Source organism: Saccopteryx leptura, chromosome 3 (genome assembly GCF_036850995.1).
Source record: "Saccopteryx leptura isolate mSacLep1 chromosome 3, mSacLep1_pri_phased_curated, whole genome shotgun sequence".
Lineage (NCBI taxonomy): Eukaryota > Metazoa > Chordata > Mammalia > Chiroptera > Emballonuridae > Saccopteryx > Saccopteryx leptura.
In genome coordinates, this window is record NC_089505.1 from 96295901 (window position 1) to 96356848 (window position 60948).

The 60948-nt window shown below is 52.8% G+C and overlaps 3 protein-coding genes across 3 annotated transcripts in view; 1 reads left to right on the forward strand and 2 right to left on the reverse strand.

Annotated features, from left to right (window-relative positions):
- The window catches only part of LOC136398276 (uncharacterized), a 5308-nt gene extending 1245 nt beyond the window's left edge, over positions 1-4063 (forward strand). The window contains exon 2 of the mRNA XM_066372633.1: positions 3853-4063. Within this exon, the coding sequence (XP_066228730.1) occupies positions 3853-4063 (211 nt within the window). The remainder of the gene's footprint in view (positions 1-3852) is intronic.
- A 5446-nt stretch (positions 4064-9509) lies between these two features.
- TAS1R2 (taste 1 receptor member 2) lies at positions 9510-26382 on the reverse strand. Its single transcript, XM_066372034.1, has 6 exons — positions 26201-26382; positions 24499-24799; positions 22688-23461; positions 21668-21877; positions 11746-11869; positions 9510-10438 (listed from the first exon to the last, which is right to left on the reverse strand). The coding sequence occupies exons 1-6, from the start codon at positions 26380-26382 to the stop codon at positions 9510-9512; spliced, it is 2520 nt and encodes an 839-aa protein (XP_066228131.1).
- Positions 26383-30537: 4155 nt separating this feature from the next.
- On the reverse strand, positions 30538-60374 carry ALDH4A1 (aldehyde dehydrogenase 4 family member A1). The gene is made up of 15 exons (XM_066375235.1): positions 60229-60374; positions 45750-45843; positions 44753-44845; positions 43533-43580; positions 42569-42724; positions 40635-40784; positions 40490-40564; positions 39242-39429; positions 36398-36471; positions 35588-35784; positions 35395-35442; positions 34356-34508; positions 33509-33630; positions 32623-32741; positions 30538-31961 (listed from the first exon to the last, which is right to left on the reverse strand). Exons 1-15 carry the CDS (start codon positions 60285-60287, stop codon positions 31849-31851), a joined length of 1689 nt encoding a protein of 562 aa, XP_066231332.1. The 5' UTR covers positions 60288-60374; the 3' UTR covers positions 30538-31848.
- Between the last annotated feature and the right edge of the window lie 574 nt (positions 60375-60948).

Consider the following 60948-nt stretch of genomic DNA (forward strand, 5'->3'; position numbering starts at 1 on the left):
CTAGGTATTGGGTGTAACCAGGCCCAACCCACTATTCTCCTTAGGGCTGACCGTCCCTCCTAGGTGCTGGATGGTGCCTAAAGTCCACCATTAGCAGCGTTGTCCTCCCTGTTCCTCTCGAGGGATACTGACCTTATCTTTTGTGAATTATTCTGTGTCTTTTCCCTACAGTGGGAGGGAGCCAGCAGACTGGTGAAGGCCCTGAACCTCTGAAAAGCCAAAGAATGGAGAAAACAAGAATACCAAAAATGGGAGGGGAGGAACTTTAATGGCAAAGTTTGAAAACTCACTATTTTACCACAATCCAAACCAAACTGATGACAAAACATCTGGATAATGACCCTTGAGTCCCCATGGACCCTGCATTAATCATAGTCATGACAATAGCCTATCACCTTGTCATCCCCACATTCTTGTCCCCCCCCATGAAAGGATTTAGTTCTGCACCCCATCAACATCAGGCTGGGTCATGTGACTTGCTTTGGCCAATGAGACATGTGCCAGCCCACACAGAAGCTTGAAGGGTCACCATGTGCTTTTGCCATAGTTCTTTGACCTCTGCTGTAAGCGTGTGCATAAGACTTGCTTTTTTTAGCCTGGATCCCAGAACAACACAGCTACCTTGTAACATGAGAAAGAAATGTTGGTTTCTGTAAAACATAGAGATTCAGGGGATGTTTGTCACAAAAGCATAACCTATCATATGCTGACTAATACAACAATTAGCACTGACCCAGCCTTTACACTGGGCCAGGCACAATTCTGAGTACTTCACATGCATCAACTCATTTAACCCTCACAATAACCCTGATAAGACGGTGCCTGTTATTAACCCTGATTTACAGATGAGCTTAGCAAAGCTCTGACAGGTCAACTATCATGTCCAAGATAGTAACGAGAAAAGCTGGGATCTGAACCGAATCTGTCCACCTTGAATGAGGAAGGATTATCTCCCCCCAGTTTACAGAGGAGGAAGCAGAAGCTCTGAGAGGTTAAGCCACATGCCTAAAGTCACACAGCAAATGCCAGGCCCTCCATGTCACGTTACCGGCAGCAGGTTGTACAGGCAATAAGAGACAAGGTCTCCCCACTCTGAGCCCAGCAGTTTCCACCGCATCCATCTCTTTACGCGGGTGGGAACATGGGCTCTTGGGCGGCCCCGCCCACAGCCAGCGTCAGAAAACCACCCTCCAAGAGCTCTTCCTTCCTCCTTAACATTCAAGGTTAAGTTTCAGGAGCACCTGTGCCCCTCTTCATGGCAGGGGGCAGAGGCAAAGCCCCATCTGTCCAGGCGCTCACAGATTTTGACACTTGTTAATATCTTCCCGCTTCCGTGTGCCGGGGTCTGGTTCGCATTAGCACCCCGGGCCCCGCGGTGGTCGGACTCAAGGCTTGGGCTCCGTCCAAAGTGTCAGACTCCGCCGGGGCTCCTCTAACTACTTATCTAACGTGCAACATTGAATGGTTTGATCTGCCAATTAGGCTCCCCCGGAGCTGCTAACTGGAAGCAGATGGGCCTATACATCGCTGTGTGGAACACCCCGCCCACTCCTCCGCCCTGTGGAGGGGGAGGCAACGCCCTCCCCTCTCCCCTGGACCACCCTGGCCACTCCCCGCCCCACGGTGGCAGGTCCAGGGATACGAGGCCCAGGGAGAGTCGGCCTTGTCTCCTATTCCCAGAGATTCATGGACACCGTCGCTTCTGGTTATGGAGTGAGCCCAGGCTGGACTCCACCCCGCGTGGTCCCAAGTTCCCGGCGTGTCTACAAGCTCCCGGCGTCTCCCTCCCTCTGGCACTGTGGAGTCGGCCCTGGGAGACCGTGACAGTGGACCTGCTCCAGCTGCAGACCTCGGTCTGCACGGAGAAAGAGGTGCTGTGAATACCTCGGGGGTTGCTTCCAGGTGGCCCAAACCCACCCATCTGACACCTTTTCCAACCAGCCACCACCCAAACCAGGGTCCCTCCTCAGTCCAGGGCCAACCTGTCACCAAGCAGTGTTGATGCTGCCCAACTCTATGGCCATTCCACACTGGTCCAGGCCACCAATCTCACTCACCTGGGCCACATGGCCTACACCCAAGGGGTCTCCCTTCCTCAGGGCTTGGAACCCCGCTGCCTGTCTCCTCTCTTCAGTGCTCCTCTCTTAGGACAAAGTGCAAATTCCTGACCATGATGGTGGCTGACCCTTGTCAAGCGCTCGCTCTATGCCTGGCATCCTGCAGGGGCCTCACACCCAGCAGCCCAGAAGTCCCCACAGTAGTCCTGTGGGGTGGTACCATGACCATCACTTCATTTTACAGAAGAGGACACTGCAGCACAGAGGGGTAAGTTAACTCACTCAGAGTCACACAGCAGGACAGTCTCTTTCTCTCTCTCTCTCTCCCTTTTCTTGTTTCTCTCCCTCCCTCTCATCTCTCTTTACCTCTATATTCCTCTCCTCTCTCTCTCTTTTCTCTCCTTTCCCCCTCCCCAGCTCATCTGCTCATACTCTCCAATCCCACCAAACCTCCCTGTTTTCCGGACCCACCAGTCTCCCTGCCGCCGGGCCTTTGCTCAGCAACCCTCTGCCTGGTGCACGCTCAGAGCACCGTCCCCACGTAGCTAACAGCTCATCATCCTTCAGGTCTCAGCCTGACATCACCTCCTCCGAGAGCCTTCCTCAGCCACCACGGCGGGCATCTTTTCTGGGTGCCTGCACAGCACCCTAAGCCTATCTCCTCACAGCACTGTCACATGGGGTCACGCTGGTATGTGTGGTGTCCTGAGTCCCCCACTAGAACGTGAGCTGCCTGGGAGCAGGGAGTGTCGTCTTGGGTGATGCAGTATCTTCAGTGCTGCACGGGACCCGACCCCAGTAGTGCTCTCCGACCCTTCGCTGAGAGGGGGAATGACAGAGGGAGTGAGAGAATGGGTGTGTGAGGAAATGCTGGCCCCCAACACCTTGCCCTTGCTTGTGGACTTGAACCGCTCACCCTGACCGTGACTTGTCACACTCCCCAACCTGCCCCTGCTGCTCCTGGCTCCTGCCCTCACCATCTGTTATGGCTGTTTCCTTCATTTACTCATCCGTTTAACCGACTCTGTGCCAGACACTTGTCCAGATGCCTGAGATGTGTCAGTGAGCAAAACAGACACAAGTCCCCACCCTCGTGGAACTTGCGGTGTGTTAGGGAAGAAAAACAATAAACAGGACAAGGAAGTAAAATGTATAATATGTTAGACAGTGATGGGTGCTCAGGAAAAAAATTAAGCAGGAAGCAAAAGTAAATGAAGGAACAAGCCACATAACGATGTGGGGAAGAGTATCTCAAGAAGAGGAAACAGCCAGTGCAAAGGCCCTGAGGCAGAAACATGGCATGCTCAGGAGATGGTGAGGAGGCCAGTGTGGCTGCAGAGAAATCGAGGAGGGAGGGAAGACACCACACTGAGGTGGGAGAGGTGGCGGGAGCCCACTGTACATGACACACACAGAAGGACTCTGGCTCTTCCTCTGAGGGAGATGGGGCGCCCTGGGGTACTAAGCAAAGGAAAGATATGAACTGACTTAGGTTTTGAAAGGATCACTATAGACACTGTGGGGGCAAGCGCAGAAGGAGGGAGAGCAATTAGGAGGCTGTTGCTGGAACCTAGGCTTAAATGAGGTTTTAGATATATTTTTAAGGTAAAGTCAACCGTTTTGATGGCAGATAGGATATAGGATGAGAGAGAAGAAGGAGTCCAGGGGGACCCTGAGGTTTCTGATTTGAGCGATAACAATGCTGTCAACGCGACTACACCGACTTGCCCTGGCCTGTGAGACCCTGCTCCCGCTTTCTGGCGTCCCTCCGTCACCTGGTCCCTTCCCTTTGCAGCTCAGGTGCCAAGGAGAACAACGCAGACGGCAGCCAGCTGCCCACAGGCTCCCAGCAGCCCCGACGGGGTCTGTGCCAGTCCTGCCAACAAGCACTCAATGCCACAAGCAGCAGACGCACTGGAAGTGCCACTACAGGGGACAAAAGAGGCTTCACAGAGAAGAGCCGAGTCTGCTGTCCCTTGCAAGAATGGCAGCGGCCTGGTCACTAATCCAACAGGAGTTAAGCTGAAGCAGTAATGGGAGCACAAAGGACTCCCTCAGCCCTGAAGCAGGGAAGACTTCCCAGGAGAGGAGGCATTTGAACCAGGCCTTAAAGGATGAATACACACTGTTGGTGGGACTGTAAAGTAGTACAACCACTATGGAGGAAAGTATGGTGGTTCCTCAAAAAACTGCAAATAGAACTACCTTATGACCCAGCAATCCCTCTACTGGGTTTATACCCCAAAACCTCAGAAACATTGATACGTGAAGACACATGTAGCCCCATGTTCATTGCAGCACTGTTCACAGTGGCCAAGACATGGAAACAACCAAAAAGCCCTTCAATAGAAGACTGGATAAAGAAGATGTGGCACATATACACTATGGAATACTACTCAGCCATAAGAAATGATGACATCAGATCATTTACAGCAAAATGGTGGGATCTTGATAACATTATAAGGAGTGAAATAAGTAAATCAGAAAAAAACAAGAACTACATGATTCCATACATTGGTGGAACATAAAAATGAGACTAAGAGACATGGACAAGTGTGTGGTGGTTACCAGGGGTGGGGGGAGGGAGGACAGGGGGAGAGTTAGGGGGAGGGGGAGGGGCACAGAGAACTAGATAGAGGGTGGCGAAGGACAATCTGACTTTGGGCGAGGGGTATGCAACATAATTTAATGACAAGGTAACCTAGACATGTTTTCTTTGAATATATGTACCCTGATTTATTAATGTCATCCCATTACCATTAATAAAAATTTATTTTAAAAAAAAAAAAAAAAAAAAGGATGAATACAAGTCCACGAGGGGGTAAGACAGAAGGGACAGTTGGAGCATAGGTGTGAAACCAGGCGCCAGGTTTGGAAGCCCACGAGGCCGTGGGGGGTGAGGTTAGAGAGGTGGACAGGGTCCGGACGTTGAAGGGCCTTGAACGGCACGTGGAGGAGGCCATGCATTATGGTGCAGGCACTGGGAAGCCACCCAGTGTTTCTGAGCTGTTAGGGCCTGTGGCTCTGATAGGTTAAGGGGATGTCACTTGGTGGCCCAGAGTGTGGATCTGGGAAGGATGCCAGGGACCACAGAGAGGAAAGCTTGAGAGGTGACCTAAGAGAGATGTTTATGGGTCAGAGTGTGTCCAAGGAGAGGTCTGAGATGGTGTCACAATCAGGTCCTAAGGGCAATGGAGGACCTTTAGACCATAAAAAAAGGAATAATCAAGGAGAATACAGTTACTTTACACCCCCCCCCAATACCCCTTTGGTCCCAAATCCTAGCTCCCCCATGTACAAGCCGGGTGACCCTGAGCAAGTTAACCAGCATCTCTGGGCTTCAGTTTCCCCTTCAGTAGGGTAAACACATATCCAGTTGCTAGGGGAAGAAAACCCAAAACTATCTTAAACCATAGTGGGCACCAACGGACTCGTGAAATGAAAGATTTCAGAGGTTGGGCTGCCTTCAGGCAAGATCCAACAATTCAAAAGATTCCAAGGACCCAGTTTTTTCCTTCCTTCCACTTTGTCTTCTCTGCAAGGTCCAGCTTTCCTCCACAGCTGACGTGGCCTCATGGTCCCCTATAAGAGCTGCCCCAGCCCCTGGGTCTATAACCTTTCTAGTTCCTAGAAAAAGAATCTTTGTCCCAGAAAAATTCTGATAGTCCCTCTGATTGGACCAACCCAGGTCATGTGCTCAACTTGGAGCCAATCACAGTATTCAGGGGCAAGCCATGTACAGGTGACCTGCTCCACCCCCTGGAGCCAGGACCTAGAGACAGCTTCCCTAGAACCACATACTCTACTCACCCCCCCCTCCCGCTCAGGCCTTGGAAGGACAAGGGTTGTGGGTAGAGGGGGAGGGAAGGGGCTGCTGGGAGGTGTCCACACATGGCCACCAAGGGTCACTGACCCATCGGGCAGGGTCATGGTGGGGATTAGAGATTATGTGTGGAGCATGCAGCCCACAGTCCTTGAAAGGCAGTCTTTATTATATTTTTTTGTTATGACATATAAACGGTCATCCTGAGAAAGAGGAATGAGATTTAATCTGTGATCCCAAAGGATAAAACTAGTGTCCATAAATAGAAACCCCAGAGAGCTGAGTTTTGTTTCAATCTAAGAAGAATTTTCCAATAATGGATATTGTGTTCAGTGAGCTTCCCGTCACTGGAGGGGAACAAGAAGGATTAAGATAGATCTCGCCTCAGGGGGGCTCTAGAAAGAGGTGTGAGCAGACGTCTCTGAGGCCAGAGGGATTCCACCAGTCTTTCTCTAATAGCAGTCCATGAGGCACAACCAGGAAAATGAGGTCATTATCATTTAAAAAAAATTTTTTTAAACCAAAGCATCAGAGCATGCAAGAAAAGAGAATTAAGAGCTTAAAACTCGCTGATCCTCTGACAATCTGGTCCCGAGGGTGGGTGGACGGGACACAGAGCGGGCAGAGCTGCTCCCCAGAAGCTCAGGGCCAGGCGGGGTCTCAGCTGAGGCTCCGGGCTCCCCTGAGAAGCAAGTAGGGGAACAGAGAGGGTCTGTGTGCACAGACAGTTCATCTTTGGAGACTTCTCCCGGCAGTCTCCTGCCCACCAGGCCAGGCCAACACCCAGGATTCTGGGAACAGAACCAGCCCGGGGGTTTGGGGGGGGGGGGCAGGTCACAGAAGAAAGGGGCAAGCCCAGCCTGTACACAAATGCTGACAGTGGCCACCAAGGAAGACACGGTCCAGACACCAGTGTCAGGAGTCCCCAACTATCCTTCCAACCTCAGTTCGGATGACCTGGCCACCCTTAGGTTCATGTTCTCACTGAGCTACCCTGGCCTCCTTGCACCCCACCTTTGCTCCTGTGGGCTCCCTACCCTCCCCCATACTCCAACTGCTTGCCTTTTAAACACTTCTCTGTCTTACACGGCTCTTCCCACATGCCAGCGTCCCCCACAGTCTCCGCTGGTCACTTCTGCCAGCCATCTCCCTGAAACCTGAAGCGCCCATCACATCACTGTGCCTTGGAAGGGGGGAGACTGAGTCGCCCACCAGGACTGCAGGACCCCCACCCACACCAGTTGTAAAATAAGGAGCCTAACAATACCTCGCTAATAGAGCTTTGTGAGGAATAAGTGGATAAAGTAGCCACGTTTTTAGGGCGGGTAATAAATGTTAGCTATTGTCTTCATTGGTTATATGTACAAATACTTGTTTTGTGTTTCTGAATACTCAGTATCCAGCACCCATGGCCACAGGCGATGAACTGAGTTAACGAAGCGATAAAGCAGGGGTCCCCAAACTTTTTACACAGGGGGCCAGTTCACTGTCCCTCAGACCGTTGGAGGGCCGGACTATAAAAAAACTATGAACAAATCCCTATGCACACTGCACATATCTTATTTTAAAGTAATAAAACAAAATGGGAACAAATACAATATTTAAAATAAAGAACAAGTAAATTTAAATCAACAAACTGACCAGTATTTCAATGGGAACTATGGGCCTGCTTTTGGCTAATGAGATGGTCAATGTCTGGTTCCATATCTGTCACTGCTAGCCATAACAGGTGATATGACGCGCTTCCAGAGCCATGATGCATGTGTCCCACATCACGGGAAGTAGTACTGTATGTGAGCCATGCCGCGCTTTGCGGAGCTGCCACATACAGTACTCCAGGAACACAGGATGAGGCTGCATCCTGTGCTCCTCTCACTGACCACCAATGAAAGAGGTGCCCCTTCTGGAAGTGCGGCGGGGCCAGATAAATGGCCTCAGGGGGCTGCATGCGGCCCACGGGCTGTAGTTTGGGGACCCCTGCAATAAAGTGATGGTTTAAGGGGAGGGGTGCCAAGGCGAAGGGGAAGGAACCCAACAGTGACTTAGCCGCCTCACCAGTATTCACGGAGCGCCTGCTCTGCGCCAGGCTCTGGAGAGAGGCTCACAGAGGGGAACAGGACCATTGTTGCCTTTATGCAGAAGTGGCCCCCATATAAGAAGGCCATTCTCCCATAAATCCCAGATGACTCAAGCCAAGATACCGCCAACCCAGCACCTTGAAGCGTGAAAGAGGTAAATCTAGGGCATGGAGGGGACAGTCTTGCCTTCCCAGCTGCAAATGAGCAGGGGCAGTGGCTCGCGCCAGGGGAGTTCTGAGAGGGCCACGATGTCACCGCCATAATGGATTCTTCAGGACGCCTGCCTTTCTGCCTGAGCGCAGTGAGGTTCTGACATCTGCTCTCCCGCCTGTGAGCTGGGCGCACCTGAACTGGACACCTAACCTCTCTGGGCAGCCATTTGACGGCCTCCGCACTGCAACTGTGGTTCCCTGGTGAGCTATGAGATGCCAGGTCTGATTCTGGACACAAAAGTCAAGAGGGTCCCTCCTGCCACGGAAGACCCCCATGGGAGGTGGTCAGCAAAGGCATGGCCATGCCCACAGGGCAGCTCCTCCAGGTTTCAGCAGTGCCCTGGCACATGCTGGCTCTGGAGCACACAGGAGGCCCAATACCCTGAAGATAACAGCACCCAGGATTTGCTGGGGCGCAGCTCATTTCCAACAGAGACGTACCATGAACTAGAGCACACGCCGTGGTCATTGGGGTGTAAAAAGCCAACACAACCTACTTTGTCCCTGATGGTTCCAGGGTCATGTGATGTGCATTTGCGATGGTCGGCATCCACTCACTACTTACTATATGCACTTTACACACATGTTTTCTGGTCCTAAATGTCCTTGAGAAGCAGCTAGTGTTCCCATTTTAGAGATGGGGAAGTGCAGGCTCAGGGGCAGGAAATAACTGGCCCAACATTCACAGCTCAGAAGCGGCAAGGCTGGGATCCAGACCGAGGCCTCTGATTCCACATGTTCTTTCTCAGGGGACCTCTGGGAACAAGAAGGAAACGCACTTGTTTCACTCAAGTGAGGTTTATTCACGAGCATTTAGGAAGCACCCACTGTGCCAGCCATGATGCAGAGATAACCCAAGAGCCTGGGTCCGAGCTCTGTGCGACTCTGGGGGATGAGACGCAGACACACGGGCAGCTAGAGAATAATGCCCGGGCAGCATTATGGGAGATCACACCCTCCCACACCAACCCCAGCCCCACTCAGAGCACAAGCACGGGAATGGGCTGGAATCTGCAGATACCCATGGTGACCACCAGATGGCGGCTGTAGGCTGCTAAATCAGACACCTTCCTAGGAGCCCAGTAATAGGTCACCTTGGGTCATTTTTCTAGGGGTGGCAGTGCTTGGCAAGCTAAGCAGCTTGAGGAAAAAGAATGAAGTATGGATATTTTTAGGCATCCACCACTAGGTGGGTAAAGACATGCAGGATGCAAAGAACTTGGAAGGGAGGCCAAATTGGAGACTGGGGTGGGGTGGGAACAGTCAGGAACAGCCTGAACAAGCAAGCCCCCTGACCTGCGCCACCCAACACCAAGGCCCTCCATCCCCCCGTGGGCAGCTAGTCCCTCCCCATGGTGTAGCCCTGGATCATGCTGTTGAAGTAGGCTGCCGTGTTGCGCTCCGGGTAGAAGAGGATCATGTAGCACTTAGGGCCAAAGTAGCCCAGGCTGATGCCCAGGAGGTTGAGCACAGTGACCAGGAGGTCCAGGATGGTGACCAGCACTCCCTCGTAGACCGACATGAAGGTACAGAGGGAGACGGAAGAGGTGAAATAGAAGATCATGCAGAAGGTAATGAACTTGGCTTCGTTGTAGTTGGTGGGCAGCTCCTTGCCCGTGTGGGCAAAGCAGAAACCCAGCACGGAGAGGACCAGGTCCAGGCTGGTGTTGAACAGCAGTCCCCTGCGGTAGTCGGGGTTGCAGGAGAGGATCATGATCTTGGGGTTACTGGGGTCAGCGTGGGTGGTGGGGCTGGGGGGTGCGGCCAGCAGGCCGCCCGCCACGATGGCCACCTTGAGCAGCGTGATGAACGTCACGAAGACGTAGGTCCCGTGGTAGCGGACCCAGTAGCCGTAGGCGCGCGGGAGGCGGCGGGCCATCTTGAAGACCCAGACGATCTGGAAAGAGCGCACGGCGATGCAGGAGATGCAGATGGTGATGCAGAGGGTGAAGACGGTCTGGCGGCAGAGGCACTTGGACACCGTGGGCCGCCCTACGTACGTGGGGAGCATCATGTACGCCACCAGCAGCGGCGTCAGCATCAGGAAGCACATGGGACCCCCGGCCGAACGGACCATGGGCGTCTGAAAGTGCCTCCAGAAGATGATCAGGATGGCCAGGGTGCTGAGGAAGCCCAGGGCGGCCAGCACGGCCACAGCGATGGTGGGCGCTTCGTGCCATTCGAGGAAGACCAGTCGCCGCTTGAAGCAGGAGCTGTCTTTCCTGTGGGACCACTCCTTACTTGGGCAGGGCTGGCAGTAAAATTCATCTGCAAGAGCCCACAGCAATTCCTGTCAGCCGAAGCCACCTCCCTCCGTCCTGTGGGCTGGCACTGAGCCAGGCCCCAAGGATGGAGAGCGAGAGAGAGAGAGAGAGAGAGAGAGAGGGAGAGCGCTAAGGGCAACCCCTGAGGTCATCGTCAACACTCACTGAGCCCGGTACACCCACTGGTTCACCAAATCCTCATGGAAAACCCATTTCACAGATAAAGGAAACTGAGGCTCAGCCAGGGAAGGTCACAAAGCCAGGATGTTACAAAGGCAGGATCTGAACCACAGTCTCCTGGATTCAAAGCCTAACAACTATAATCCCTTCCTTCCAAGACCTCAGTCTCTGGTAGGAGAGATATTCAACTATTTGTTCAAATAATTTGTTCAGCGAATATATATATATAGATAGATATAGATATAGATATAGATATAGATATAGATATAGATTTTTTTTTTTTTTTTGCGCACCATGCACTCTGACCGGCATCTGAGGTGAGAGCCACAGAGATGGATAAACGCAGCCCCCTGCCTTCAGGTTATTGACAAGTTGGGGAAGAAAGGCCAGTGTAATCGCTCAACAAAATTCTGCTGAGCAACTACTCTGCATCCTGTGCTCTGCTGAGCACATATAAGTACAGTACTTGGATTGGCAGACATATGCATCCATTTAATTTACTAATCAGTGAAGTCACAAAAAAATTGATTTGAGAGCCGGCTCTGAACTATGCTAAACAGTAGTGTGGACAGAGAGATGACATTGTCCCTGCCTTCCTGGAGTTTATGATCTATAGGAAGATACGTTGGTTAATTCTTCTAATCAAAAGAGTCATTCAAGAAACAGTCACTGAGCAACCATTATATTCTTGGAACTATGCTAAAGCACTTGAGAGGCCAGAGAGAAAAATCAGACACTGTCCCTGTCTGCCAGAAATGTGTCTTCTACTGGCAGAATCATTCATTCATGCCTTCACTCACTCATTCATTCATTCATTCACTTGTTCACTCATCCATCCATCATCCAGCGGGCTTTCTCTGGCCTGACACCCCTGGGCCACGGACTATGTGTGATTGGATCGAGATCAGTTTCAGCTCCACCTGGCCGGGTGCTGTTCCTCCTCCCTAAACCAGTCTGCATCAAAAATTTGTCTCTACACCAGGTATCAAGGAGATACAAGTGAAATACAGGATGGTCTCTGGCCTTTGGACACTTACGGGAGACCCCCAGAGACCCTGCCAAGGGGGAAGGAGCCTGGAGACCTCCGGGGCAGGGCAAGGGCAGGGCAGCGGTGCGGCCTGCGAGCCATACTTGCGGTTTTGTTAAGGAAGGTGCCCGGCAGGCAGTCAACACACTCAAAGCAGCAGGGGTGGATGCCCACAGCCTTCTTCTTCTGCCCAGGCTGGCAGTCCTTGGAGCACGTGGACACGGGGACCTGGAGGGAGGAGGGCATGAGACCCTGAGCCCTCTTTCCCCACATCCTGAGGACCTCCCTACTCTTCCCAACTAGCAGAATGCTCAGGGGAGGGAAGCCTGGTCCCTGTCAGGGAGGGGAAGGGGTAGTGGGACTGCCATTAGGACTGCACTTTGTAGGGACCCTCATAGTTTTGCCTGCTCGAGACATGACAGCACCCAGCCAACCATTGAGACAGAGACTTCAGGACTGGCTGTTGAGAGGACAGGATGTGACTCTGGGGCTGCTGGCAGCCACCCTGTCTCCAGGGCAGAGAACATGCCTGAGGAAGCATCTGAGCAATGGAAAGAGGGCCTGAATCTGTCCTTGCCTGAAGCCTCCCTTTTACCCCTAGAGCAGTGGTCCCCAACCTTTTTTGGGCCACGGACCGGTTTAATGTCAGAAAATATTTTCACGGACCGGCCTTTAGGGTGGGACGGATAAATGTATCACATGACTGAGACAAGCGTCAAGAGCAGGGGTCCCCAAACTTTTTACACAGGGGGCCAGTTCACTGTCCCTCAGACCGTTGGAGGGCCAGACTATAAAAAAAAACTATGAACAAATTCCTATGCACACTGCACATATCTTATTTTAAAGTAAAAAAAAACAAAACAGGAACAAATACAATATTTAAAATAAAGAACTAGTAAATTTAAATCAACAAACTGACCAGTATTTCAATGGGAACTATGCTCCTCTCACTGACCACCAATGAAAGAGGTGCTCCTTCTGGAAGTGCGGCAGGGGCCGGATAAATGGCCTCAGGGGGCCGCATGCGGCCCGCGGGCCGTAGTTTGGGGACCCCTGGTCAAGAGTGAGTCTTAGACGGATGTAACAGAGGAAATCTGGTCATTTTTTAAAAATAAAACATCATTCAGACTTAAATATAAATAAAACAAAAATAATGTAAGTTATTTATTCTTTCTCTGCAGACCGGTACCAAATGGCCCATGGACCGGTACCAGTTCACAGCCCGGGGGTTAGGGGATGACTGCTCTAGAGGTTTCAATGGTGTGAGGTAATACATTAACATTTTGATTATATCACTTTCTGTCACTTGCAACAAAGAGTCTTTTTTTTTAGGGAGGGGGCAGGGACAGAGAGACTGGAAGGGAGAGAGATGAGAAGCATCAACTCGTAGTTGCACCTTAGTTGTTCATTGATTGTTTCTCATACGTGCCTTGACCAGGGGGCTCCAGACAAGCCGGTGATCCCTTGCTCAAGCCAGTAACCTTGGGCTCAAGCCAGTGACCCTGGGCTCAAGCCAGTGACCTTGGGCTTAAGCCAATGACCATGGGATCATGTCTGCGATCCCACGCTCAAGCTGGTGAGCCCACACTCAAGCCAGATGAATCCGTACTCAAGACTGCGACCTCACAGTTTCACACCTGGGTCCTCAGCATCCCAAGCCCATGATCTATCCACTGTGCCACCACCTGGTCAGGCTACAACAAGGAGTCTTAATGAGCAGAGCCTTTATAGAGGGTCAGGTAGGTTTTCCTACCTGAACATGAGCAGGTAGGCAGCGACCATGCCTATTGTTTTACTGCTCCATTTCTAGAACCTAGGAGAGTACCCAGCACAGAGGAGGTCTCTGACGATGGTTTATTAAATGAGTAAATGAATTACAAAGTAGAGGGAACAGTAAGGGTGATGGGGTAGCAGAGTAGAGCGGAATGGCATGTTTGGGAAGAGGTCGTGTCTCCCGGGCTGGAATCAGGGTGCAAGGGGAAAGGGTGGGAGAGAGTAGAAGGCCTTTGGAGGGCGCATCTATGGCATACTAAGAATATAGGGGAGGTGGGAGGCAGCCATGGTTCTTGAGTATAGAAAGTGCCTGATTAGATCCAGGTGGTATAAGCGTCATTCTGGTGACCACTGTTTCAAGAGCGCACAGAACAAGGGCCAAGGGCCCAGACAAGAGGAGCCACAGCAGGAACACACGACCCCAGGACCCCTTTCTCCTTGCCTCTCAGAGGTCACCTGCCTCCTGCAGTCCCTCTAGCCTCTGACACCACAGCCATAGAAACTAGTAAACCCAGCCTAATCTCCCCAGACAAACATAAAACCTCCTACTGAAGATTTATGGACCTCGGCTCCTTTTAACAAAACACATTATGCCTGGCCTTCGACAAAAAACATTACGGGGCATGCTAAAAGGAAAACAAAACCCACAGTTCAACAAGAGAACACAAGCATCCTAATGAGATGCAGGTATGTCAGAGATTTGGAATGATCAGACCAGAAGCTTTAACTATGATTAATAGGCTCAGGCTCGAATTGCAACAGGCAGGAACAGGTGGGTAATATAAGCAGAGCAATGGGAACACTACCAATGGAAAGGAGATGCTGGAGGTTTAAAACAAACAAGACACGTGGTAACAGAAGTGAAGAATACTGCTGGTGAGCTCTCTGGTAGCCTGGACCTAGACAAGGAAGGAGTCTGTGTCAATAAAAATCTCCCTAAAGGGGCCAGAGGGAAAGTGGTCAGAGGGAAAGGGGATGAGAGGATGGGATCAGAGAAGGGAAAGGATTAGTGAAATTATATATACATAACACAGCGTTATAGAGAGCAGGAAAGTAAATCCTGGAGGGAAGGGGGGAAGGCATTGGGGGAGGGGGGCAAAAAGGATGTCGAGGGGAACATGGGGCTGGGGGGGAGATATATTCGGGGGGACACTTGAATCTATATAAACACAATAAATTTAAATTAATAAAAAAAATTTTTTTTTTAAATCTCCCAAACTGCCCTGGCCGGTTGGCTCAGCAGTAGAGCGTCGGCCTGGCGTGCAGGAGTCCCGGGTTCGATTCCTGGCCAGGGCACACAGGAGAAGCGCCCATCTGCTTCTCCACCCCTCCCCCTCTCCTTCCTCTCTGTCTCTCTCTTCCCCTCCCGCAGCCAAGGCTCCATTGGAGCAAAGATGGCCCGGGCGCTGGGGGTGGCTCTGTGGCCTCTGCCTCAGGTGCTAGAATGGCTCTGGATGCAATAGAGCGACGCCCCAGAGGGGCAGAACATCGCTCCCTGGTGGGCATGCCAGGTGGATCCTGGTCGGGCGCATGCGGGAGTCTGTCTGACAGCCTCCCTGTTTCCAGCTTCAGAAAAAATGAAAGAAAAAAAAAATCTCCCAAACTGAAAAGCAAAGAGAAAAAGAAAAAAAGTGAGAGTGAGGGCGGAGGGGAGAAGAGAACAGAATGTCCAGGAACTATGAACAACTACACATAAGGTTAAACATACACATAATGGGAAAACCCAAAGGAGAAAAAAGACAGCAAGGAAAAGAAGAAATATTTAAAGGAATTACTGGCTGAGGATTTTCTAAAATAATGACAGAGCCCAACCCACAGATCCAGAGAACACCTGACAGGATAAGTACCCAGAACATCTGCACCTTGGTGTATCATCTGCAACATGAAAAAAAAAAAAAAAAGACAAAGAAAGATTAAATCTTAGAAGTGAAAAAAGCCAGGAATGATGTCAGTATAATGGTGGCATGAGAGATATACTTGATCTCTCCCCTTGATATTTCAACAAATTGAATAGCTATAACTCAGCAAAGGGCTCTCAGGTGTGCCTGAAAGATCCACGCACGAATTGACTAAAGGTGGGATGAGTAAAAAAAAAAATGGGCGTGGAAGATAAGACGCATTTGCAATCAGCTGGTGGCTTTACCACCAGTGTTTCCATTATCGGCTCACAACTCGTGCTGGGACAGAGACACAAAAATACAAAGCGTGCTCCCCACCCCCCAGCCTCCCAGATGCCATCTTCCTCCCCTCACAATACCGAGAGTGGAAGAGACATACCGCACAGCTGAAGAAAGACAGCTCTTTGTCTGGTCCCCTGCTCTGCTCTGATGCGGGAGGACCTGGAGGCCTGAGATAGACATGGCTAAAGCTGTAAGCTCTCCCAAATCACACTCATCATCACAGCTGCAGCCCTGCCTCCACTTTTGTGACAGCAGCTTCTCAGCAGAGTTCAGCCTGGGATTTTACATAGCTAAAACTTGTAATACAGCACCACCTACTGGGAAAAGATAGCAAAACCTCTTTGAAATGTTTTCTTCTAGTTTTTTGTTTTTCTTTAGTTCTTTTTGTTGTTGTTATTTTGTTTATTTTGATTATTGGTTTTTGTTTTTTGTAATTTCTCTTTAATCTTTATTTTTTTTTTAATAAAAAAAAATAAAATTTTTATTTTATTAAAACTTTTTGTTTTGTTTTTGCTTGATTTTTTTAACAATAACACTCACAAATGCCCTCAAGGCAGAAAAAAAAAGGAATACAAGGAGTACCAAAGAAGAGACACAGTTCAGAAAGCAAATGAAACATCTTCAGAAAGCAATCACGATCACATGGAAACCTTGGAGTTAAATGATAGAGAATTCAAACTTGAAGTTCTGAATATACTCAATGAGATGTGAGAAAACACTGATAGACAACTTAATGAGCTCAGAAAACAAAACTAATTCCTCACCAAAGAGATTAAAACTTTAAAAACAGAAGTGAAGACCTGTGGTGGCGCAGCGGATAAAGCGTCGACCTGGAAATGCTGAGGTTGCCAGTTCAAAACCCTGGGCTTGCCTGGTCAAGGCACATATGGGAGTTGATGCTTCCAGCTCCTCCCCACCTTCTCTCTCTGTCTCTCTCTCCTCTCTCTCTCCCTCTCTGTCTCTCTCTCTCCTCTCTAAAATGAATAAATAAAATTAAAAAAAAAAAGAAAGAACCAACATTTGAAAAAAAAAAAAAAACAGAAGTGAAGAACTCGATACACAAATTGAAAGATTAGCTAGCAAATTTAGCTAATAGAACAGGCCAGATAGAGGAGAGAATCAGAGACATTGAAGACAGGCAACTCCAGATGATACAGGGGGAAGAAGAGAGAAACTCAAGAGTTTTTAAAAATGAGAGAACTTTATGAGAATTGTCTAACTCCATCAGAAAGTACAATAAGAATAATAGGTATTTCAGAAGAAGAAGAGAGGGAGAAGGGAATGGAGAGCCTATTCAAACAAATAATTGATGAGAAACTTCTTGAGCCTATGGAAAAAGTTAGATCTTTGAATCCAAGAAGCAAACAGAACACCTAGTAACCTCAACCCAAACAGTGCCTTCTCCAAGGCACACTGTAATAAAAATGTCAAAAATTCAGGCCCTGGCTGGTTGGTTTAGTAGTAGAGAGTCAGCCCGGCGCGTGGAAGTCCCAGGTTTGATTCCCAGTCAGGGCACACAGGAGAAGCACCCATCTGCTTCTCCACCCTTCCCCCTCTCCTTCCTCTCTGTCTCTCTCTTCCCCTCCTGCAGCCAAGGCTCCGTTGGAGCCAAGTTGGCCCGGGCCCTGAGGACGGCTCCATGGCCTCTGCCTCAGGCGCTAGAATGGCTCCAGCCACAATGGAGCAATGCCCCAGGTGGGCAGAGCATCACCCCCTGGTGGGCATGCCGGGTGGATCCCGGTCGGGTGCATGCGGGAGTCTGACTGCCTCCCCGCTTCTAACTTTGGAAAAATTTTTTTTAAAAAGTCAAAAATTAATGACAAAGAAAGAATCCTCAAGGCAGCTAGGTAAAAAAAAAAAAAAAAAAAAAAAAAAAAAAAAAAAGAACATAACATATAAAGGAAGGCGTATCAGGCTATCATCAAACTTCTCAGCAGAAACTCTATAAGCCAGAAGAGAGTGTACCCAAATATTCAAAGTACTGAAAGAGAGGAATTACCAGCCACAAATACTATATCTATCAAAGTTGTCCTTCAAATATGAAGAAGAAATAAAATTTTTTCCAGACATACAGAAGCGGAGGGAATTTATCACCAGAAAACGCCCACTGCGGGAAATACTCAATGGGGGTATTCTATTGGATTCCAAGAACAAAACAACACAAAACTACAAGCAAAAGCTCCAACAAAGTTACAAGATAAGCAGGGATAATCTGTGACAACAAAAACATAAAAGGGGAGAGGATAAAGGTCTGAAGCAGCAAAGGAGGACGGAGTGCAGAAGCACTCATAAGACAAAGGACTCTCGTACATATGAATACTGGCTCAGCCATAAGAAATGACGACATACTGCCATTTACAACAACATGGATGGACCTTGAGAACATTATACTGAGTGAAGTAAGTAAATCAGAAAAAGCTAAGAACTATATGCTTTCATACATAGGTGAGATATAAAACTGAGACTCATGGACAGAGATAAAAATGAAATGGTTACCCAGGCAAGGGGGGCGGGGAGAAAAGACAGACAAATGTAGGATGACTGGAAATGATTTGACTTTGGGTGGTGGGCACACAATGCAATCAACAGTTCAAATGCTATAGAGACGCTCACCAGAAGCCTAGGTACTCTTATTGATCAATGTCACCCCATTAATTTTAATTTCAAAATAAGACATTTTTAAAAAACCAGAGGTCTGGGGGAAATACCAACAAAAACAGTTACTAGAGAAAAAGAAGGACATTTAACAATGATAATAGGGTCAACCTATTAAGAATATATAATGTATAAACATATATATACCTCTAATGAGAGCCCAAAAAATACATGGTGCAAAAAACAGCAGAACTGAAGGGAGGAACAGACAATTAAATATTATATTTCATAGTAATGCTTCAAGACTTCACTAGCCCTTCTGGAAAATGGGTAGAACAATCAGACAAAATAAGTAAGGAAATAAGAGGACTTGAACGACACAATAGCTAAGTAGCTCTCACAGACAGATACAGAACACCCTGTCCAACAACAACAGAATACACGTCCTTCTCAATTCCACGTGGGACATTTTCCAGAACAGACTGTATGTATGTGTGACCCCAAATGAAGTCTCCACAGATTTTTGAAAAATAAATAGCACACATGTTAGAAATGAAGTTAGAAATGAAACACAGAAGGAAGGCTGGGAAATGGAACTTAAACAATGCTCTTTTTTTTTTTTTTTTTTTTTGTATTTTTTTTCTGAAGCTGGAAACGGGGAGGCAGTCAGACTCCCGCATGCGCCTGACCGGGATCCACCCGGCATGCCCACCAGGGGGCGATGCTCTGCCCATCTGGAGTGTCGCTCTGTCGCAACCAGAGCCATTCTAGCGCCTGAGGCAGAGGCCACAGAGCCATCCTCAGCGCCTGGGCTAACTTTGCTCTAATGGAGCCTTGGCTGCGGGAAGGGAAGAGAGAGACAGAGAGGAAGGAGAGGGGGAGGGGTGGAGAAGCAGATGGGCGCTTCCCCTGTGTGCCCTGGCCGGGAATTGAACCCGGGACTCCTGCACGCCAGGCCAACACTCTACCACTGAGCCAACTGGCCAGGGCAAACAATGCTTTTTAAACAACCTATGGATGCAATGAGAACCCACAGGGGAAATTAGAAAATACTTAGAGATGAGTAAAACTGAAGACACAACATACCAAAATTTGGGGCACAGCGAGGCAGAGGTGACGGGGAATATAGCTACAAACGCTTACGTGAGCAAACCAGAACACTGTGCATATATATGTACCGCGTCTTTATCCAGTCATCTAAGGATGGGCGCTGCGGTTGCCTCCACGGCTCGGCTATTGTACATAATGCTGCAACAAACATAGGAGTGCATATATCTTCTGAATTAGTGTTTTGGATTTCTCGGATAAATACCCAGAAATGAGACTGCTGGGTCATAAGGTAGTTCTCTTTTTAATATGTTGAGGAAACCCCATACTGTTTTTCCACAGTGGCTGCACCCGTCTGCAGTCCCACCAACAGGGCACGAGGGTTCCCTCTTCCCCACACCCTCACCGACACTGGTGGTTTGTGTACTTAGTGATGTAGCTAGTTTAGATGAAGTCGTTCTGGAGCAAGATAGCTAGTGTCCTTATGAAAGGGAGAGATATGGAGACAGACACACCCACAGGGACAGCACCACGTGAAGAAGAAGGAGACCAGGATGATGCAGCAGGAGCCACGGAGAGCCAGCAGCGGCCAGCAAGCCACCGGAAGCTGGGAGAGAGGTGTGGAACAGACCCTCCCTCCTAGCCCACGGGAAGAACCAACCTAGCCGACACCTGGACCTCGGACTTGCAGCCTCGGGACTGTGAGTGTGAGACGGCACGCTCTGTTCTTTCAACCTTGCCCACCCACCACCCACCCCCACCAGGCTGTGGGAGTTTGTTACAGCTGCCCTAGCAAACAAATAAAGACACCAATTCACTCCAGAAACATCTCCAAGAAGCTCAGAAACCAGCAGCACCAGGAGCTCTGGAACTGGGAATAAAGTGAGTCAGGAGGAGAATGAAGAGGGGTCTTCGAGAAGCTTTGAGATCCCTTGATCCCCTTCCCTACCCCACAAGGCTGGGTCTCTACCCCTCCACACACCAGCAGAATCCTGAGAGCTGATTGCAGTGGTTCTCAAAGTGGGCACCCTAGAAGATTTCCAGGTGTGCCCTATGGTATTGCAGAGAAATATGTGCCTGTTGGGGACCAAAAAACCAAGAGGGTTTTTGGAGTTTAGATTTGGGGGGACAGAGGTGTGGGGAATTTGCTATAAGCTGACAGTCTGCCCAAGCCCCCACCTCACTTGCCTGACTAGGTTGCAAAAGGCTGTTAAGCTGTGGTGCTGGATTGTTTACACTACCCACCATGTTTCCCGGAAAGACTGGAGGCAAGTTTCTTCTGTCCTTTGTTTGGTGTCAAGTTAAGATGATATGTATGGTGGGGGTTTTCTGCACTCAACACAATTAAGAGTAAAAAAAGAGGAATTCTTCAATGTATTGATGAGGAAATGAGAGTTTACCTTTCAAATATATGCCCAAACATTGAAGAAATTGTTAGGACACATCAGGCTCATGTTTCTCATAAACACAAGAATGAAAAAGCTTAACACATTTGCACGGGGACCTGCCGAATTTACTAAACCTTACTAAGACTGTATCTATGTATATCAGCGGTTCTCAACCTGCGGGTCCGATGGCTTTAGGCGACCCCTGTGTTTTGGTCGTTCGACCCCCCCCCCCCGGGGTCGCGACCCACAGGTTGAGAACCGTTGATGTATATAAAAAGATAACTTTTTTTTTAACCCCTTTTTTTTACTAATTCTAAAAAGCATAACTCAAAAAAGTAACATAAAAATGTTTTTTAATGTCAGAATAAATTTAATTTTTCATATTTATTTCATTTAATTACCATAAAAGCATGCTTGGACTTTATATTTTTTCTTTAATATTTGACTTAATTATTATAACATATCGCTCAGAAATTTGTATATAGTGTGCCTACAATTATTTGTAGGATTTTAAATGTGCCCCGACTTCAAAAAGTTTGAGAACCACTGGCTTATTATCTAAGGAGGATTATAAACAGAGCTTTAGAGGGACAGATGTCAGACACAGTTAAAGGCATAGCTACTGTAGCAAATACATGAGTGTTAATTGCCAGGATGTAGCCTGAAGGCTGTAGAAAGAGAACCTTCACCACCAACAGGCTGTGTGGCCTTAGGCAGGTCATGCAACTTCTCTGTGTCCTGACAAAACAGGGAGAACGGTCGCATCTGTTTCCTAGGGTTGGCATGAGAAGTGAAGTTCTTAGCACACGTGTGTCCAGTAAACATTTACTTTGCGGAGGACCTGATCCCCACGGCTGAGGAGCCAGAAAGCCCTGAGCTTCCAGTTCTCAATCAATGGTGGAAGGACGGGATCTCAGAAAAGACACCCACAATTAGAGACCCCACCAGCTACTAGTAATGAATCGCGGGTGCCCCCCTTGATACAAAGGGCCCTGGCCACCCCAGCCCAGTCCGCTCCCCCCACCCAGCCTCTGAGAGCTGACCCTGTTGTTGAGGGTGTGCCAGGAGACTCGGCCCACGTCCCGCAGCTGCCGCTGCCTGGGGTGGTAGAAGGCGATGCTCCGGAAGGGGTTCTGGCTCAGGTCCCACTGCCACTGCACCACCTCCAGGCGTGTGAGCAGGTCCCCGTTCTGGTTGAAGAAGACGGAGTGGCCCAGGAGGGTGAAGTTGACTTTCCTGATCTCCTGAAGCAGCTAGAGGGGCCAGAGAACAGGGCAGTGGAGCTGGTGTCAGAGGCTGGGCCAGACCTGGGAGGAATCTGTCACCTTACTCACCTCAGTCTCCACATCTGTGAAGAACTAACTAAACTGCTCTGTTAAGGAAGTGACCAGCTGTTCGGGTGGGGCCAGGTGGGTATCAAGAAAAGTAAGAATAAAAAGGGGCTGAGACAAGGGTTGGGGGTGGGGGGAGCTGGCTGGGCCCCAACCTATGAAACACCCAAGGAATGGTTTCAGCCCAGTAATGGCTGACAGCAAAGGACAAAGTGCACATCTGCTGTGAAACCCCTCTGCTCCTCCCGTCCTTAGTAAACCGTCTCCACCCCAAGGGCTTGAAGGTGGAGGTGTGTGTGACTCACAGAATGCAGATTTAAACTCCAGGTCTGAATCAAAAGTGATGCAGACAAGGATCCCTAAACCCGAAGCGGGTCCTGGGGAATCTGCGGGAATCCACAAGCCCATCCCCCAAGCCCTCGACCCTGGAGAGACAGAGCAGCCAAAGCTGGGGCTTCCCCAGCCTGCCGGGTTTCTTCACCCGCATCTCCAAGGACACTCTGTCTTGGATGGTGAGGGTTAAATTAATGAAAAAGACGTTTGTTTTGGCACCATGAAAGACTTCTGGCTCTATGGTGGGAGGCGAGGCATGTCCCATGGCCTCTCCCACCTATTGCCTGGACCACACCAAGGGATGGATAAGCTAGAAGGGCTGGGGGAGGGGGTTGTTCCCACGCTCTCCATGGCAACCAAAGACTCTGCGCCTGCTCTGTGGGCCCTGGCTTTCCTCACCCGCCAGGGATAGACCACTTCCTTGGAACAGCTGGTCTGGCTGCAGCCCAGGAGGCTGTGCAGCGCGTGGGCTACGGCATAGACAGCAGAGTACACGTTGTAGGCCATGCGCTCGCCAGAAAGTGTGAGGATGGTATTAAAGGCCTCAATGGTGTCCGGGCAGGTGTCGCACTCCTGGTTGCAGGTGGCCTTCAGACTGGTCCTGTTGGACGCAGGTGGCCTGGCCTGGGCACGGCGCATGCGGAACTCACTGAAGCCCGGGATGGGCACGTTCTGGCTAGTGATGCCCAGAAAGGTGCCCGTGCGATGCAGCCCGGTGAGGCTGTGCAGGACCAGATCGATGGACCAGGACTCAGAAGCGATCCACACGACACCGGTGAAGTTCTGGCGCAGCACCTCGCGGAAGAAGTTGTGCAGCGCCAGTTCCGGCGAGAGCACGACCACCACTTGCGCGGTGCTCTGCTCCAGCTTGTGAATGATGGTCTTCAGGCGCAGGCGCTCCCAGGGCGTCAGCGCCTGGCTGGGCTGGGGCATGGGCAGCGCCTCCTGGAAGGCGATGCAGATGTCGTGGCGGGCCAGGTGCTTGCTGAGCAGCTGGCTGTTGTCGCGGCCGTAGTCGTCGCTGCTCGCCAGCACGATGACCCAGTTCCAGCCGAAGTGGAGCATCAGCTGCACCATGGCCTCGGCCTGGTGGTCGGCGCCTGGCATCGTGCGCAGCACCGCCGGGAAGCTCTGCTTGTCACGGAGCTTGTCGCTGATGGCGCTGTAGGTGATCTGCCAGAGGGGAGGGGCCTTCAGCATTGAGACCCCGCTGACCTCCCAGTTTAAAACTGCAGTCCACCTCTACCCACTCGTCTGTCCATGACACAGCCCACCTCCCTCACCCCGCTGGACATTTCCTTTTACCCAGCACAAGTCTGACTTTCTAACATCCTGCACCACTTACTTATCCACCTTTACTGCCTGTCTCTCCCCACTAGAAGATAAGCTGTATGTTTGCAGCTGTACCCCGGCGCCTACAACACTACCTGGTATAGTGGGTGCTCAATAAATATTTGTTTAAATGAATGAAAGAATGAGCTCAGTCCTGGACTAGGCATTTCACATCAGAATACGAACACTTCCGGAGCACCTACTATGGGTCAGACCCTGTGCTAGATGCTTTACATAACAAAAGCAACAGCACAAATGACAGAATTTGTAACTACCTACTGTGTGCCAAGTCCAGGGTTAGCTGCTCTTCAGTGAATGGCTGTTTTACGCCAGTTCTGGAGTAGGCACTTTCACCCATAGCGATAATAATAGTGGTAATACTAAAAGCTCTTTCTAGAGGACCTACTACGTGGCAGGCCCCGTGCTAGGCAACTATACAGGATAATAGTGAGCATTTTCTGAGTTTCCGTTCTTGTGCAAGAAGCTATACGTATCAACAGTAACACCTGTTGTGTGCTACAGCGCTTGTCTAGGTTATATGCTTTAATCTTCAGAAAGTCCTGGGGTAGAACTCTTACCATCTCACTTTATAGCTGAGGAAACCGAGACTCAGCGGAGCCAAGAGATTTGCTCAAGTCTTCACAACGGGCAAGACTCAGAGCCACGATGCACACCCATGTCTGCCGGCCCCCAAAGCCTGAGCTTCCATCCCATAGGCCAGGCTGCCTCCCCGGGACTGGGGCTGATGTCCTGACCCTGCTTCGCTCCCACTTCCGCCCACCCACCTCTGCCCCTGACGGATGGGGGAAGTGAGCCCTCTGGACAACCACCCCCTGCTCCCCTCCTCAGCCCCTTCTCCCAGGGACCAGGAGCCTCACCTGCGGGAGGAGAAAGAGGGAGAGGAAGTGGGCCACAGTGATGGTGGACTCAGAGTTGTCAGGGCCGATGACGGCCACCACGCGGGGCACGTAGTGGCTGTAGTCCTCCTGGATGGGCAGGGAATAGTCCTCCTGCGCCAGGAAGTAGAGCACGGGCTGGACGTTGTTGGAGATGTAGCAGACGTCCACCATCTCGTAGCCCAGCCGCACGCCAGGCAGCAGGCTGCTGTGGTTGTTGATCTCCTCCACGGCAAAGCGCATGGCCTGCATGAGGCTGTAGCCCAGCGCCTTCGTTTCATACCTGGAGGGGCCGAGGTGGGGCGGGAAGCAGGTCCAGAATGAGAGGGGTGGGCAGGGGAGAGCCATCCTGTTGTTCCTACATGCCAAAGGAAAGCCGACACATTGCCCAAGAAGGAGCCACTCCAGAAGATTCTGGCATTTTTCCATGTCATTGTCACTGTACCACATCTCTAGGATCGTCATCCTTATAACCACCTCTGACACTATCATCTCTGTGGCCACCATCAATCACTACTGTGGCCATCACTACCACCATCCCTATATGGCCTCTGTCACCACTTATCAATGTCCACCAATGTGGTCACCATTACCCGCTATAACCACTGTCACCATCATCACCTACTATTTCTATTACCATCACCACCACCACCATCGCCACTATCACCATCACCATCATCACCACCAACACCATTGGCATCATCACCATCATCACTATCACCGTAATCACCACCAACACCATCAGCAGCAGCATCACCATCATTACCACCATCACCATCATCATATCACCATCATCACCACCATTACCAAAATCACACTATCACCATCATCACTTCCATCATCACCATCACTTTATTGGACTCCCTACCATTGTCACAGATCACAGGCGTCAGAACACATAACATCCTGCTTAGGACCATCCCTGGTACCATCATCCTCACCATTCTCAAGCCAAAATATACTCTTCATACATCATATAAGTCAGTGCTTAGTCATCCTTTGCACCATCCTTTCTTTCTCTCTCCTGGAATGTCTTTCCCTTTTCTGCACAAGGTCACTATTTTATAACTCCCGGCTGGCTCCAGTATCTGGCCTTCCTCCTGGCATGAGGATGGCCCACCCAAACTCTGAGTGATGCTGCAGCGGAGCCAAGAGGGCTCCCAGGGGAGGGAGGGCAGAGAAAGCGCCCCCCCCCCCGGTCCTGGAAGTGCCCCTGCCCGCCTCACCACAGCCGTGGGAAAATGCAAGCCTTCCCCTCCAGTCTGAGAACCCGCTGCAGAAGACCCACATTTGGCCTCCAGTGGTATGACACCTGGTTTCCTCTGGGCCTTGACACAGACTCACTGGGAGTCATCCTAGTTGCCGGAGGAGTGAGGTGGTTTTGATAGTCTCTAAGACCCGGTATTATGATCTCAAACCTTTTATAACTCTTTATAGCAAGAGACATGACATTGGGACAACCCAGGTCTCAGTGTTTCAGAACATTATGGCCAAAGAGTTCAGTAACGTGGACTGTGTGGGGCTCCCCTGGGGGGCCGTGAGGTGGCCCGGGATGGGGATCCAGCAATGAACAAGGAGGAGGTTTCTGAGCCCTCAGTGTTGGCCTGGCCTCCCACAGACCACAGGACCAGCCCTGGCTCCCACCCACACCCACCACCCACCCAGCCTCCCACTGGAGACTCACTCCTTGCACTTGGGCACCTGCAGGAAGTTGAGGTGGACGATGCCCTTCACGTTGGCATGGAGGGTGAAGAGGCCCCCCAGGAGGTAATCCCCGGCCAGGCTGAAGTCTGAGTTCTGATCTGGCTCGGCCAGGACCCGTAGCAGGAGGAATAGGGAGCAGACCGCCCTGGCCTGGGGTCCCATGGCTGGAAAGTGGGGGTCCCAACAGGTGGCTCTGCCTCACCAGAGAGCTGGCTGCTTGACACACGGGGATTTGCACAGACATTTACATAGTGACGTCCTGCCCCCATCCCGGGGAGGGGAAAGCAGGTAGAGGGCTCTGGGGGAAGGGGAGGAGGCTGGAATGAGGACGATCCCCACTCAGGGCACGGTGGGGCCTGGGTGGTCTGGAAGAACACCATTTGGATGTGCAGAAGGCATGTTCTGCCAACCTGGCCCTGGCCTTCTGCCTCATGGTGGAAGACAGCTTGCATCCCCCTGGTGTTTCAAACATCTGGGAGTAAAGGACATCGACGATCACATCAGTAGACACAGTAGGGTGGCATATGGAGCCCTACTTTAGAGCCTGACAAAGCTGGCCTGGCATGTGGTAATTATAATGGCACCTGGTCTACAGCAGGTGTCCCCAGAGCGGTAGCTATTGTCAATAAGAACCAGGCACCATGCTGAGGGCCTGTCATTTTCCATCTCTCTTAATGCTCACGATAACTGGGACTGTTCCCAACGCCGGCTCACAGACGAGGACACTGAGGCATGGAGAAGTTAAGAAACTAACCCTGGGTGGCGCAGCCCACATAGCTGCGGTCCAGGTCACACAGCCAGGCTCTCGGGACGGCTCTCCATGCCCACACTGTGTGACATATATCTCGGGGTCACCGTTTCTCATAAAAGCAGCGGCGCAGCAGCCAAGAGAGGGGCGGTGGAAGTGGGCAGGGGCCCGCACCCTCTGCCGGCCGCCGCGGCCAGCCCAACAATCCATCAGTCGGTTCTGTAGAGCGAGCCCCTTCTGAGGTGCCCACCTCGGACCAGAGCTGAGGGACAGGGGTCCTGACAAAAAAGAAAGTTGAAAAGTCCTAAAGCCAAAGGTGACTACCCCCAAAAAAGTTGGCTGGAGCGAGCCGACCTTTAGGGACCCACTGGAATGAGAGCCTTGGCCACTGCCTGCTCCCCTGGTCCTTTCTCACCCTGACAGTGCGGGGCCTAGAAGGAGCCTAAGGGGACTAGCTCTGGAACGCCCAGCTCAGCGATGGAATGTCACAGGCCTGTCGCCTGCTCCTGGGTTGTGGGGGGAGAGGGCCCTAAAATACAAAAGGTTGTTGGAAACCCAATGCTCTCTCTCTCAAGGGCTCACTTTCAGGGATGAGCCGCGCAGCCCATCCCCATCCCCAGTTCATGGGAACCAGCCTGGACCTGAGTGAGCCTCCGCCTGCATCGTCACCAGGTGTCCATTAACAGTCTTCCCTCGCTGACCAGTTCCTGCTGACGTGCGTGTCTGCACTCGAGGAACCTGGAGGCAGCACAGGCCTGGCCGACCTGGACTGGGCGTCAGCTCTGTTTGCTGAGTGAGCCCGGGCAGCTTATGCCAACTCTGAGCCTCCTCTTCCTCCCCCACTGAAATAGGGACAATAACCCCAGCATCAGGGGACCCCATGGGGGCTAAATAAAATGGCATGTGAGAACTGAAGGGTGCAGAGAAAGGTGAATTTGCCAGAGTTCGAGACTGCCACCTCTCGAGGGAAGTCCAGCCTCATCAGTCACCCCTGTGAGAGGTTAGAAGGCAAAGATGGAGGTTGCTGATCAGCTGAGGTCTGAGAAAGAAACTCTGTTGTGGTTGAGACACCCACTTAAACCCAGAGATCCACTTAATCCTTCTCACCAGATGTGGGTAGGTGACCTCAAGCAGGCCGTGTTTCAGCCAGAAAACGATCTGGAGGCCCCAAATGACCACAAGCTCCGTAAGAGCCAAAAGGGAAGGGAGGCGACCTTTATGGAGCCTCTGCCGTGCTTTTCAACATTACACCTGCTCGGCACAGTTCTGGAAGAATTTTCATACCCATTGTACGGATGAGAAAACAAAGGCTCAGGAGCCTAACTAAATGCTCCCTTCGATGGAAGGACAAATGGAGGCCAGAGGTGGAATGACTGGTTCAAGGTCACCCAGCTAGATAGTAGGAGGGCTGGGGTTGAACCCGGGACTATGGACGTCACAGCTCATGCTCCTCGCCCCCTGCTCCGTCAGGTCCCCGACTTCCGGCTGTTTCTCTACCACTGTCATTGTACCCCGCCCTTCCCCAGTCTGGCACTTTCACCTTCATTTAACGAGGGCGGGTGGTGGCTCAAAGCCATTGCTGTTTCCTCTGCCTTCCCTCTCCCTCAGACTTGGGGCTGGTAGCTCCTGAGACCCCGAGACCCGCCCAGGTGCCCAAGGCCTCTTTGCATGGTCACCACAGTAAGCCCGCATGTCCGTGGTGGCCTGAGGAGTCTCTTCATTTCCCTGCTTCATGGAGCGTGAACCATTTGACTGAGGCCGGACATCCCTGCCACTGCTGTCCCATGGGCTGCCAGTCGCGCACGCCCTCTAAGGAAATGAGGGGCCACCTGTGCCATCTCCTGGCCAACAGGCTGACTCGGAGCTCCTGAGGGTCCACAGGAAGCATCAGGGCGCAACCCACCCTCTTCACGAAATCACATCATTTTCATTGATCCACCCACCCCACGTTCACCTCCCAGTTCTCGATGGGCTCTGTCTGCAGGCCAGTGTCGTAAACAGAGCCACCTGTACTTGAACACAGGCTGTGTGCCAGGCATTGTGCTCAATGCTTTAGACGTCACATCCTTAGATACAGCAGCCCCAAACGTACATGCTGTCGCTCCCGTTTTACAGATGAGAAGACTGAGGCGCAGATAGTTGAAGTAACTAGTACACCTAAGTGCACCTTACCCAGTAAAGCCAATGTCAAGGCTACATGAGACTAGGAACTAAAAGCACTTAGCCAGTGATCAGCTAACTCTGCTATTGATCAGTGTGACCTTGAGCAAGTCACTCCACTCATGCAAAAACATTAACAGGGCCTTCATATACCCATGACTATAAAGTGCAGTTGCCATCCTCCCCTTCCACAAGCTCCAGCCTGGGTACCGGGTGCTGCCCTCTGTCCCTGCATTGAGCCCCCTCCTGCAAAAATCAGTGGCAGCACTTGGGGGAGCCGGGTCAGGGCTTTGCCACAGCTGAGATTCTCCACGCCAACAGCCCAGACTGACGGACCCTGGACAGGGGCTGTCAATGTGGCTCCGTAGAAGTTCCTACATTATCTGTGGGTGAGGACAGGCCAGGACACACGGGTTCCCCTCTCGTGTCAGCTGGCCCCAGATTCTGGGCTCAAGCTAACTGGCCATGGTCACTGCCCTCACGTCATCTGGCAGCTGAGCGGCTCTTTGCAAGCCTGTCAGTGCTGTACATGAGCACTTGGGTTTCCGTCCCCTCACCTGCACTGTCCTCATCTGCAAAATGGGGTCTCAGCAGCCCTTACTTCATAAGGCCACCATGAGTGAGAAAACAGGCAAAGTCCTTCACACGTACGTCCTAGAGGCTCTCCAGATAAACAGAACCAATAGGAGGCACGTAGACACAGAGGTTTATTGTAAGGAAGTGGCTCACAAGATTGTGGGGGCTGGTCAAGGAGACTCTGCCTGTCGGCGGGCAGGCTGGAGACTCAAGAAAAGGGTGGGGAGTCCAAAGGCAGTCCGCTGGCAGAATTACTCCTTGCTTGGCGGAGGTCAGTCTTTGCTCTGTTAAGGACTTCAACTGATTAGATGAGGCCCACCTATATTATGGAGAACAATCTGCTTTATGCAAAGTTCACTGATCCAACGTTAATCTCATCCAAAAATACCTTCATGGAAGCATCCAGAATAATGCTTAATTAAAATATCCAGGTATGTAAACTTAACAATCACAGCACATAACAGTGGCTGTTACACCAGGTAAATGGTAACACTGTTGAACCATCATTTATTTCTCTGTCTGGCACTGTCCCAAACACTTTTGTGAGTTCATTAGTTCTCATGACCTCTGTGTGTGTGTGCAGTGTATTATTCACATCTTACAGAAGAGACAGAAATTTCAGGAGGTTGCACAACTTTTTGGAGCTGGGATTTGAACCCAGCCCATCTGACTCCAGAGTTCCAACCCCTGCAGCAGGTATTCCCATCGTCCGCACCTGCCCTTCCTCCTGTCACACAGAGGCACCGTGATCCTGGCAGCTAATAACACACTGCAATGACATCAGGCTTAGAAGCTGACCTGCCCCAGAACCCCCACCAGAAAGACCACCAGTCTGATTAGGTAACAGGTACTTTATTGGGTAACATCAGGACAAGTCCCGTTGCCCCCTCAGTGTGGAGCCAGCAGAAGCAGGAACATTTCCACCCTGCCCGCCCAGCCACCAGCCCCGGGCCCTGCGGGAAACAGTGTGGACCCTGGCAGGAAGCAGAGCCCGTGCCCTCTCCAGGCGGCATCGGCACGCGCCCCGACCGCTGGCCGCAGTGGGAGATCATGGCGTTTGGGGAATGGCCACACCAGCCCTGTGCAGATCCCGTGCCAGCTGTCCTTGAGGAGGACCCACCACTTTTAGGGCTCCCCCCAAAATGCCCTCCAGAGTCACCCCTTATAGCTCCCTGGCCACCAGAATAGAATCTATTCGTGAGAGCCCACCAATTGGCTATACCAAATAGGCAGGCCACCCAAGGGCCAGTCCACAGTCACTAGCCTGCAAAGGGAAGGAGATTCTACAGGCAGGACGGGGACCCAAGGGTAGATTTTGGGCGGATGGGAGAGGGTGGGAGCAACTTCTCCCTGGGCCTGTACCGCCGTGGCTGTGGGGTCTGAGCTCCTGCAGGAAAACCCCACCAACACAGGCTCTGAGTGGCTGTCCCACCATGAGGGTCCACCCACCATGTCCAAAATCACAGCCCCAACGGGAAGGACCAGCACATCCACACCTTGGCAGGTGGCCTCAGGTGGCCCCCCAGCCTCCCACACGGAGACAGCCAGGAATCACATGGGCACACAGGCGCCCTGGAGAAAGGCACAGGGGTATCTAAGGCTTAAGGCCAGGCACAAGTACCCACTGGCTAGTGTGGGTCCGGGCAAAGAGCCAGTGTGAAAGGCCCTGAACAAAGAGGCAAGGGCAGCAGGTGCCCCGCACCCTGCAGCCACAGCTCCCCAGCCCTGCAGGCCACCCTGGTCACACCTGGTCCTGCAGACCCGGACAAGCCAGGGCCACGGCCAGGAGCCTCCGTGGGTAATGAGGTTTGCCAAGGGGCCCAGAGCTGCCTCCTTTCCCCCAAGGGATCAGGAGCTGCCCCACAATCATTCCCCACGTCCCTAAACCATGGGACCCAGTGTAGAAGAGAAAAGGACAGGCTCCAAGGTCATGCCTATGAGATCATTTCCAGAACAGCCGATGGGATGAGGGACAGCAGGCCTTTCCTCCCCAGCACAATCCCAAACCAGAGCTGGGGCGCCCGACCCCGAGGTGTGGGACAGGCCAGGACACGGGCCGGCGGGGGGCAGGGTGGAGGGGCTGACCCAGCACACTGAGGCCCGACACTGGGCCGACAGGTGGACGGCGGAGGCGCCGAGCAGGCTCACTGCATGTACGAGTAGCGCCAGTCCCCCAGAGGCTTGTGGGTCTCCTTGATGGCCTGGGGCGACGTCCACCGCAGGACGTAGTGGGGTCCCCCTGGCTTGTCATTGGTTCCTGTGGAAAAGACAGCTCTGTTTTTCTTGGAAAAGATCCAAGAGCTCTGGGCAGAAGGGAAGAGGGGTGGGGAGGAGTTGATGGAATAAATGGGGTACCAGCCTGGGCAGCAAATGGAAACAAAACGTGTTCACAGTGACACAGTTTCCTGAGCACATGTGCGAGGAGCACCCTTAGCAGTTGGGATGCCGACACTCTCGGGGTCCGTGCCCCCCGCCCCCCACCAGGGCTGTCTTGGAGGCAGGGGAGCACTGTGGAGAAAGCACTGGCTCTGCCACCAGGCATCTGGGACCTCGGGAAGTCACCACCCCAACCTGAGCCCACTTCCCCATCTGTGAACAGGAGGGCGCTGGACCGACGTGGCCCGGAGCATGGCGGTACGAGCTGTGGGTGCCGATGCCAAAGCCAGCCCCGCCACCTCCTAGCCACGTGCCCTGCGTGCGTCACTTCACCACCCCGTGCCTCAGTTTCCTCCTCTGTAAAATGGGGAGAATTTAGCCCCTTGGCTCATGAGGTTGTAAAGGACTCAGGGTGACACGGTGCCCATCCCACAGTGCTCAAGGGGTGGTGCTTTCCTACTGCTCTTAACACCCTGAAAATGAAGGCTCTCAAGTCTCCCGCCAGGAACTTGGCCCTCCTCTGGGAGCAAGGACCCACTTACCAGAGGCTCGGGCCCCCCCGAAGGGCTGCTGGCCCACCACTGAGCCGGTGGACTTGTCGTTGATGTAGAAGTTGCCGGCGGTGTTTCTCAGCATCTCTGTGGCCTCCCGGACAACGTCCCTACAAGGCAGGACAGCCGGCTCACCCACCCCTCCAGCCCAGCTCCAGCCTCCAACACCCTCCCCAGCCCAGGCAGCTACCCAGGTGAGCAGCCCGGGCCAGTGACACAGGTCAGCCACCAGCTGTGGGCCCATAGGCAGGTGACTTAGGGTCTCCGAGCCTCAGCTTCCTCTGCAAAGGGGTGAGCATGCCTCCCTCGCAGGGCTCCCCTGAGGATGTGGGTCAGATAGCACGGACTCGAGCGAGTGGCCCATCCTGGTCCAATTTCCCTTGGGAGCTGGGGAACCCCCATCCCTACCCTGCCCCTCAGATTCCACTCCCACCTCCACTCTCTCTTAGAGGCAGACAAAGGGTGGCAGCTGAGCCATGGGGGAGAGGGGGAAGCAAAGCCTCAGGATAAATGTCATGGCACTGGGTTCGAATCCTGCCCCTGCAAGTTGAGCAGCGTGTCCTGGCCTGTGCCTGCGTCCCACTCTGCTGCATGAGGTGATGACCTCGCTCAGCGGGGCCCCACCAGATTGGGGGAGCTGGTCAAAAACACCCATTCCCAGGCTTCACCCCCAGAGATCCAGATTCAATAGCAGGGCCCCAGAATCTGCATTTTAACAAAGAGCCAGGTTGCCTCGGTGCACTTGTGCTTGGAGGCCTGCCTGCCTGCCAGGGCTGAGGTGACGGGAGCGGGAAGGAAACCAGGGGCAGCATTATTACTAGGACCTACGTCCTGGACAGGACACCAGGCCCAGAGCAGAGGGGCTGCGGCCACTCACTTATCCTGGGCGAACACTGCCCCCGTGAGGCCATAGCTGGTAGTGCTGTCGACCAGCCGCAGCGTCTCCTTGTACTTGTCATCTGGGTACACGTACACGGTCAGCACAGGCCCAAAGATCTCCTGGGGGAGAAGCCCCAAGGTCAGCTCCAGCCTGAACCAGCACCCCGAGGCCTCCCAGGCTGCTCTAGCCTCTGGTTCTCAGTCCCCAGGTCAGTCCACACCTGAGCCCCTGCAGGAAGGGCCAGGCACAGTCCCCAGCAGGATTCCCACCAGGGACAGCTCCTGCCCTGTCCACCCCACCCCAACCTGGCAAAAGACCCAAGGAAACTTTCTGGCCCCCTGCCAGCCAAACCCATACCCGTAGAGCCCCCACTCCGGGCTCAGGCCCTCAGAAACTAGATGTCTGGCAACAGCGTATCTAAGAATTGCCCAACAGTTTCACTGTCTCCACTGCCACCAAGGTGCCTTGACCTCTTGGAGCCTCAGATTCTCATCTGTAAAATGGGACTGCTAATAATACCCCCCTCAGTTAAATCAAATACCAGCCATCACTGGCCCGCAGTTGAGCCTGTAAATGTCCGGCGCCAGGACCACTGCAGTGGGTGTGGGCAGTGGAAGCACTTGGCACTGGCCAGGGTCAGCAGTGTCAGCACACCACACTGGACTGGGGCTCAGGAGGCCTGGCTCTGTTCTCACTGGGTGTGAGACACTGGCTTTCTAGGGCCTCACTTTCCTCATCTGTGAAATGCGATAACGTCCCAAAGAAGAAAACCATGCGCAGGGCCCTGTGCCTGGGCGGTGCTGAGAGGCTGCCCCTCCCTGGGCCCCCGCCACCTGCCAGTCACCTCCTTCATGATGGGCTCCTGAGGGTCCTTGCTCTCGATGATGCACGGCTCCACAAAGTAGCCCACAGAGTCGTCACACTTCCCCCCGGCCAGAATGGTGAGGTTGGGCGTGGAGTGGGCGTGCTCCAGCCACTTCCTGATGCGGCTGAAGGACTGTGGAGGGTGGGCAGGAGGGGCGTCACGGGCTGGCCATTCCCAGCAGCAGCCATCCACTACACTCGCACCAAACACCCGTTCCCGAAGGACTCATATTCTGAAATGGGGAGGGGAGGCCCTGAGGGTCTGGGTAAGCCACGGCAGAGACGAGGGCAGACATGCATGCTCATGATTGTGCGTGTGTTAGAACGATAGGATTGCTGGCATATAAACCTAACAGACACACAAATGACATAAATGCATACATGGGCATATGCGTGGCCATGTGTTTTAAACATATAGCTATAAGGGTGGGCAAAACTAGGCTTACAGTTGTGAGTATGCAAAAGTTTATTCTTGTATAATTCACTATTACATTGCTGCAAATTTACTTTACCCACCCTGTATGTATGCCTGTGTAACATGCATGTGCTTATGCATGTCCACCTACACGCATGCCCCAATAAACATACAAATAAATGTGTATGACTATCTGCATGCACACACATGGGTGGATCTGTTCATGTATGGAGATGTGTGTGGACATGTATGCACTTATGTGGAAGGACTGACATGCAGGCCTACACATGAATGCGTTCATGTATGTGCCACACATGTGCTCATGTTTAGTGTATGCATGCAGACATGGGGCCTGTTTGTGTTCGTGTGTATAACGTGCACTTAAAGGGGGCTCATTGAGCGTGGCTGCAGGGTGGGCAGGAGGCGAGCTCTATGGTTGGATGATTCTTCCCTTTTCAAAGCTGGAGCAGTGGTGGCAACACGGCTGCCTACCCAGAGGCAGTGGGGCTGGGTCGCCCCCGGCCAGGACCCCCCATGTCTCTTCCTCCCTCTTCCACCCAGCGCAGGGCTCAGCTCCCTGAAAACAACAGATTCCAGCCTGTACCTTGGCATCTATCACTGCAGAGAAGAAGGTCCCAAAATCTTCTGCAGGCTGGAGGCAGGGGAGACACCGGAAGAGACAGTTGCCACAGGCCCCAGACAAAGGGAGCCCCCTCCGCACACCCAGCCCCACCAGCACAGGAACCTCCAGTTCCATCAGCCCCCCGCTGGGCCGAGGCAGGGGGGGAGGCACTCACATCGCCCACTTTGATCCTGCTGTGCTCCTCCAGCAGCCGCCTTTTGATCTGCGGCCACAGGGAGTGCGGCACGTAGAGGCGGGAGCAGGCCGAGCACTTCTGGCCGCTGTACTCGAAGGCCGAGCGCAGGGTCCCGCTCACCACGCTGTCCACGTCGGCCGAGCGGTGCACAAAGTGGAAGTTCTTCCCACCACACTCTACACGGGGCGAGGTAAGGAAACCAGGACAGACCGTGCTCCTCCGGCCAGCCCACAGCCCACCACACTGCCTACACCTGCCTGCGGGCCCTGTGATCAGCCCCCAATACTGGGCGGATGGGGGGTCAGAGTTAGCCGGACAATGTCCCAGAAACCCACGAGCCAGGCCTGGTCTCCCACTTTACAGATAAAAAAACTGATGCCCAACGGTGAAGGGTATCAAAGGTCATCAGAACCAGCTCCTCCATTATACAGAAGAGGAGACTGAGGCCGGGGGCAGGGGTGCTGCCCAATATAACGGCCGAGGAGGGACCAGAAGCCTAGGCTCCCCCCTGCTCTACTCCTTCTCCCCTACCCACACTACTTGATTTGCTCAGTGACTGAAGAATGAATGAATGAATGAATGAATGAAAACGCACATTCCGAAGCCCGGATGCTCTGCAGAACCCCCGAGGCCTGCCAGAGCAGAGGCTCCGTGCCTAAGGCCCCCAGGCCCCAGGTCCCGTGCAGCCACCCACCTACGGCTGCACCACCTCCTCCTCTTTCATCATGGCCAGAGAAGGGAAGGGTCCCTTGGAGTCACAGGGGAGGGGACAGGGAAAGGGACCCTTACCTCCAGCCAGCCGTGGGAAGGTACGAAAGCGATCCAGGTTCTGGGCTACCTGCTTCCACAGGTGTTTAAAGGTGCTAAAATCAGAGGACAGGGTGGGTATTAGAGAGCCAGGCTTGGGTAACGGAGGGGGCGGAAGTCTTGGGCGTGGGGCACGGGACCTAACCGAGGAAGAGACCAAAAGCCAAGTCAGCAGCCCAGGAGGTGGTGGCCACGGGAAATAGGCAGCACCCTAGGCCAGTGGTTGGCAAACTCATTAGTCAACAGAGCCAAGTATCAACAGTACAACGATTGAAATTTCTTTTGAGAGCCAAATTTTTTACACTTAAACTATGAAAGTAGGCACATTCCTTATCGAGGTAGCGCCCGCACATGGTATTCTGTGGAAGAGCCACACTCAAGGGGCCAAAGAGCCGCATGTGGCTCGCGAGCCGCAGTTTGCCGACCGGAGCGCTAGGCTGATGGGGAGGCAGCAAGGGGGTCCTGCTGGCAGGAAGGTGCAGAGAAGGCCTGGGAGACGGGGTTTGAGCTCTGATTCGGACACCCACAGTGGTGCGAGCTTTCCCTAACCTCCTGAGCCTCAGTGTCTGCACCACGTCTGGTGACTGGAGGGAAGAACCCCACTGGGCAAGGCTGTTCTGTGATTCACTCTAATGACAGTCCAGTGCTCAGGACAGTAGTGGGCACGCGGCAGGTGCCCGACAGGGGACAGACGCTGTCCCTGTCTGCGAGCGGCGCCCCCAGCCCAGCACGCAGGCTCCAGAGGCCAAACTGAGAAGGGTCCTGGGAGTGGGAGCTCAGGTCCCCGCCGCCTCCTCTCTAGGCTCCAAGTGTGACCAACCTCGGCACCACAAAACAATAAAAATGCTAATCACCAGGGAGCCAGCGACACAGTAGCTAATACTAATTTATGACTTTCCCACCTTTAAGCCCGCTGCTCATCAGAGCATGGCAAATGGGGGCCAGGCCTGCTCCGCCCGCTAATAGGCAGGGACCCGTGGGGCCTGCGGCTGGCAGAGCAGGCCTTTTGGAAAATGGCCTTTCTCAGCAATTCTAACGCTGCCATTGCCACCCTGCAAACTCTGGAGGGATGAGGGGTGGGGGAGCCTGAGGCCACAGAGAGAAGCCACCACAGGTGTCCCGGCGACACCTGGAAGGACCCCAACATCTCCTACTAGTTGTCCAATATCTCCTTCCAGGACCCTAACATCTCCACCCAGATGACCCATGGGCACCCCAAACTCAAAAGGAACCAACATGTGATCATCTTTACCCTAACCTTCCCACCGCTGGCCTTCTGGGTGCCCACCGTATGTACGATGCCCTTCTGTCCGAGCCTGGAAGTCCCCACTGCCTCTGACCCCGACCCCATGGACAAGGGATTGAATCAGGCTGCTACTTTCTCACTGGAATTGGCCCATTTTCCTCCAATCCGTCTCCACCCTGGTTCAGGCCCCATTGTCCCTGCCAATATGGACAGATTGCCAACCGTCTCCCGCTTCTGGCCACTAGCAACACGCGTGCCGAGCAGCCACGGTCATCAGCTAGGACAGGGGCTGCCAACGCAGGGCCCAGAGGGACAGGCAGGGAGTGAGTGAGGCTGAGCAGGTGTGCCGAAACCTGCGCGGTGGGCAAGGCGGGGAACCCCTCCACCTCCAACCAGGGGTGTCGCCTGGAAATGCAGGCTCGGGGGGGACCAGGGCATCCGGGCCGTCAGCGGAAGCCATCATTGGGATTTTTTATTTTTTTTTAGATTTTATTTATTCATTTTTTTTTTATTAGAGAGAGAAAGAAAGAGAGAGAGAGAGAGAGAAGGGGGGAGGAGCAGGAAGCTTCAACTCCCATATGTGCCTTGACCAGGCAAGTTCAGGGTTTTGAACCGGCGACCTCAGCATTCCAGGTCGACGCTTTATCCACTGCGCCACCACAGGCCAGGTCCATCATTGGGATTTTGACATAAAACTATCAGCATTGCACAAGGCTGGTTCATCTCTTAGGAGCCAAAGAACACACAGCCACTTGCCAGGTCCCACAGGAGAGAGATCATTTGTCATCTCTACTTGAACCCCCCACATTAATGTCTGCTCTCTCCTATCACCTTCAGGATTAAGTCCAGGCACCTTTCGAGCTCACAGGGCCTTAGAATCGCTGGACTGAAATGCCCCGAGAGGGAGGACCTTGTACACTCCACGAGTTCATCGCCTAGTCTTAGCACGAGCGAGGGCCAGCACACACAGGATAAATACCAGCTGCATGAGTGAGTGAATGAGTGGTCACCACCCAGCGATGTCCCACCCCACCCTCTTAGCCCCGGCCCCCAGCCACACACTCCAGCTGCGTGGGCCACCACCACGTCCCAGAGCTCAAGAGCCTCAGCGTTAGTCCTCTGCACATGCTGTTCCCTGTCCTACAACCCTCTCCACCCCGCCGCCTCCCTGCCCCTTGCCTGGCCAATGGCCTCAGCTTAGACGCCACCTCCTCTCAGAAGCCTTCCTGACACTCTTCCTCCGATTTACCCAAGCTCCCTGTGCCCTTCCCAGTGACAGAGACGGCATAAAAATCAATATCGCCAAACCCCCGTCGGCTGCTTCCAGCCTGTAAAGTGCTTTCCTGTCCGTAGTTCAATTCTGATGATTACTCTGCAAGGTCGGGGTCGCCCGTCCCGTTATTCAGGGGAAGAGACGGAGGCTCGGAGAGGGAAGTGTCTCGCCACAGCCACCTGGCGAGTCAGTGAGCACGGCCAGGATCAGACTCCGGGTTCCCAGCCCCAGCTCCTGGTCGGTGGCGAACAGGTCACCTTGGGAACATCCCTAAGGCACCCTGCCCTACCCCACCCCGGGGACTTACGGCACGCTGCCTGTGAAGTTGATGCCACATAGGTGCTCTGAGCTGGTCACAGTGTCCCCAAACGTGGGCCCATCAGCTGGCACAAACTGGATGATGTTGGGGGGCAGGCCAGCCTCCCGGAGGATGCGGTAGACGGCGTAGCTGGCCAGCATGGCAGTGTCACTGGGCTTCCAAAGGACCACGTTACCCTGCCCGGGAGGCACAGTGATGACTCAGACCAGGGGCCACCAGCCCCGTCTCCATCGCACCTAGGGAGCGTGGTCATCCTCACCGGGAACCACCAGGCCCCTGTGCAGGCCAGGATACCCCTACCCAATCCCACACCTCCAGGTGTGGGGCACTACACTCGAAAAGCTGTTACCAACAAGACCACACTGGTCCTGTCCGCTCCCACACTCCGGCCCAGGCTGCCTCCCTCCGGAAGCCTGCACAGACTGGTCCTGCCAGCACCCTCGGGCAGCTCTTTTCGGTGTTTATGAGCTGCTGGGTGCTCACTGGGGTGGCTGGCAGGTGCTCAAGGGACTGTCTGCACGTGTCCTGGTGAAGGCACCCGGGTGCCGGGCATGTGTGCAGAGGCACGAGGACGGCCCTGTGCACGCGCGTCCTCGAGATTACCAGCCACCCTGTGTGGGGCCCGGCCCCTGACGACTCAGCCCTCTTCCTGTGACTCCTCGAGCCACGGAGGCCTCTGGAGGCTGGGCCAGGGCTGCCTCGTCAAAGGAAAGCTCCCGAGGTCGGTGGTCCGCTTCTCCCTCGTAATGGCAGCGAAGCCCAAGGACTTTAAAACTAAGCCCGAATCCCTATCTGTCCCATCACTTACGAGCCACACGACCCTGACAAGTCAAGTCACCAGGCACACAGCAAGAACTCAAAGCTGAGCTATCATATCACCATCACTGTCGCCACACACTTGCCTGCACAGGGCCAGGCCTGCCTGGTGTGTGACGTCACGTGCCTGGTCTCATTTGCACCTCACAACCCTGTACTGCGGGCTTTCCTACCATTTCCACTCTGCAGGGGAGGAAGCTGCCTCAGAGCAGTGTGGGGGCTCCACTGGGGTCACCCAGAGCAGGGCAAAGCCGGGTCCAAACCAGCCTCTGACCCCAGGGCCTTTCCACAGCCCACGCTGCCTCCACCCTCTGGGCTTCCCCAGGACTGGGACCTCAGGGGCTGGAGTGTGGCCTTGTGTTGGATGAGGTGGGATCGATGCTGAGCCCCCAGCATCCCTGCCCACAGCCCACAGCTCACCATCAGGGCCGGCGCCCCCGCCAGGTTGCCGCCGATCGCCGTGAAGTTAAAGGGGGAGATGGCCGCCACGAAGCCCTGTGACAGAGGAAGTGGTGAGGCCGCGCGAAGGCTTTGGCAGTCCCGCCCGCCCTGTGCCCGTGGGTACCTCCAGCCCCCGGTACACCATGCTGTTGGTGCTGGGCGGCACACTGATGGGCTGGTACCCCTCTAGCTCCATGGCAAACTTGGCATTGAAGCGGAAGAAGTCGATCAGCTCGGCTGCGGCATCGATCTCCGCCTGGATCACTGTCTTACCCTGCGAGGTAAGAAGGCCAGGGGGTCAATGGTGGCAGACGTGCCTCCCATTAGCCCTTCCATGGGACCCTGTGCCCACGGTGACACACATGCAGGGTGCTGGCAGCTCCCACCCCTGGATGAGCCCATGTCCTTGATAGGCACGTTGGTCAAGAACCAGGAAGCCTGTGACTGTCAACACTTCCGTGGACTGCCCGTTCTTCCCGACGGTGAATGTGAGTGCAGGGAGAGGACTCTGGGAAGCAAGGGTGGGCCTTTCCCACTTGGCACACAGGGTCACTAGCAGCTGCTCACCCTGCTCAGGACGTGGAGCCAAGGAAACTGAGCGAAGATACACTACCCCTGCTCTGAACAGCCACTGAGCTGCCTACAAGCTTCTGAGCCTTCGGTCAAATAAAGAGGCTCATTAACCTGGTCTTGGAAGTGTGTGTGTGTCTCTTCCTGCCCATGTGTGGCTCACCTGGGACACTCTGGAGCCTGACACCTACCCCAGGGGCTGCTGAGAAAATTGAGACAGCTGGGCAGGGTGTGAAACTGTCATACCACCTCCGTACAGCAGGGGGAGCCCTCACTGCAGGAAGATCGCCTGGCAGACCCAAACCTAAGGCTCCTTCCTGAGGACGACGAAATGAATCCTTTTCTCCCTCCTCTGCTCCTTTCCCAGCACTCCTGGCTACTCCTGCCACGCTCTGGCCCAAATGCACTCACTCCAAAATCATTGATCAGGAGCTTCTACAACTCCAGGAAGACATGATGCACGGCCCAGAAAGGTGGAAAACATTAATGCATGATTATTATTCCCAAAAAGCTTGTAAGCCCTGGCTGATTAGCTCAGTGGGTTAAAGCTTCGTACCAAAACACCAAGGTTGCAGGTTCGATCCTTGTCAGGCCACATATAGTAAGTGACCAATGAATGCATGACTAAATGGAACAGCAAATGAATGCTTCTTCCCTTTCTCTTTCTCTCTCTCCCTCCCCACTCCCTCTCTTAAAAGAAAAAAGAAAAAGGCTGTAGAGGGGCAGCAGACACACAGGAAGGGAAGTCGTTACACCCCAATGCGATCTGAGCTGACGAATGAACAGCATGCTACGGGGGCAGGACTGATGCTTTTGGACAGAGAAGGTTCTGGAAGCCTCACAGAGGAGGTGGTATCTGGGCTGGCCCGTGACAGGTAAGATTTCATGGGGCAGAAAAGACAGCGAGCATTCCAGGCATGACACCCCAGGCAGAGGCTGAGACATGAACCTCACGAGGCCCAGACTGGCATCCTCACTGGCGATGACCCGGTGGGAAGGGCAGAGCAGCTGGCGAGCTGGACAGAGGTGGGACTCAGAGGGTCCTGGGGGCTGGGCTCGGGACTTGGGATGTGCCTCTCAGGGGTAGAGAGAGCCTGGTGGTCTGTAACCTGCAGCAACCTGCCGGGGGTGTCAGGACCACCTGAGGGCTGCAGGGGTCTGCCTGAGCCTAGAGGACTGCACAGGGCACTGTCAGTCCAGGCAAAGCATGACAAAGGACTGGCCTAGGCTGGGGACAGAGAGGGGACAGGACATTTCCATGGTAGGACGCGTAGGCTTAGCAGTCCTCCTTGTCTAACATTTTATGTTTCTGTCCATGTGTCGTGCCCGCCCCCCCCCCCCCCCCCCCCCCCCGTCCCTCAAGGACATCTCTGGGTCTCAGCCAGCAGAGCAGGTCTTGGCACCCAGAACCTCTCAGCTGATGTCTGCCCAACTGGATGGGGCACAATTGCCTTCACTGCACCCCACCTGTGCCCACAGGCACCTCACCTGTCCCACCATGGTCTTGGCAAGGACCTCCACCCTGCGTGGCCCGCTCAGCATGTCTGCTGCCTTCAGGAAGACCTGGGCCCGGTCTGCGACGGGCTTCAGGTCCCACTCTTTCCGGGCAGCCACGGCGGCCTCGATGGCTTTGTTGAGCAAGGCCTAATGAAGGGGAAAAGGTTGGGGCTTCTTCCTGTAGCAGGAAGGGTCCCAGGGGAGTGAGCGAGAGAGGAGAGATCTGGAGCCCCCCCCCCATTCTGTACACACTGTGGCCCCTGCCGGCTACGCCACCCCAGGCTCGGAGCCTGCCTGTCTGGAGACGTCTGGCCTTCCATCAGGGTCGGCATGCCAAGCACTTGGCTGTGCGTCCCTCAGCTGTTAAACCTGCTCCACTCTCTCCCGTGGCATCTGGGCCTCACCTTCCTCCTGGGACTGTGGCCCCTGAACCCACCATCCACAGCCACAGCCCTGGTCTTGCCCCTGCCAAGCCAGAACCACAGCCTGAGACACACCTGCTGCTGGCATCCCAGATATCCACTGCCCTCGCTGCCATGACACCAGCTCCTAGACCCCCTGCCACAGGTCACCCCAACCCCTCTCGATGGCCTCCGTGATACCAATTCCTTGTCTGGCTTCCCATCCATGATGTCTCTAATTTCCCTGACTCAGCCTTCCACAATCTACCCATCCCCTCTACACACCCCTCATGAGGGTCTGCCTTGTGGCTGTAGGCCTGTTTAGGGATGTCCCAGTCCTGACCAAGGCAGCTGCCACTTGGCTCAAGTTAACCCTTGCTTATCTGGCCCTGTTAAAGACTCCCGCCCAGGGATTCCTTCAGTCCCAACCGCCCCCACTGTACCCGAACCGCCCAGGGCCAGACGGGCGCAGTGTCTGACACCCACCTCCATGTCTGCTGCCAGCGGGACAGAACAGGGGCAGCGCCCCCACCCCGAAGTCGCCAGGGACTCACCTTGTCTGCATAGCAGAACTTGGCCACCTTGTGTCCATGGTTAAAGGGCTGAAAGACAAGAGTGAGGTCACTGCCCAGGAAGGAGGTGCCAGGACAGGGGGATGGGGTGGGGCTTAGAGCTGGCTTTCCAGGCAAGAGTCCTCGGCACTCGCTCTCCCCCCTCCAATCCCCATGAAGTGTCCAGTAGCCCCAGCCCATGCAATCTCTGCCCCTCGAGGGTTATGGGGTCCCTGCTGTCCCACGAGTAAGACACAGGTCCTGCTCTGGAAGGCTCCCAGTCCAGAAGAAAGTCATGGACCACAATCTTTCAGAAAAAGCGTGGACTTTGTGGTCAGAGAGAGGCGGGTTCGAATCCCCATCTGCCACCTACTAGCTGTGGGATCCGTGTAAACTGATTTCCCTCTCCCAATCTACCCGCCTGGGTGATAAGGACCTCCCTGACTCATAGCACGGAGAAGAGGACCAAACAGGGTCACAGGTGGAAACTACACACCAGGTCTGGCATGAGACTATGGCTCAGTGATGGGCACTGGTGTAGAGAAGCGCTCAGGATTCCTGCCCTGCCCCTAGGTCCTGAGGGTACAGAGCCATTGCTTCTGGAGTCCCTGCCTGGGACCCAGATCCACTCATCTAAAAGGGACAATCCTGCCTGAGTAGTGGTGGCGCCGTGGACCGAGCAGAGACCTGGGATGCTGAGGTCACAGGCTCTTCCCACTTCTAAGAGGTGGCTGGGACTGAAGGAGGAGTTTGTGCAGACGGGACAGGGCCTCACACTGTGTCTGTGGAAGAGGCCTCGGCCCCACCAGGCCACACCCTGGGTGCTCACCTCATCTGAGCTCATCGTCAGCTAGACTAGTGGTTCCCAAGTACAAACCCGGGCTTTGGTGGCGTCCTTCCTTTGGAAGGATCACCTTTAGTCCTAACTCTCTATCCTTGCTTCCACTCTCTAGATGCTCAATGAGCCAGGTTTTCTAAAGCGATGGTGAGGCCTGTGGCAGCCATTGTTTTTAACTTCCTCCTGGCGGGAGAGAAGGCGTGCCCTTTACAACAATCCCCCGAGACTGGTCCCGGGAGATTCACCCTGGTGCGTGGAATCCCAAATCCCGAGTGGACAAAACCCCTCTTGAGGCACAGACCCCACGTCACATGCTCATGTGCGGCCCGAGAGACTGACCCCAGATTCAGGGAGAGGCCTAACCCTGACCACCCACTGGGCTTACCGACAGCTGGTACTGCACATCCGCGGTCCACACCTCCTCATCCCCCACCACGCACGGGATGGCTTCCGTCCGGCCCTTCAGGTCCTTCAAGGCCTGAAGAGGAGACAAGATGTAAGATGGGCATTTCCTTCCCCTTTCTCCCACCTGAAATCTGGCGTGAGACTACAAATGCAGATGCCCAGGCTGCAGCAGAACTGAGAAGGCAGCCAGGCCGGGTCTGTCGTCAGACAGCGTGTGCTCCCCTTTGGGGGGCCACAGGACTCAGCCCCCACCACACACACACTGTTGCTTCCTGTCATTGCAGGAAGGTGAGGACAGCTTTGTTAGGTTTTCCCGTTACAAAAAGATTTTTAAAAATTGCCCCTGAGCCTGACCAGGCGGTGGCACAGTGGATAGAGCGTCAGACTGGGACGCAGAGGACCCAGGTTTGAAACCCCAAGGTCGCCGGCTTGAGCACGGGTTCATCTGGTTTGAACACAGCTCACCAGCTGAGCCCAAGGTTGCTGGCTCGAGCAAGGGGTCACTCGCTCTGCTGTAGCCTCCCTCCTCCAGTCAAGGCACATATGAGAAAGCAATCAATGAACAACTAAGGTGTTTCAATGAAGAACTGATGCTTCTCATCTCTCTTCCTTCCTGTCTGTCTGTCCCTATCTCTGTCTCTGTCACAAAAAAACCAAAACAAAACTGCCCCTGAAATTATGTGGAATCTCACAATTTTTAAAATACTGGCAATTAAAGGGAGAACATTTTGAAGCAAAAAACAGCTGTGAGCTCATGACCCGTGCCCTGCACTGAGGCCCCCACATGGCCCTCATGGCCACCTGCTGCTCCCAGCCTCACCCACGATCCAGCCTCGCCACACAGCCCTCCCCAGACCCCAGGCTCCCTTCCAGGAGCAGGGCCAGGAGGGGGTGATGGCTGTACACAGAGAAGAGCACCTCGGGCTGCTGGAGGCTGTCTCAGCCCAGGCCCGACCCCCACCAAAGCCCCCCCTTACCTTCTGCAATGCAGTCCGCTCGGGGCTGCCCTGTGTGAATGCCAAGATGGGCTCGTTGGCCACCTTCAAGGAGGAGGTGTGCTTCCACCGAAGCCTGGATGCAAGGGCAGGGAGGACAGGCGCACAGGTCAGGCGGACAAGTCAGCAGTGCCTGCCACAGATCAGCCCCTCTGTCTCCAAACTGGGACCCTGGGTTGGCCCAGAATCCGCAAATCCAGAGCAACTACAGAATGGGGGATGGGGGGGGGGGGGGGAGACGGGCCCTGAAGTGCAAAATCCAAGTTCAAGTCCCAGTCCTGCTACTGTGTGTCCTTGAGTGCATGAGCTGCCTCCCCTGAGCCTGTTTCTACATCTAGGAAGTGAGAACAGTCACACAAACTCCCTCTGTCTGCAGTTTAAATCCATAGGCGCAAAATCATTTCCCCGCAATGCAAACTTGATTCAGGACAGACCCAGCCGCTTCTTTCTCTAAGCTGAACAGGCAGGACTGCCCAGAGCTGGGTCTCATCAGAATGTGAATCATTCTGATGAACCTGAGAGTCCCAGGCACACAGAGCTGAACTCAGGGTGAGCAAGAAAGGCCAAGATGTGGGCTGTAAACTTGGAGGAGGGCTCGTTTGAGGTTCCGCATCTGATTCCTGGACACCAAGTTTTGAGAACTTCTTGTTCTGGAGCCCCTGTTCAGTCTGGACCCTGATGGCCTCACGGATCAGTGACCACTATGACACCACCCCTAACATGTCTGGGGGTCATAAGGCGGGAGGACGTGTGGGTATGACTTTAGGCTCAGTTATTCCAGAGCAGGAGCCTCAGCTGTGGGCCTTCTCCTCTGGGCCTCAATTTCCTCATTTGTAAATGAGGACATCAATGACAACAGCCACCCAACGGCCACCCAACACACACAGGGCTTGTTAGGCTTGCTAACGCCTGCCACCCATCACGGATAGGCCCATCAGATGGGTCTCACCAGCAGCCCCATTGAGTAATAAGGTCATTTAGGTCCTAAAGGCAAAAGGACTAGTTCAAGACCAAGGTCAGGAGAGACCTGAAATTGAATTCAGAAAAACCCAGATATCATCTCTGTCACATTCCTCAGGCCCCACCCTCCCCCTGACCATAGTAAGCTCAGTCTTCCAGTAGTTAAGCGACTTTGGATAAATCACTGACTAGGGGTCACACCCATCTCAAGGGGGTTACTATGGAGATGAGATAATAATGCTGAGCTATAGAGGTGCTTAGTAAATTAAAATCCACACTGCCCCTTCCACCTGCTATAGTGGAGAAGCGCAGAGGGGCCAGAAAAGACCACCAAGGAAGGACTATGTCTATTCCTGGGGCCACCAGGAAGGTCCCAGCAGCCCCCTGGGTCTCAGTGGCCGCACACCCCAACCATCGGTAACTCAGATACGCCAAGTCCTCTTTAAGCCAAGAGAGTGCCGCTGAGTAAGCAGAGAACGAGTGCTGGGCTGGAGCCAGGATAGGCACCCCAGCCCCTCTCTGAAGCCCAGTTCCTGGTGGGTGGGCAAAGCACAGGCTCTGAGGCAGGCACCTTCTGGCCGAAACCCACAGCTGCTCCGAGCCCTGGGCACACTACTGTGAACGCTGCAGGCCTCGGGCCCTCCCCTGAAAGGCGGGGCAGCCTTGCAGGTCACTCTGAGAACTGAAACAGCTTGCCTTTCCTCACCCCTCCTGCTCTTAGGTTTTTCGAAGAAAACAGTAAAGGTCTTCCAGAACTGGTTTCCAGACCCCCCCCAAGGGGCAGAGCTGGCCTAGGCGCTCAACAGATACGGCTGGAATCAGCTGCCCCACTCCACCCAGGGCAGAGGCTGACAACGTCACAGCCACCACCAGCTCTCTCTTCCCTGTTACCTCCCAGGCAGTGGCAGAGACAGAAACCCTGAAGGCCTCCCTCCATCTCCCTCAGGGCAGAGGCCCACCGTGAACCCAGGATCACGTGCCCCTCAGGGCTTTCTCTATACCTAGAAGGCCCAGGCCCTGGTACAGCTGTCCGGCAGTCTGTGGTCTAGGGAACAGAGACTACTTCAAACATCAGTCTGAGTCAAACAAAGCCCAAAACAAAACAAAAAAACAAACAAACAAAAAATCTAGGGACTCCTATTAAACTTTTTTTTTTTTTTTTTTTTTTGGCTCATGGATCATTTGGGATTAATAGAAACACCCTTAACTGGCTCAGGAGAAGGCGTAGATGAATCACTCACAAAACCTGGGTCCTCTATGAGGATCTGCAAGGCCATCTAGGCAGGACTCCACCATCCACTCATTCACGCCTCATTCATGCACTCATTCCTTCATTCATGCAGTCTGCACACATTGATTCCACACTCGAGGACTCTGCGATGACTCAGGTCGGATGGGATGGGCTCGCACATTTTTTCACCTCACACTTCCTGAGCACCCACCAGGTGCCCGGCTTGGGGATGCAGAGATGAACCCAACCCGCCCTTCCTGAGCGCAGCGCTCAGCTTCCCACTTCAGGAAGGAGGCACAGGGCAGAGTCTGAACTTGCCTGGGACTCCCTAACAAACTGCAGTGCCCTCCTGCACACCAGGCCTGGGTGTGAGGCCTTGGCCGAACCTCCCTTCCTCCCCCCATGCAGGTACCAGTGAGGCAGGAAGTAAGAAGGTAAAAATCCCGCAGCCAGTGGAACGGGGAAAGTGAGAGTTGGACAAACTGGCCGGGAAATTTATAGCCAGATAACTGAGGTCGCCTCCTAGTGATCGCATCTGGGGCTCAGTATCTTTCAGCTCCAGACCAGAAATGTGGCAAAGCCAGGAAGGTGACACCAGGACCAGCTGCAGTGACTAAAGACCCCCTGCCCTGGCGCTGACCAATCAGTAGAGACCACACAACCCTCAAAGGGCACACCTGGAAAAGCTGACAAATAGGCTATTGAAATCCTCCCCTAAGTTTTGGCTCATGGATCATTTGGGATTCATCTACGCCTTCTCCTGAGCCTTGATTTTTTTTAATTTTTAAATTTATATTTATTGATTGATTGATTTTAGAGAGAGAAAGACAGGGAGATGGAGGGGGGAGAGAGACATCAATTTGTTGTTCCACTTATTTATGTACTCATTGACTCTTGCGTGTACCAGACCCGGGATCAAACCCTCAACCTTGGCATACTGGGATGACACTGTAACCAGCTGAGCTATTGAGCCAAGGCTAAACTCCCAGCCTTCAAAAACCCTCAGAACAAAGGACCCAGTACTCACGCTCTCCCTCACCTTTCCCTTCCCCCTCCTCCTCTTCTTCCCCCACAGGCTGCATCTCCTAAACTCTAAGGGTCTCTCTGAAACTTGCAAGGGAGCAGTGGGCAGCGGCAGCTCGCCCGGGGCTCAGCCCCCGCACCTGTCTCCAAGGCCCCCTTTTCTCCGACTTCCCAGTGTACGCTCATTTCTGTCCCATAAGGTTTCTCGAGGGCCAGTGCAGCCCTGCCTGGTCTCTCTCCTGTTGCTTCTTTTAGTCTAGGCCCGCCCTTGTTTCACTGCCCCCAGCTTTAATAAACTTACTCGCAAAATCACCTGGACTCATGTCGTTAAGTTTTTCCTGCAAGAAGTCAACCGACTGGCCCTAAGGGCCGGGTCCCCTGTCCAGTAACACCAGGATCTGAGCTAAAAAGCCACATCAGGATATGTCCTGCAATGGATGCCGGCAGGGCTGGAGAGAGCTGAGGGCCAACCAATGAGACCTCAGATTACAGAGGGGGACACTGAGGGGAAATAGGGCGGACGGGGACTCAGTTCCCCTCCCAGGTTACCCGCGGGCCTAGATCCTGGTCCACAGCACCATCAGCTTATGCCTGGACAACCACAAGGGCCACTCCTGCCCCACTGTCACCAGGCTACTCCAAATCACAGGCAGTTACAGTTTTACACGAAAATCTCATCATCAGACACAGAGTAAGCACTTGGCTCAAAACTACTCAGCGGCCTCTCCTTCTGCAATAAAAGGTCAGAATCTTACTGAGGCCTACAGACAGACCCCTTTCCCATCACCCCCGCCACCTCCCACCTCGTCTGCTGTGACCCAGTCACCCTGGTCACTTTTGCAGTCCCCTCGACATGGGGCGCTCTTCATGTGGCTGGCCTCACACCACCCGCACGGCCCACACTGTCCTCACAGCTCCGGGGACGCCCTCACTGCTGAGCTCTGCCTGGCCATCTGTGCTCCCACCAGGCCATGAGCTAGCTCCACCTGGCCGGCCTGGGTCAGCACCATTCGGGACACCCTGCCCAGCCCACGTGAGCATTTGAGAAATACCTTTTAAAACAACTAACGTGGCCCTGGCCGGTTGGCTCAGCGGTAGAGCGTCAGCCTGGCGTGCGGGGGACCCGGGTTCGATTCCCAGCCAGGGCACATAGGAGAGGTGCCCATTTGCTTCTCCACCCCCACCCCCTCCTTCCTCTCTGTCTCTCTCTTCCCCTCCCGCAGCCAAGGCTCCACTGGAGCAAAGATGGCCCAGGCGCTGGGGATGGCTCCTTGGCCTCTGCCCCAGGCACTAGAGTGGCTCTGGTCGCAGCAGAGCTACGCACCGGAGGGGCAGAGCATCGCCCCCTGGTGGGCTGGTGGGCAGAGCGTCCTGCCCCTGGTGGGCGTGCCGGGTGGATCCCTGTCGGGCGCATGCGGGAGTCTGTCTGACTGTCTCTCCCCGTTTCCAGCTTCAGAAAAAAACAACAACAACAAAAAAAAAAACCAAACAACTAACGTAAGAATGATGTCAGAGCTGACACCAGGCCCCCAGAACTGGATTACCAGGACAGTGCTCTCCAGCTCACACCAGGGGCTCCCCAGGGGCTGAGGCCAGGGGCAGCCAAGGCCAAAAAGGAAGAGTAGAAAGGAAATTACCCTTGCTTCAAGCAGCATGCAGGCTTTCCAGCTGTTATCTGGACTTGATAAGGTTAATCTTCCTTATCTCAGAGATAAGGGGGCCATCAGCGTGTGGGGCCCAGGGCAGGCCCAGCGGGGAGGGGCCTCTAGCCCAAAATGAAGTGTTTCATTTTATTGCCCCAGAAGATATCAAGGAACATTTATTAAGCACTTACAACATGACTGGCACTATATAAAGTGATTATCGCTTTGAATTCACCCGACAAATGTATTATTACCACCAGAGGTGGATTTAACGGCACGCGCCCTGGGCTCCCACTTCTGAAGGGCCCCGCAAAACCCCAAGTTTACACGATTTTCTAATGTAAGGGGCCCAATATTTTCTTCTGCGCCTGAGGCCTCAACCAACCTTAATCTGCCTCTGATTATCGCCATTCAGCCATTCATTCGTCAGATGAGGAAACCAGGTTGAGATCACATCACTCATGGCTCATGATCACGTGACAGAGGAGGATCTGAAGCTGGGTCATCCTCACTCAGGAGGTACCCACTGTGGCAGAAACCCTGGATCATGGAGCCCCTCGGTCATCTGGGGCGGAGGGGACAGGTTCATCCTCCTCGCCGTCCAGCAGCACCACCCCATCCTAGCATCTCCCACCTGAGGGAAGAGGCCACCTGAGATGGCCTTGGCTTGCCCAAGGTCACACAGCTCCACCCAGGGCTTTCCACCCACAATGTGGTCTTTCTGAGGAAAGGAAAGTCTGGAAAAGGAGCTCCCCACGAAGGGCAGGTGTCTCCCCGTCCCCTGGTGTGCATCAGGGCAATTAATTAAAGGGAAAGGGCTAAGGACATCTGAGTTCCACACGTGATACCATCCCTGTTCCACAGGGACCCTCTTGTCTTGATATCCCTGATAAAGAACAGTTATTCAGCCTGACTGGTGGTGGTGCAGTGGATAGAGCATTGACCTGAAACGCTGAGGACCCAGGTTCAAAACCCCAAGGTCGCAGCTTGAGCACAGGAACATCGACATGATCCCAAGGTCGCTGACTTGAGCCCAAGGTCACTGGCTTGGCTTGAGCTCCCTGGTCAAGGCACATATGAGAAGCAATCAATGAACAACTAAAGTGAAGCAACTACGAGTTGATGCTTCTCATCTCTCTCCTCCCTCCCTCCCTCCCTCCCCCCTCTCAAAATCAATTTTAAAAAAAGGACATTCAGAGCAGCTTGTTGTTGGGGGAGGGCATCAAAATAATGATGGAAGCAACACATCCAGTTCGTCAGGTGCCAGACTCTCTTCAAAGTGCTCTCGTGCATGAATTCAGTTCATCTCCAAGAAAATTCTATGACCTTTATTTTCCACTTGAAAACATCAGGCAGCCCAGAGAGGTCAGTAATGAGCCCCGGGCCACAGACTGGCGAGCCATGCAGCCAGGACCCACCCATGCTGTCCTCTGCCCATTCCAACAGGAACGGCTTAGCTCCTACTATGTGCCAAGCCAGGTGCTGGAAGCAAGTGCTCCAAGGTGTGCCAGTGCCAACTGCCACCTGAGTGGGGACTCTCCAGCCACCTCAGAAGCACGTCTTAGGATCACTGTAGGTCCAACTTATTCTATCGGTCATCTATTACAGAGCACAGGCTGGGGACCAGGCCCCAGCAAGGCCCTCGTCACATCACCTCTGACCCTTGCGCCACACGGCTGTTATCAGGATTTCCCCATTTTACAGACTGGACACGACAGGCCACAGGAGCACCGCCTTGCCAAGGCCACAGAGCACCGAGTGAATGTGGGCTCACCAGGGGACATTCCAGCCAAGAGGCACTGCTTGGAAGGGTGACAAAGGAGAGCATATCCAGGGAACGGGGGCAGTGCCAGGGCCCTGCCCAGCACAACCTGGGCCCAGACAAGGGGCGGGCAAGCTGGAACAAGCACTGTGTGATTTTGAAAATAAAACAGGTGGGTGAGCTGAGACAAGTCCAAAATTACCCAAGATTCCTGCAGGGGACGGGACAGTGGCCAAGTCTACCTCGTAAGCCCCTGACAGTGGGGAGCGGGGCCAGCAACTGAGGCCAACTCTGGACTGCCAGCGCCCAGCAGGGTGCCACCTGTGATAAAGTTATAGAAGCAGAGAAAAAGGGCAGGGAGTCAGGGCCAAGAGACAGGAGGCACCAACCGGCAGGCCTGGTGCTTGCTTGCTGAGGCCCGGGCCATGTTTTCCTTCCTTTCCATGGGCCTCACTTGTTTAATTCTGAAATGGGGATGGTAACACCTACATCACACATTGCCGAGCTAAGTGAACTTCTCCACTTAAAAGGCAAATGGTACCAACTGTCATTAGTGACAGTCCCTGGGCCCCCCATCAGATGTTGGTGGTGAATGTCTCAAGACCGGCTGTGGTACACATCGGCAGATAAGGAAGCACGTGTGTTGTAATTCAGTCATTCACCTAACATCTGCCAGATGCCGCACACGGGTCTATGTTCTGGGACATACGGGTAGGTATACAAGTCTATGAAGTGGAAGAGCAGGCAGACTAGCCCTGGCTGGGTAGCTCAGTTGGACAGAGCATAATCCCCATATGACAAGGTTGTGGGTTCCATCCCCAGTCGGGGCACACACAAGAATCAACCAGTGAGTGCATAAGTAAAAAATAAGTTTATGTTTCTCTCTCTCTCTCCCTTATTCCTCTCTCTCTAAAATCAATTAAAAGAAAAAAAAACAAGCAACCAAACAGTATCTGAGAAAGGAGAACAAAGTGGGAGGTATCTCACTCCCGGATTTCCAACTATACTACAAAGCTACAGTAATCAAAACAGTATGTAACTGGCTCAAAAACAGACACACAGGTCAACAGAACAGAATATAGAGCCCAGAAATAAATCCTTGCTTATATGATTCATTAATCTACAACAAAGGCAAGACTACATGATGAGATAAAGAAAGTTACTTCAATAAGTGGGGAAAACTGAACAAATACATGTAAAAGAATAAAATTAAACCACTATCTTACACCATACACAAAAAGAAACTCAAGCTTGACAGGTGGTGGTGCAGTGGATACAGCATCAACCAGGGATGCTTAGGTCCCAGATTTGAAACCTCAAAGCCACCGGCTTGAGCGCGGGCTCAGCCAGCTTGAGTACAGACTCACCAGCTCGACCACTGGGTTGTCAGATTTAGCAAGCGATCATTGATATGATCCCATGGCTGCTGGCTGGAGCCCAAGGTCACTGGCTTGAGCAAGGGGTCACTGGCTTGTCTGGAGCCCTCTGGTCAAGGCACATGTAAGAAGCAATCAATGGTCAACTAAAGTGAGTGGATGCTTCTCATCTCTCTCCCTTCCTCTCTCTCTTTCTCTCTAAAAAAAGGGGAGGGAGGGGTTAAAGGCTAAATGTAAGAACTAAAAACATAAAACTCCTACAAGAGAACACAGGCAGTAAACTTTCTGACATTACTCTTGGCAATATCTTTTGGATAAGTTTCCTAGAGCAAAGGCAACAAAAACAAAAATAAACAAATGGTGCTACATCAAATAAAAATCCTTTGCACCATGAAGAAAACCATCAACAAAGCAGAAAGGCAACCTACTGAATGGGAGAAGATATTTTGTAAATGAGATATCTGATAAAGGGTTAATATACAAACTATATGAAGAATTCATACAATTCAACATCAAAAAAATAAACAATCCAATTTAAAAATGAGCAGAAGATCTGAAAACATTACTTTAACAGTGATTTTTTTTTATTTTTTTAATTTATTTATTCATTTTAGAGAGGAGAGGGAGAGACAGAGAGAGAGAGAGAGGAGAGACAGAGAGAGAGAAGGGGGGAGGAGCTGGAAGCATCAACTCCCATATGTGCCTTGACCAGGCAAGCCCAGGGTTTTGAACCGGCGACCTCAGCATTTCCATGTTGATGCTTTATCCACTGCGCCACCACAGGTCAGGCTGAAAACATTACTTTAAAGAAGACATCATGGCCCTGGACAGAGAGCTCTGCTGGTTAGAGCATCAGCCCAAAGCGCAGAGGTTGCTGGTTCGATCCCCATCAGGGCACATACAGGAACAGACTGATGTTCCTGTCTCTCTCTCTCTCTCTTTCTCACTCTCCCTTCCTTTCTGGCTATAATCAATAAATGAAAGTTTAAAAAAAGAAAAAGAAAAAAAAGGATCAGAGAGTCAGCATGGGAATTTATAAGAAAAAAAAGAAGATGACCCAATGACCAAAAGACATATGAGAAGATGCTCAATATCACCCAATCATCAGGAAAATGCAAATGAAAACCACAGTAAGATATTACCTCACACCTGTCAGATTAGCAACTATCAAAAAGAAAACAAGTAAATGTTGGCAAAAATATGGAGAGGCCCTGGCCAGTTGGCTCAGCAGTAGAGCATTGGCTCGCCATGTGGATGTCCCGGACTTGATTTCTGGCCAGGGCACACAGGAGAAGCACCCATCTGCTTCTCCATCTTTCCCCCTCTTCTTTTTCTCTATCTCTCTCTTCCCCTCCCGCAGCCAAGGCTCCATTGGAGCAAAGTTGGCCCGGGCACTGAGGATGGCCCCATGGCCTCTGCCTCAGGCGCTAGAATGGCTCTGGTTGCAACGGAGCAATAGCCCAGATGGGCAGAGCATCGCCCCCTGGTGGGCGTGCTGGGTGGATCCCGGTTGAGCGCATGCGGGAGTCTGTCTGTCTGCCTCCCTGCTTCTCTCTTCAGGAAAAAAAAAAAAAGATGTGGAGAAAAGGAACCCATGGGCACTGTTGACGGGATTGCAAATTGGTGCTACCACTATGGAAGACAATATAGAGACTCCTCAAAACATTAAAAATAGAACCACCATATAACCCAGCGATCCCATTTGAGTATTTAACCAAAGAAATCCAAAACACTATGTAGAAGATATATGCACCCCTGTGTTGCAGCATTACTTACAAGAGCAGAGACATGGAAGCAACCTCAGTGTCTACAGATAGACAATTAGATAAAGATGTGGTACACATATACAATGGAATATTACTCAGCCATAAAAATGACACTTGCGCCTGACCAGGTGGTGGCGCAGTGGATAGAGCGTCGGACTGGGATGCGGAAGGACCCAGGTTCGAGACCCCGAGGTCGCCAGCTTGAGCGCGAGCTCATCTGGCTTGAGCAAAGAGCTCACCAGCTTAGACCCAAGGTCGCTGGCTCCAGCAGGGGGTTACTTGGTCTGCTGAAGGCCCGCGGTCAAGGCACATGTGAGAAAGCAATCAATGAACAACTAAGAAGTTGCAAAACGCGCAACGAGAAACTGATCATTGATGCTTCTCATCTCTCTCCGTTCCTGTCTGTCTGTCCCTGTCTATCTCTGCCTCTGTAAAAAAAAAAAAAAAAAAAAAAAAAATGACACTTGCCATTTGTGACAATATGGATGGATCTAGAGGGCACTACACTGAGTGAAAGTCAGACAAAGAAAGACAAATGCCATATGATTTCACTTATATGTGAAATTTAAAAAACAAAACAATTGAGCAAACAAAACAGAAACAAACTCATAGAAACAGAGAACTGACAGTTGCCAGATGGGAGGGGAGGGGGATGGGTGAAAAAGTTGACCGCCAGGTACAGACTAAGCCACAGGGATGTAAATTACAGCACAGGGAATGAAGTCAATAATATTGAAATAACTATGGACGTTGTCAGATGGGTACTAGACATGGTGATCACTTTCTAAGGTATATATTATAAATGTCTAACCATTCTGTTGTACACCTGAAACTAATTTAATATTGTATGTCAACTATAATTATTTTATTTATTTATTTATTTTTAATGAAGTGAGAAGTGGGGAGGCAGGGAAGCAGAGAGACAAGATTCCTGCATGTGTCCCAAGCAGGATCCACCCAGCAAGCCTCATACAGGGCGATTCTCTGCCCCTCTGGGGCTGCTGCTCAGCTGCTTAGCAACCGAGCTACTTCAGTGCCTAAAGCTAGGCCATGGAGCCATCCTCAGGGCCGGGGGCCAATGTGCTCAAACCATTCAAGCCATGGCTGCAGGAGAGAAAGGGAGAGAGGGAGAGGGACAGAGAGAGAGAAGGAGGAGGGCTAGAGAAGCAGATGGTCACTTCTCCTGTGTGCCCTGACTGGGAATTGAACCCGGGAGTTCCACACACCGGCCAACAACTCTACTGCTGAGCCAACTGGCCAGGGCAAATTATAATTTAAAAAGCATTTGCAGATGAGCCTGTTTTTATGTTGTTGTTTTTGTTTTTCTTAAGCAGATATATTCCTGGAAAGTTAAAAGGATATTAATTAAAATAATGACAGTGGTTATCTGTGTAATGAGCTTACAGGTGAAGTTTGTATTTTCTTTTGCTTTAATCTGTCCTTTTTACTATGGACATATACAAATTAAATAAAAACAAAATATAATCAAAAGTTTTTTTAAAAAATTCATTTTAGAGACTGGAAAGAGAGAGAGAGAGAGAGAGAGAAGTGGGGAGGATCAGGAAACATCAACTCCTGTATGTGCCCTGACCAGACAAGCCCAAGGTTTTGAACTGATGACTTCAGTGTTCCAGGTCGACGCTTTATCCACTGTTCCACAATAGGTCAGGCCAATCAAAAGTATTTTAAAAAACTGGTTGAGATTCCTGGCACTCTAGGCAAAAAGGGAAACTCTATAGAACATCACTCATACTAGTTCCTCAGAAGAGGTGGTTTTTCTCGGCATTAAAGTTTTCATACAGAATGCCAAGAAAGATCATTAAAACTGCTCTAAAATTGTTTCACCATAATGTAAACATAGCATGTCACCCCTGTGTCCTAAATATGTTAAACAACGTACAAGTGATTAAACACCAAAGCTGTTTATTATCCTAGAACCATGATTCTCAACTGGAAGTACTTTTGCCCCCTCAGGGACATTTGGCAAAGTCACGACTGTGGGCTGTTAAAGGCATCTTGTGGGTAGAAGCCAGGAACACTGCTAAACATCCTACAATGCACAAGACGGTCCCTACTACAAGAATAATTATCCACCTCAAAATGTTAATAGTGCCAAGGTTGACGAGCCTTGTTTAGGGCATCAGGCGGCTGCTATATCGGAAGAGGTAACCTGAGTCAGCAGATCTGATTGCAAAACATTTTCTCTATGGTTGCAGAATGCTTTTTCTCCACCCAGAGAAGGCTTTGTAATGAGAGCATGACTCTGGAGTTTGACTGAATGCAATCTTAGTCCTGCATCTGCCTTAACTGGCAGATAAGTTTCCCATCGTCGTAGAATGGGGATAATACAGTGCTTATTGGCACAGGGTCAGATCCATGGTATTTGTTTGATTGCTTGATAAATATTATTGTTAGAATGGGTTTTTTGTTGTTGTTTTTTTACAGAAACAGAGAAAGTCAGAGAGAGGGACAGATAGGAACAGACAGACATGAACGAAGAGAGATAAGAAGCATCAATCAGCCCTGGCCGGTTGGCTCAGCGGTAGAGCGTCGGCCTAGCGTGCGGAGGACCCGGGTTCGATTCCCGGCCAGGGCACATAGGAGAAGTGCCCATTTGCTTCTCCACCCCTCCGCCGCGCTTTCCTCTCTGTCTCTCTCTTCCCCTCCCACAGTCAAGGCTCCATTGGAGCAAAGATGGCCCGGGCGCTGGGGATGGCTCTGTGGCCTCTGCCTCAGGCGCTAGAGTGGCTCTGGTCGCAACATGGCGACGCCCAGGATGGGCAGAGCATCGCCCCCTGGTGGGCAGAGCATCGCCCCTGGTGGGCGTGCCGGGTGGATCCCGGTCGGGCGCATGCGGGAGTTTGTCTGACTGTCTCTCCCTGTTTCCAGCTTCAGAAAAATGAAAAAAAAAAAAAAAAAAAAAGCATCAATCATTAGTTTTTCGTTGCGACACCTTAGTTGTTCATTGATTGCTTTCTCATATGTGCCTTGACCGTGGGGCTACAGCAGACCGAGTAACCCCTTGCTCGAGCCAGCGACCTTGGGTCCAAGCTGGTGAGCTTTGCTCAAACCAGATGAGCCCACGCTAAAGCTGGAGACTTCAGGGTCTCAAACCTGGGTCCTCCGCATTCCAGTCCAATGCTCTATTTACTGTGCCACTGCCTGGTCAGGCAGAATGGGCTTTTTTAAAAAAAGAACATGGATTGCTTTTTACCAAATACTAGAGGGTTTTTTTTTGTGTGTGTGTGGTTTTTTTTAATATCTAAGGCTTTCTCCCCGTTCAAATGAAAACACTTCAAAATCCCAATCCACATGTTAAACCCCTGGGCACCCACCCCTCAGTGCTTAGTGCAGCACCTGTACATGGCAGTTACTCAGTAAACAAGGAAATCTATGGGACTTCCATCTGGAGTCCGAGAGGGGTGGTCTCAGAGTGCAGGCACAGGGTGTGGCAAGTGTGGCCCCAACCTTGGCTTGCCCAGGAGCCCTTCTCTCCCATGTCCTCTTCCTGTCCCCTTCCCTAGCCCACCCCCACCCATAGAAGACACACAGCAGTGTTGAAACTCACCCCTGCCCAGGGCACCCCTGTGCCATCTCTTGGGATACTGATTAACTCAGAAAGGGCCTAGCTCAGCAAAGGAGACATAGCTAGTCAGTCCTAGGGGTCAGGCAAACAAAACTCAAACTGAGGGCAGGGGCTGCCCAGCTCGGAAAGGGAGACCTACAGAAACATGGGTCCATAAGGGTGCAGCCTCACCAGACTCCAAGTCCCTCTGAGGCAGGGTCTGGGTCACACCCCACCCCACCCCACAGCAGGAAGGGGCTCCGAGAACTTGTCATTGAGTGAGCAAGGGTCTAGGAACCCAAAACCACACTGTGCGGGTTTGCAAATCTGGGTTTCCAGAGCACCTCCACTCTGAACTTACACCTTGACTACTTCGTCCGTAATTGGAAACAATAATATTTACCGCACAGAAGTTTAAACAAAAGTGATAATGTTGCTCATAATAACTGGGCATTGCCTATGTGCCTGCCACTGTTCAATGCACTCTAATGTATAATATTAACTCGTTCGATAATTACGATAAAGCCTAGCACAGCGTTTGGCACATTATAAGGACTCCATAAATATTATTCCACTTACCACAAGAAAGGAGTCCCTTTTCCGCCCAACACAACATGAAAAGGGGGGGGGGGAGGAAAAGAGAGGTAGAAATCCCGGTAGAGAGAGGAGAGGGAAGTCTCAGGGAATCCCAGAGGTGGGTCCTGAGTGTGAGACCGAGGGAGCGGAGGGGCGAGTGTGGTGTGCTAAAAACAGACGTGCCCTAGGGGGAAGCCAGCGCACCCTGGGAGTGGGCACATTGAAAAGATCCGTGTTAGGAACAAGACAAGCGAAGAGGAGGCTACTTTCCTTCCGAGCGTGGGAGCCGGGAGAGCACCCAGGCACCCCAACCGGCCGCGGGATTCGGGAAGGGGGTTCTCTCGCTGTAGAAAGGAGGCAGAAGTGTCGCAGTGAGAGGAAGGCCTAGGTGGGGTAGGGCGGGAGGCACTGGAGGAAGCGACCACGCCGGAGGGGAGACCCTGGGAACTCGGCGGCAGTCCGGCCGGGAGAGAGTCCCGCGCGGGAGACGCCCAGTGACTCCCGGGACCCCGGGCCAGCAGCGTCGCTAGGGCCCCCTCCAGGCCCTGTGCTCACTCACCTGGCCCCAGTCCAGGTGCGGGCCAGCAGGGCGCGGGGAAGCGCGGGCGGCAGCAGCATCTCCAGCGGCTGCTGCAGCGGGAGATGGGACGATCCACCCAGGGCTCAGCCAAAAGGCTCCTACCCCCCTCGAATCGCAAACCTCGGAAAAAGGGGTGTCCAGGGTCACCCCGGCCGTCCCCCGAGTCAGGGTCAAGCAAAATACTGCTATATTTAACGATTTCAATAAAGTAATTTTTTGAAGTGCATAATAGAGGTTATTATGTGACATGGGACAAGGAAATACAAAAAGGAAGCCTTGCAATACACACGTTTCCCCCTCCACTCTTATATGGTATGATCCCATTGCCTTCGGAGGGTCCGAGAGGGCGTGAGCCCCATCGGCCAATCAGAATGACAAATGGAAGTTCCTGAGCCAATCAGAGGGATGGTTATATCGCAGTGGAGCTGAAAGAGCCAATGAGAGAGCGGGAATGGGGCACGTGCGTGGTGGGGCGTAAGGACCGAGGGTCTGCGCGTCAGGTGTGGCAGCTGGCCTCAGCCCGACAGCCTGGGCGGCCCTTGACCTATGAATACCCCTCCTCTTCTCCGTAGGGTCGCACCGCGGCCATCCCCCTGCCTCTCCCCTAGGGGTGCAGACCTTGGGATGAGCCTGCCGACCCTGCGCGCTTCCCGGTGCCTGGCGCTTAGATAAAGCAGCCTGATTTCTTTCTTTTTTTTT

Excerpts from the sequence above, each read along its gene's own strand:
- TAS1R2 (XM_066372034.1), bottom strand. The coding sequence starts at position 26,382 with ATGGGACCCCAGGCCAGGGCGGTCTGCTCCCTATTCCTCCTGCTACGG. Across the intron at positions 24,800-26,200 it reads CAGGTGCCCAAGTGCAAGGA|GTATGAAACGAAGGCGCTGG; the intron begins GTGAGTCTCCAG and ends CGGCCCCTCCAG. Across the intron at positions 23,462-24,498 it reads CCCTCTTTCTCCTCCCGCAG|ATCACCTACAGCGCCATCAG; the intron begins GTGAGGCTCCTG and ends CCCCTCTGGCAG.
- ALDH4A1 (XM_066375235.1), bottom strand. The coding sequence starts at position 60,287 with ATGCTGCTGCCGCCCGCGCTTCCCCGCGCCCTGCTGGCCCGCACCTGG. Across the intron at positions 40,785-42,568 it reads CCAAGACCATGGTGGGACAG|GGTAAGACAGTGATCCAGGC; the intron begins GTGAGGTGCCTG and ends CTTACCTCGCAG. Across the intron at positions 36,472-39,241 it reads AACTTCACAGGCAGCGTGCC|CACCTTTAAACACCTGTGGA; the intron begins GTAAGTCCCCGG and ends CTCTGATTTTAG.